This window comes from Zootoca vivipara, chromosome 3, assembly GCF_963506605.1.
Source record: "Zootoca vivipara chromosome 3, rZooViv1.1, whole genome shotgun sequence".
Taxonomy (NCBI): domain Eukaryota; kingdom Metazoa; phylum Chordata; class Lepidosauria; order Squamata; family Lacertidae; genus Zootoca; species Zootoca vivipara.
In genome coordinates, this window is record NC_083278.1 from 112,918,736 (window position 1) to 112,990,824 (window position 72,089).

Here is a 72,089-nt window from a genome sequence, read left to right on the forward strand (position 1 = left end):
GATCTGCGGGTGGAGCTGCCCCCACAGCCCTGGTTGGGAGGGTAATTACTCCCATATTTTCCTCGAATTCCACATGAAAAGGCTCAGATGTAATGGACACAGCCGTTCGCCATGGCAGCCAAACAGGAAGTTGAATAAGCAGATAATGATTTTAAGAGACATTTGATGACAATGGAGTTTTATAAAGAAGATGGAATATACTCAATCCAATAAAAAATGGCGAGGAGAAAGTTGGAATTTGATCCCTGCCTTTACCCGGATGCACAAACAATTAGAGCCACATGAAATTCGAGATGTCTGAGAACGACCCAGTCATAACAACATCACAAGACTTTGTTTGGCAAAACATTCTCTCTGTGCTATTGGACATTAAACAGGTGTTAAAGCAAGACAATGAACAACTGCAGGAGCTCAACAAATCATGGAGAGACAGAGACAGTGCAAAAGACTTACAACCACAAATTTTTGAAGAAGAGGAACATGAACAACACAGTGCTCCACAAGTGGGAGATGTGGGGCAAGATATAGATTCTTTACAAGGAGTCCTAAAAAATGAAACAGTGGACACCGCTGAACTCCTAGTGAGAGGAGTTCAGGGTAAAAGCTGGGAACTGGAAGGAAAAAGGAGGAAAAAAGAGATAGATGTGGAGATTGACAATGTAAAGATTTGGCTCCATAATGTAGAGGGGGAAAAGAACGCAAAGGAAGAGGAGAGGGATTGGGCAACAGGTCTTGATGGGAAGGGGTGGCAGAAGATGGGGAGAGAACATTTGGGGTGGGTCTGGGAAAGGGTGGGAATAGGATGAATAAGTGATAAATATTTTTAATGGACTGATATGTATGGCATGATCTGGGTATGATTAATGGAATTCATTGAAATGTCTAAGGGATTCGGTTACAGTAGTAGGGGGGATGTGATAAATTGATTAGTGAGAAGGAAAGAGGTTAGATTTTTATAATCTGAAAAAAATATATTCTTGGTAAAAAATAATAAGTTAAGGGAAGAGTTAAAAGTTTGAAGAATTGAAATAGAGTTGAAATAAGTTTGGAAATTGGAAATATAAAATTGAAAGTATAGATTTACAAATATGAGTATTATGTGTAAAGTAGGAAAGTTAATTTTGATTATTATGAAGGGATGAATTATTATTGTGAAAACTGTCCAATTGATAATTAATAAGGAATTCAGAGTGGGGGTAGTCGGGGAAGTCTAGATGGTTATGAAATGATTTGAATTAAGAAGTTTAATTTTTATTTTTGTGTTTTTTTTCCTTTCTTTTTCGCCTTTTTTCTTATTTTTCTTATCTTTTTTGGCCTTCTTTTTCTTAGGCCTTCTTTTGTTTTTTTGTTTTTTGTTTTGTCTTTTGGTTCTATGAAGGAAATTGGAATTAGGATGTATTTACAGTGAGGTTGTTAATGGAAAATAATAAAAATTATTTGGAAAAAAAAAGAATTTAGGAAGCTGCCTTGTTCTGGTGTAGTATTCTTGACTGTGACTCTGAAGTGCTCCCTTACAGCTCAGTTTTTCAAGTCGTCTGCTCTCTGATCCTTTCAGCTGCAGATTTTAGGCCTCAGGGATTTAATCGTGTTTACCAGAGTAAGCATAATAAAGGACAAAAGTGGTAAGGACCTAACAGAAGCAGAAGACATCAAGAAGAGGTGGCAAGAATACACAGAGGAATTATACCAGAAAGATATGGAGGTCTCGTACACCCCAGGTAGTGTGGTTGCTGACCTTGAGACAGACATCTTGGAGCAGGCATCCCCAAACTTCAGCCCTCCAGATGTTTTGGACTACAATTCCCATCATCCCTGACCACTGGTCCTGTTAGCTAGGGATCATGGGAGTTGTAGGCAAAACATCTGGAGGGCCGCAGTTTGGGGATGCCAGCCTTGGAGAGTGAATTCAATTGGGCCTTAGAAAGCACTGCTAATAACAAGGCCAGTGGAAGTGATGATATTCCAGCTGAACTATTTAAAATTTTAAAAGATGATGCTGTTAAGGTGCTACACCCAATATGCCAGCAAGTTTGGAAAACTCAGCAATGGCCAGAGGATTGGAGAAGATCAATTCCAAAGAAGGGCAGTGCCAAAGAATGCTCCAACTACCGCACAATTGCGCTCATTTCACACGCTAGCAAGGTTATGCTTAAAATTCTACAAGGCAGGCTTAGGCAGTATGTGGACCGAGAACTCCCAGAAGTGCAAGCTGGATTTCGAAGGGGCAGAGGAACCAGAGACCAAATAGCAAACATGCGCTGGATTATGGAGAAAGCTAGAGAGTTCCAGAAAAAGTCTACTTCTGCTTCATTGACTATCGACCACAGCAAATTATGGCAAGTTCTTAAAGAAATGGGAGTGCCTGATCACCTCATCTGTCTCCTGAGAATTCTCTATGTGGGACAAGAAGCTACAGTTAGAACTGGATATGGAACAACTGATTGGTTCAAAATTGGGAAAGGAGTACGACAAGGTTGTATATTGTCTCCCTGCTTATTTAAGAATTGGTCATGCGAAAGGCTGGACTAGATGAATCCCAAGCAGGAATTAAGATTGCCGGAAGAAATATCAACAACCTCAGATATGCAGATGACACAAACTTGATGGCAGAAAGTGAGGAGGAATTAAAGATCCTTTTAATGAGGGTGAAAGAGGAGAGCGCAAAATATGGTCTGAAGCTCAACATGAAAAAAACCAAGATCATGGCCACTGGTCCCATCACCTCCTGGCAAATAGAAGGGGAAGAAATGGAGGCAGTGAGAGATTTTACTTTCTTGGGCTCCTTGATCACTGCAGATGGTGACAGCAGTCATGAAATTAAAAGACGCCTGCTTTTTGGAAGAAAAGCAATGACAAACCTAGACAGCATCTTAAAAAGCAGAGACATCACCTTGCCGACAAAGGTCCGTATAGTTAAAGCTATGGTTTTCCCAGTAGTGATGTATGGAAGTGAGAGCTGGACCATAAAGAAGGCTGATCGCCGAAGAATTGATGCTTTTGAATTATGGTGCTGGAGGAGACTCTTGAGAGTCCCATGGACTGCAAGAAGATCAAACTTATCCATTCTGAAGGAAATCAGCCCTAAGTGCTCACTGGAAGGACAGATCGTGAAGCTGAGGCTCCAATACTTTGGCCACCTCATGAGAAGAGAAGACTCCCTGGAAAAGACCCTGATGTTGGGAAAGATGGAGGGCACAAGGAGAAGGGGACAACAGAGGACGAGATGGTTGGACGGTGTTCTCGAAGCTACGAACATGAGTTTGACCAAACTGTGGGAGGCAGTGTAAGACAGGAGTGCCTGTCGTGCTATGGTCCATGGGGTCACGAAGATGGGGGAAGTCATAGCCAAATTTTCAAAGCAACACTTGAAAATGGCTAATATTCAAACAATTCAATGATGCTGAATATGAATTGGGTGCCAGACGTATTGTCTAACATAATGTGGCCTAGAACAGAATAAAAAGGAGGGTATTATTGTTGAGAGATTCAGTCCCCGTATGCAGTCCGTCATGGGTTTGTTGTCTATCACATGACTGGGTATGTGTTTTGATTCCACAGAGTGGGAAGTGACGTAGACAGGATGTTTGTCTTACTGTGTTCCTAAGTGCAAGTGTTGTTCCTTTGCTCTTTCTCTTATCTGTCTGATGCTAGAGAGAGAGGGAGCCATGATGAAGAGATCCGTGTGTGTTTATATTTAAATAAACTAGTTTAGCCAGGACGTTGTGCTACTGAGGTCTGTTACGCAACTGTGCAACCTCTGCGGGTTCCTAAAGTGTGCTGGTGTCTTCTGGCACCAGTTGCTGTGATGTTCGGGCTGGAGAATGCTTAAGAAGCTCCCGAACGATCACCCAGGAGGCGGAGCCTAGAGACGGCCATGAGTCTAGCTATACTTTTGACAAAGGTTTGATTCCATTATGGCAGGGGGGGAGTGAAAATCAGCCCTGTAGAACAAACAAGTCCTTCCAGATTTCCCCATTAAAAAGCCCCACAGTCTCATGCTGTCATACATGATAACATGTGGCTCAGGATGGAACTTCAAAGAAGAACTGGGAGCTTTAAGCTTTACTTTGATTGAGAAACAAAATACAAAAAAAAAATCCTTCCAGCAGCATCTTAGAGACCAACTAAGTTTGTCATTGGTATCACCTTTCGTGTGCATTCGTGTTTCAACTACGTCAGACCAACACGGCTACCTACCTGCAATTTGATTGAGAAAGACATGCTCCCAACCACTCACCAGATGGCTGGTATTTTGCCAAATGGAAGAGTCATTGGGGAGTCAGGGGAACCACAGCACAGTTGGACATTGGCGGAGGAAGGGGATGCGGGGCTTGTGGGCCTCCCTGGGTGCTATCCCTCAGGGGATCACCCCATCCCTGGGTGCACAGCATGCATGTGGAGGAAAGCATGAAATAGCATGCTTAAATTGGGCACAAAAAACAGTGACAGTCCTTAAACAAAATAACAAACCATGCAAATGATACAATACTTCCCTTTTCAGGATCTTGGGTGATCAATAAAGGAGAGACTCCAGCTGGCCATCTCGGTCAGTCTTTCATCCAAAGAGGACACAGATATTGATTTTTTTTTTATGGCTGCTTTTCAGGGAAAGAGCAAGCCACCAGAAAGGTACATATTGTCTAGCCATTGAGATGGGCTGTTGAGAACAAGTAGCCTGTTTGTTCCTTTCCTTGTGGGTGCCACGACATCCTTCAGCAATGATCCATAAATAAGGGGAAACTTTTGATTATATCTGTGAGTCTTCTTGAGATTGGAGCAGAACGAGTGTTCAACCACAGCGGTCTTAGCCTATTCCATTCTTTGTTTCCTTCTTCATACTGCTACATTTGCCAAGGGAGGGCCAGCTATTCTCAGCACTGCAGTTGGCTGTAGAAGACCCAACTGGTCAGTTTTGGATACAGTGGTGCCTCACTTAACGAATGCTCTGTAAGAGGAATTTTTTGCTAGACGAATGGATTTTGCGATCGGAGGTTGCCTCGCAAGACGATGAGTTTTTCTATGGCCCCTGCTTCGCCTTGCGAAGCGTGGCTGTCGCGGTCACTCTGATCTGCACATCACCCCCGGACGTTTGACGGTCTATTGGTGATGTGCCAACGACAAACAAATGCTTTCAATCACTCACACACCTCAGACCAGGATATCGTAAAATAAAACAAGATGGTTTATTGAATGTTCTTATGCGTATTGGTTACTGTACAAAGCTTAAACGGTTTCAAATCACAGATGGTTCCTATACCGGCCTATTACCTCTAAATATGAATTACTGGCCTATTACCTCTAAATATAACTAATAATAATCATCACTAAACTCATAACACTGTATCCTGTCTATCTCACTATTTAACAGCCACCACAATAATAACCAGCTCTTATCTTCACACCAACTCCTCTCATCTAACTCACTCCCCTCTCCTGCCTGCCTGCTTCTCCCTATATACACCCTGCTTCTGGCTGGAGAGCTCCCATTGGCCATCTCCCTCCCTGGTAACTTAACCCCTTCTAGGCCCTCTAGAGGTGAAACGCCACATACCTCCCCCCTTAATAAGTTTGAAACAGGAGTGTTAACTTCTCACAGTTACTCTCCTGTTCAAACAACAATAGTTCAAAATACAACATTTATACTTTTACCTTTTCCTCCTCCCATTCCAAATATACACATATACATACCACTTCTAAATGCATAAAACAAACTTTTTAAAAAAAATGTCCACTTGGTCTTCTTCCTCCGGTGTCCTGGGTAGATTGTCAGTCCAAATTTCGGATATCAGAGGTACCGCTGTCACTCTTGTCGGATCCAGACGTTGATGACGCTCTTGATCTATGAGATGACTTTCTGTGGGTGTCAACTGGGATCTCTTCTCTGACTTAAGCTCGTGGATGCTCACAACCGACGTCTCTTTCATGCTTGTCTCCCTCGCGAATAGCATTCCTCTCAGGTGGGCATACTTTTAGTCTGCCTCTGGGTCTTGGCATCTTTGCTGCAGACGCAACTGGCATTCCTCGGTTAGGACTTGTCTTTGGATTGACAGGCACTGCCATGGTGGTTGTCTCTGCTATTTCTTTAACTATGGCTTGTTTTCCAGCCTTTCGCTTCCTCCCTCTTCTAAACATCTTAGGGATAGCTGCATCATCTGATTTCTCAATATCTTCCCTAAGTTGTTCTGACAAATTCTCACTTTTCGAGATTTCTAATTCTGTTACTTTTACTTCATCTGCAACAGATATTCTATTTCGCTTAACTGACCCACAATGCACAGTCAGCTTTCTCTTTTTGGCACCAATTTGGTCATTTCCTTCTGTATTACTTAAGTTAAGTTCTTCAGTAGTTTCCTTAAAAACTATAGGTTTGGTCTCTTTGGTTTCTTTGGAACTAATAGACTTCCTGATCACATACTCTGCTTTCTCAGCTGGCACTTGAGTAATATTGCAGCTATTTTGGACTTTGCTTACATGCCACAGGTCCTTCTGCCACTGAGTATCAGTATCATTCAGACTTGTTTTTGAAAGAGTAATCGTGTCAGTTACTGAAGTGAAACAATCTCTAGGCATGGATCTTGACCTATTGAGTTTTCCTGGAGCACGGTTAAACTGTACCCGTCTGGGTTTGTCAGAAGTGTTCGAACTGCTCTCATTCATATGTAATATTTTCGCTGAACCAGGAACATGGTATGATAAGTTTTTCCTATCCATACAACTCTTGTGAGATTGTGCGGCATTAGGAAGCTCTTGTGTGGGTCCTGAGAGACAAGGATCACTCTCTAACTTGGAATCTTTTTCTCCCCCCACTTTAACTTCTTCATGCCCTTTTACTGCAACTTGACTCAGACTAGTTTTATCTACTTTCCCCCAGGCTTGATAAAGCAAATTGTTTTCCTTTGCATCACTGGTGTTAGTAAAGGTATTCCCTAAAGAACTTGGCGGGCTAATTATTACTTCTGGGTTCTGAGTAATTTGCATTAACAATAAATCATGTGGCAGCCTCTCAGTGTCTTCGTTTTGCTTTTTAGCCAAACTAAGGGTTTGGTTCGCCATCACAGGTTCTATAAACATTTCTTTTCCTTCCCTGGCTTGTGTAGCTTGGACTTCCTTTTCTAAAAGTCTCTTGCTCAAGCAAAACTTTTCAGGGCTTCCAGGTGTTAAAGGATTGGCTGCCTCAAAACAATTTAACAACTCAGAATCTTCTTGTTGTTTCTGAGCAAAGCTAGGTTTTTGTTTTCTTATAATAGGAACCAACAGGGCTTCATTTTCCCCCTCACAGTTTAGTTCCTCAGCTCTAGCTTCATGGGCAACAGTAGCAATCTCCTCAGCATGAGGTGAGCGCTGACTCACTTTAGTACGTGTTAATACAAAAGAACTCTGTACGTGCTCTATGAGATCCCATCCTATTAACACAGCAGAGGGAATCTCTTCAGATATTGCCACTTCCCATTCTCCTGACCAATTCTGGTACTGAATTTGAAGCCGTGCGACCTTCAGCACCTCTGGCTGTTTAGAAATTCCTTTTACTCTCCTCACTTTTCCAGGGATTATTTTAGAGGGACTAACAAAATTTGTGTGCACCAGAGTCACCTGGGATCCTGTATCACGAATCGCAAGAAATTGCCTCCCCTCAATCCCAATAAATTCCCCAGCTTTCTTCAACAACTGATTTTCATATTTAATGGTATAGCAATGAGCTACTGTGTCTTCAACTGCCACAGCATGAGGCCTGAGTGGAGCTGCTGTCGTCGTGGTGATTGGGCTAGCTTGACTTGCCTCAGCTGACTGGATACAATAAGCTTGCTTCTGAGGGCTAACACTTGGAGCTTTATCTTGCTTATTTTTACAGTGAAAACTTTTATGGCAGAATTGATTGCACACCCAACATTTGATTTCTTTAGGATTGTTGTTGTTGTTTAGTCGTTTAGTCGTGTCCGACTCTTCGTGACCCCATGGACCATAGCACGCCAGGCACTCCTGTCTTCCACTGCCTCCCGCAGTTTGGTCAAACTCATGTTGGTAGCTTCGAGAACACTGTCCAACCATCTCGTCCTCTGACGTCCCCTTCTCCTAGTGCCCTCAATCTTTCCCAACATCAGGGTCTTTTCCAAGGATTCTTCTCTTCTCATGAGGTGGCCAAAGTATTGGAGCCTCAGCTTCACGATCTGTCCTTCCAGGGAGCACTCAGGGCTGATTTCCTTAAGAATGGATAGGTTTGATCTTCTTGCAGTCCATGGGACTCTCAAGAGTCTCCTCCAGCACCATAATTCAAAAGCATCAATTCTTCGGCGATCAGCCTTCTTTATGGTCCAACTCTCACTTCCATACATCACTACTGGGAAAACCATAGCTTTAACTATACGGACCTTTGTCGGCAAGGTGATGTCTCTGCTTTTTAAGATGCTGTCTAGGTTTGTCATTGCTTTTCTCCCAAGAAGCAGGCGTCTTTTAATTTCGTGACTGCTGTCACCATCTGCAGTGATCAAGGAGCCCAAGAAGGTAAAATCTCTCACTGCCTCCATTTCTTCCCCTTCTATTTGCCAGGAGGTGATGGGACCAGTGGCCATGATCTTGGTTTTTTTGATGTTGAGCTTCAGACCATATTTTGCGCTCTCCTCTTTCACCCTCATTAAAAGGTTCTTTAATTCCTCCTCGCTTTCTGCCATCAAGGTTGTGTCATCTGCATATCTGAGGTTGTTGATATTTCTTCCGGCAATCTTAATTCCGGCTTGGGATTCATCTAGTCCAGCCTTTCGCATGATGAATTCTGCATATAAGTTAAATAAGCAGGGAGACAATATACAACCTTGTCGTACTCCTTTCCCAATTTTGAACCACTCAGTTGTTCCATATCCAGTTCTAACTGTAGCTTCTTGTCCCACATAGAGATTTCTCAGGAGACAGATGAGGTGATCAGGCACTCCCATTTCTTTAAGAACTTGCCATAGTTTGCTGTGGTCGACACAGTCAAAGGCTTTTGCATAGTCAATGAAGCAGAAGTAGACGTTTTTCTGGAACTCTCTAGCTTTCTCCATAATCCAGCGCATGTTTGCTATTTGGTCTCTGGTTCCTCTGCCCTTTCGAAATCCAGCTTGCACTTCTGGGAGTTCTCGGTCCACATACTGCCTAAGCCTGCCTTGTAGAATTTTAAGCATAACCTTGCTAGCGTGTGAAATGAGCGCAATTCTGCGGTAGTTGGAGCATTCTTTGGCACTGCCCTTCTTTGGAATTGGGATGTAGACTGATCTTCTCCAATCCTCTGGCCATTGCTGAGTTTTCCAAACTTGTTGGCATATTGGGTGTAGCACCTTAACGGCATCATCTTTTAAAATTTTAAATAGTTCAGCTGGAATATCATCACTTCCACTGGCCTTGTTATTAGCAGTGCTTTCTAAGGCCCATTTGACTTCACTCTCCAAGATGTCTGGCTCAAGGTCAGCAACCACACTACCTGGGGTGTACGAAACCTCCATGTCTTTCTGGTATAATTCCTCTGTGTATTCTTGCCACCTCTTCTTGATGTCTTCTGCTTCTGTTAGGTCCTTACCACTTTTGTCCTTGATTATGGTAATCTTTGTACGAAATGTTCCTTTCATATCTCCAATTTTCTTGAACAGATCTCTGGTTTTCCCCATTCTATTGTTTTCCTCTATTTCTTTGCATTGCTCATTTAAGAAGACCCTCTTGTCTCTCCTTGCTGTTTTTTGGAAATCTGCATTCAGTTTCCTGTATCTTTCCCTATCTCCCTTGCATTTTGCTTGCCTCCTCTCCTCCGCTATTTGTAAGGCCTCGTTGGACAGCCATTTTGCTTTCTTGCATTTCCTTTTCCTTGGGATGGTTTTCGTTGCTGCTTCCTGTATAATGTTACGAGCCTCCATCCATAGTTCTTCAGGCACTCTGTCCACCAAATCTAAATCCTTAAACCTGTTCCTCACTTCCACTGTGTATTCATAAGGGATTTGATTCAGATTGTATCTTACTGGCCCAGTGGTTTTTCCTACTTTCTTCAGTTTAAGCTGGAATTTTGCTATAAGAAGCTGATGATCTGAGTTACAGTCAGCTCCAGGTCTTGTTTTTGCTGATTGTATAGAGCTTCTCCATCTTTGGCTGCAGAGAATATAATCAATCTGATTTCGATGCTGCCCATTTGGTGATATCCATGTGTAGAGTCGTCTCTTGTGTTGTTGGAAGAGAGTGTTTGTGATGACCAGCTTGTTCTCTTGACAGAACTCTATTAGCCTTTGCCCTGCTTCATTTTGAACTCCAAGGCCAAACTTGCCAGTTGTTCCTTTTATCTCTTGATTCCCTACTTTAGCATTCCAATCCCCTGTAATGAGAAGAACATCCTTCTTTGGTGTCATTTCTAGAAGGTGTTGTAGGTCTTCATAGGTCTTCATAGAATTGGTCAATTTCACTTTCTTCAGCTCCGGTAGTTGGTGCATAAACTTGGATTACTGTGATGTTAAAAGGTCTGCCTTGGATTCGTATCGAGATCATTCTGTCATTTTTGAGATTGCATCCCATTACAGCTTTTGCCACTCTTTTGTTGACTATGAGGGCCACTCCATTTCTACTACAGGATTCTTGCCCACAGTAGTAGATACGATAGTCACCCGAACTGAATTCGCCCATTTCCTTCCATTTTAGTTCACTGATGCCCAGGATGTCTATATTTATGTCTATATTTATGTCTATATTTATGTCTATATTTATGCTTTTGTTATGAGCCTCAATTATTATTATTATTGTTATGGCCTCAATTATTTTGTTATGAGCCTCAATTATTATGATTTGGAAAAGAGGTTAAAGATAATAAACAGTAGTATTCAAAGCAACAAGAAAAACAAACAAGGAGCAGGTGCTGTGTGTGAGAGAAGACAAAGAGATGCTATTGGGGGACAGAGAAAAAGTGCTGCTGCTCAGCACATATACATTTAAGGCATTGCGGTAATCTAACCTTGAAGTGGTCAGAGCATAGGCAACAGAGGTTAGTCTATCTGTACAGAGATGGGTTGCAGCTGGGCCACCTACTGAAGATGATGGGAGGCCATCTCCACCACTGAGGCCACCTGAGCCTCAAATGACAGTAAAGGACCCAGAAATACCCCCTGAGCTGCGTATTAACTCCTTCAGAGGGAGTGTGACCCCATCAAGAGCAGGCAACCTCCCACCCACTAAGTGCACTAAGTGTTATCTGCATTGAGCTTTTGTTTTGTTTGTTGCCTCTCATCCAGTCCATTACAGAGGCAAGACTTCCAGTTCCACACTTGCAGATATAAAGGAGAGGTAGAGCTATCTGTCACCAGCATATTGATGACACCAGCATATTGATGACAATCTACTCCAGAACTCTGAATAACCCCACTCAATGCTTTCATGTAGATGCTTAACCCCCCCCCCCCAAAAAAACATTTATTCAAAAAATACAATAAATTATTGTCCACTGGCATAATACCACAGAATGATCAATGCAATCCTCCATCCCACAACATTGTCATGTTGGCTTTCTAAATATCCTGAATAGGAACCCAACTACTGATCTGGTTGTGTAGATATTTTTAATCAATATAGCCCCTCAACAGACACCTCTGTGATTGTGATGGCATTAAAACATCCTGCTCTTCAATGAAAGAGAAAAAGAGAGGCCAGATTTCATGCAGATGTTAAACAGCATGGGGATAACACTGAACGCTAAAGAACCCCACATTGAAGGTTCAATGGGGCTGCAAGCATCACCCTCGGGAAACAACCCTAGAAGTATGATGTCAGTCACCACAAAGCAGTACCACCAACCCCTAACTTGGACTGCTGCTCCAGAAAAAAATGGGCTGGTGGCTTTGACAACTTTAAAGTTTTGGGAAGGAATATCTATGTAAATTATATAAAAATTTATTTTAATTAATATGCAAAATGATGATGCAACTTTAAGAAAAGGACAACTAAGTTGTATTTGGAGTGGAGCATTAAAATTCATGGGCTTCAGTTAGTCAAGCCAATTTTTAACCAGACTTGGACTAACTTTGGGTACTAACCCTAGAGAATGAATGCATAGATCGAATGGCAAGAAGGGAAGCTAACCATTCTTCTTTATCTTTCAAGATATTTGCTTTACAAAGCATTCCAGTTAGAAATATATGCTCAAGAATTCTGGCTTTTCTAATTTTCTCATTTAATATGCCCCCCTCCCCCAAGTGTGGAATATTGCATGAGATTTAACATCACTTGTTCTCTTCTCTTTGACAGGGGGAATATCCCAATGATACCTTTGTAAGAGTGTGACAGGAAATTCCTAAGTTGCACCTGTGTCTTCGTAAAGAATGGAGCCCTATTTCTATTGCTATTCTGAAGCATTTGATAGATGAACCATCTTTCAGGTGTTACTTTTGGTTACTGAGAGGCTTTCCAGGAATTAACTATCTCATTCCTTTGTGCTCCTAATAAAACCATACCTGATCTGCAGACCAAGTCCTTTGTCATCTTTTTCTATGCAAACTGGGAGGCAAAGTTACCTTGTTTATTTCATTGCTATATGGTAGAATTAAAAATCTCCCTGGTTTTCTTTGGCTTCAAAGGAAAGGATCTCAGCTTGAAAGGAACTTGGACAAGGCCTGGTGTGTGTTTGTGTTTAATAGTCTCCTGTGGCTCTCCTGCTTCCTCCTTCACTTCAAACTGAGCTGGCACACAATCCCAGGTGCAAAACACTCCTTCTTCCCCAGTTCCCAGACACAAACGCAGGTTTCTCCCTCCCCTGTCACCAGAGGGATAATATGATGAGCAGCTGGAGAAGCTCAAAATTGTCCCAAGCAGGCAGAACAGCCACAATAAAAATGTTAGTATGTATAATAATATGCTATTTAGATTTCAGGTGTTGCCAATTTTATTTGCAGCAAAGGTTCTTGGAAAGCCCCCAGATTCCACAATTTGGAAATATAATGAATGGTTCAAGTGTCCAGGGAATTCTCACAAGTTGCTGTTGTTTATGGTCCTGTCTGCTGAACAGGATAACAGCAATGTTCTTTTTCTACATTATACAGTACTTGAAACAGGAAGTTTTAATGAATGTTTGTAACCGCGTTCTAGAAAGGCAAAAAGAGCTTGATGGAATGGGCTGCCCTCAATGAATAAGCAGTTTCCTCCCCCCCCTTTTAAAAAAAATATTTATTAAGTTTTCCAATTTGACAATCCAATAAAAACCACATTAAATACATTCCGAATTATGATACAATAAAAAAGACCAAATTTTATGCCAAATTATATATCTTTGCTGACTTCCCATGCTCTGAAGTTTGAGGAGTGATGATCTCACATTGTACTGCATTCCTTGAATAATTCAAAAAATCCCAATAAAACATTTCTGATGTTAATCCTTCATTTATTTTTAACAGGCTCAGAATTCATTGAGCAAGTGGCTTAATCCTTTATAATTCTGTGTGAAATAAGTTTCTTCTTCTTTATTTTCCCTTTGTGATTCTAATTTCATCGACTGCTTTCTTTTTCACTTTCTACACACTGTAGCCTTATTAGCTACCAAGGGTCCTTTAAGTTGCGCCCAGGCAGGGACAGAGACAGCCAATAATGGCACCGAGGGTGGAATTCAGAGAAAGAATTTAATTTCTTAAATTTAAGAGACTCTTGGTGAACAAGCTTCATGACAAGAGTAAAGAAACACAAATTTTCAAAGCTTCTTATACACTTCTTGGGCTCCTTTCCCCCTCCTCTGTAAATGTGCGCACGCAAGGGGGTCACAGGTTACAAATCCATATTAGGAAAATCCGTATCCTGTCCTTCTCATAAACACAAAGGGGGTCACAAGTACATATAAGGAAGATCCATGTCCGGTCCTGTGCATAAACACATGCTGACTCATGCTACCCCGGTAGCATCCTCACTCAGCCTTGAGTGGGGGCTTGAATTTCTATCTATCTTGCCTGCTCTTTGCCTGCTCTTCGCGTCAGACTGCTAGCATCACATAAGACAGTCATCCAGCCTTGATAGCTTAGCAGGGCATTCTGTCTTGTTATCAAATGTTTTTATTACACTTTGGCCCACTTTGGTGCACAGACGCAGAGGCAAAGAGGAAAGCATTTTAAGAAGCATTTTAGGGATATGGGGGGCTAAGCCATACAATCAGAATTATACAATGCAAACTATATGATCAGATTTAGCTGAATAACACAATTGACAAATCTCTCCCTTCAACACAAAGTCAATTCTCAATGTGTCACAATTAAGACAAAGGGGAGACCTGGCCCCCTGTCATTTCTGGTCTCATTCCAACTGCTAATAAACCGATGTTTCAGCAAGAACACCATTACTCCTCTGGTAAATTCTTTTTATCTTTCCATTGAAAGTGATTGCGAAAATCGTAGTCCAATTTCACACCACCAGCTATAGTTAAACCATAATCATAATGATAGTTAAATATTCTTTCAATCCCGCTTGTGTATTTTGACACCCAGTGGCTGAATCAGTTAGCAGAATACTTTAGCTCCTGTAGACCAGAGCATACCTGTTAATTAAGTCCGAATTTCATCTTAAAAAGCAGGTGTCCTCTGCTCATGGCAACAACTTTGGAGAGTTGCCAAAAACACACAGTGCATCGCACCCAGCTCCCCCTGCCCTCTCGTTCCTTCCAGATGGGCAGCAGGTATCGGACGATCTGCGGGTGGAGCTGCCCCCACAGCCCTGGTTGGGAGGGTAATTACTCCCATATTTTCCTCGAATTCCGCACAAAAAGGCTCAGATGTAATGGACACAGCCGTTCGCCATGGCAGCCAAACAGGAAGTTGAATAAGCAGTTTCCTGTTGGTTGTTTATGGATGTAATGGGAAGCGGATGGACAATGTTTTTTCAAGCAAAGGAGGCCTCTTCTGCTCCTTTGGGTCCAATGAGGTTTTTTGATGTTTCATATATTTTCCTTATGTTTTTCTCTGTTGGTGCTTTCTTTGTTTTTTACACATTGACTTTCAGAACATGGTGGGGTTTTGGGGGGGGGCATTGAGCAAGCAAGAAGGAAGAAAATAGCTGGTTTCTTTTCAGATTTTCCTGGGTTTCCCCTCCCTCTCACAGGGATACTCTGTATGTCCTACACTTGATGACATGCATGTTGGCAGGTGTGGGGCAGGCAATGTTGTGTCTGGGTTTGGCATGGCACTGATTCTCAGCTAATTGTCAGGGATGCAAAGTGCAGTGCAGGTACCTCTCAAAACACAGGTGCTCAGCTTCAAAGAGCAGTCTGGGACCAGCTGCTCCAGAGGTTCTCCATCGGGGAATCCCAAGGGCAGCTGACAGGATCTGGAGAGATTAAGTTGTCTGCAAAGCACCTGAGGAACAGCTTTGAATCCAAACTGTTTTCCCTGCAGAGGTGCAGATGCTCCTTAAATGCAAGCAGCAATAAGGAGATTGTTCTTTCTGTGCAATCATTTAGGAAACCGCCTTGTTCTGGTGCAGTATTCCTGACTGTGACTCTGAAGTGCTCCCTTACATCTCAGTTTGTCAAGTCGTCTGCTCTCTGATCCTTTCAGCTGCAGATTTTAGGCCTCAGGGATTTAATCGTGTGTACCAGAGTAAGCAAGGACCCCTTCCTCTCATAATATACTGACATGCTGCTAAAATTGTAAGACCACATGTTAAGCTGGCAATAAAACCACAGCACAATCCAAAATGCACAAAATAAACACAATCCAAAATGCACAAAAAATGCACAAAATGATGAAGAGCTCCGTGTGTGTTTATATTTAAATAAACTAGTTTAGCCAAGATGTTGTGCTACTGAGGTCTGTTACGCAACTGCGCAACCTCTGCGGGTTCCTAAAGTGTGCTGGTGTCTTCTGGCACCAGTTGCTGTGATGTTCGGGCTGGAGAATGCTTAAGAAGCTCCCGAACGATCACCCAGGAGGGGGAGAACATGCCAGCAGGGCATGTGTCTCTGCCAGGGTCCTACTTGTGAGTAGGCAGCCTCCTGGACATCCCGACAATTATAAGAGTCCAGCCAGGGGCCATCATAAGCATACCTGGCGCCGTGGTGCGACGGATCCCTCCAGGACAGCACAGCGTGGCTGCCGCCTGGAGGGCCAGTGCCCTGCGCCACACAGCCTGGCCATAGGGCCGGCCCTGGGCCAGGGGGCACTGCCCGCTCTCTGTTGCGACGCCCCTGCACGTGGCAGAGGCGGCCCCAGGATCGTGCGCGCCTCAGGAGAGCGGCCTGAAGCCGCTGAACAGCTGAGAGGCGCGCCTGGGGCTGCATCCGCCGCCCCTGGGGCGGCCTCGGCCACGCCTCTCAGTGAGAGCAGCGGCGCCCCTGGTGGCCTGGCGCCCTGGTGCCACGATACACCACCAGGCCTCGGCCTAGAGACAGCCCTGAGTCTAGCTATACTTTTGACAAAGGTTTGATTCCACTATGGCGGGGGGGGGGGGGGTTGAAACAAGTCCTTCCAGATTTCCCCATTAAAAAGCCCCACAGTCTCATGCTGTCATACATGATAACATGTGGCTCAGGATGGAACTTCAAAGAACAACTGGGAGCTTTAAGCTTTACTTGGATTGAGAAACAAAATACAAAAAAAAATTCCTTCCAGCAGCATCTTAGAGACCAACTAAGTTTGTCATTGCTATCAGCTTTCGTGTGCATTCGTGTTTCAACTACGTCAGGCCAACACGGTTACCTACCTGCGATTTGATTGAGAAACACATGCTCCCAACCAGTCACCAGATGGCTGGTATTTTGCCAAATGCAAGAGTCATTGGGGAGTCAGGGGAACCACAGCACAATTCTACATTGGCGGAGGAAGGGGATGCGGGGCTTGTGGGCCTCCCTGGGTGCTATCCCTCAGGGGATCACCCCATCCCTGGGTGCACAGCATGCATGTGGAGGAAAGCATGAAATAGCATGCTTAAATTGGGCACAAAAAACAGTGACAGTCCTTAAACAAAATAACTAACCATGCAAATTATAAAATAGTTCCCCTTTCAGGATCTTGGGTGATCAATAAAGGAGAGACTCCAGCTGGCCATCTCGGTCAGTCCTCCATCCAAAGAGGACACAGATATTGATTTTCTTGATGGCTGCTTTTCAGGGAAAAAGCAAGCCACCAGAAAGGTACATATTGTCTAGCCATTGAGATGGGCTGTTGAGAACAAGTAACCTCTTTGTTCCTTTCCTTGTGGGTGCCACAACATCCTTCAGCAATGATCCATAAATAAGGGGAAACTTTTGATTATATCTGTGAGTCTTCTTGAGATTGGAGCAGAACGAGTGTTCAACCACAGCGGTCTTATCCTATTCCATCTTTGTTTCCTTCTTCATACTGCTACATTTGCCAAGGGAGGGCCAGCTATTCTCAGCACTGCAGTTGGCTGTAGAAGACCCAACTGGTCAGTTTTGGATACAGTGGTGCCTCACTTAACGAATGCTCTGTAAGAGGAATTTTTTGCTAGACGAATGGATTTTGCGATCGGAGGTTGCCTCGCAAGACGATGAGTTTTTCTATGGCCCCTGCTTCGCCTTGCGAAGCGTGGCTGTCGCGGTCACTCTGATCTGCACATCACCCCCGGACGTTTGACGGTCTATTGGTGATGTGCCAACGACAAACAAATGCTTTCAATCACTCACACACCTCAGACCAGGATATCGTAAAATAAAACAAGATGGTTTATTGAATGTTCTTATGCGTATTGGTTACTGTACAAAGCTTAAACGGTTTCAAATCACAGATGGTTCCTATACCGGCCTATTACCTCTAAATATGAATTACTGGCCTATTACCTCTAAATATAACTAATAATAATCATCACTAAACTCATAACACTGTATCCTGTCTATCTCACTATTTAACAGCCACCACAATAATAACCAGCTCTTATCTTCACACCAACTCCTCTCATCTAACTCACTCCCCTCTCCTGCCTGCCTGCTTCTCCCTATATACACCCTGCTTCTGGCTGGAGAGCTCCCATTGGCCATCTCCCTCCCTGGTAACTTAACCCCTTCTAGGCCCTCTAGAGGTGAAACGCCACATACCTCCCCCCTTAATAAGTTTGAAACAGGAGTGTTAACTTCTCACAGTTACTCTCCTGTTCAAACAACAATAGTTCAAAATACAACATTTATACTTTTACCTTTTCCTCCTCCCATTCCAAATATACACATATACATACCACTTCTAAATGCATAAAACAAACTTTTTAAAAAAAATGTCCACTTGGTCTTCTTCCTCCGGTGTCCTGGGTAGATTGTCAGTCCAAATTTCGGATATCAGAGGTACCGCTGTCACTCTTGTCGGATCCAGACGTTGATGACGCTCTTGATCTATGAGATGACTTTCTGTGGGTGTCAACTGGGATCTCTTCTCTGACTTAAGCTCGTGGATGCTCACAACCGACGTCTCTTTCATGCTTGTCTCCCTCGCGAATAGCATTCCTCTCAGGTGGGCATACTTTTAGTCTGCCTCTGGGTCTTGGCATCTTTGCTGCAGACGCAACTGGCATTCCTCGGTTAGGACTTGTCTTTGGATTGACAGGCACTGCCATGGTGGTTGTCTCTGCTATTTCTTTAACTATGGCTTGTTTTCCAGCCTTTCGCTTCCTCCCTCTTCTAAACATCTTAGGGATAGCTGCATCATCTGATTTCTCAATATCTTCCCTAAGTTGTTCTGACAAATTCTCACTTTTCGAGATTTCTAATTCTGTTACTTTTACTTCATCTGCAACAGATATTCTATTTCGCTTAACTGACCCACAATGCACAGTCAGCTTTCTCTTTTTGGCACCAATTTGGTCATTTCCTTCTGTATTACTTAAGTTAAGTTCTTCAGTAGTTTCCTTAAAAACTATAGGTTTGGTCTCTTTGGTTTCTTTGGAACTAATAGACTTCCTGATCACATACTCTGCTTTCTCAGCTGGCACTTGAGTAATATTGCAGCTATTTTGGACTTTGCTTACATGCCACAGGTCCTTCTGCCACTGAGTATCAGTATCATTCAGACTTGTTTTTGAAAGAGTAATCGTGTCAGTTACTGAAGTGAAACAATCTCTAGGCATGGATCTTGACCTATTGAGTTTTCCTGGAGCACGGTTAAACTGTACCCGTCTGGGTTTGTCAGAAGTGTTCGAACTGCTCTCATTCATATGTAATATTTTCGCTGAACCAGGAACATGGTATGATAAGTTTTTCCTATCCATACAACTCTTGTGAGATTGTGCGGCATTAGGAAGCTCTTGTGTGGGTCCTGAGAGACAAGGATCACTCTCTAACTTGGAATCTTTTTCTCCCCCCACTTTAACTTCTTCATGCCCTTTTACTGCAACTTGACTCAGACTAGTTTTATCTACTTTCCCCCAGCCTTGATAAAGCAAATTGTTTTCCTTTGCATCACTGGTGTTAGTAAAGGTATTCCCTAAAGAACTTGGCGGGCTAATTATTACTTCTGGGTTCTGAGTAATTTGCATTAACAATAAATCATGTGGCAGCCTCTCAGTGTCTTCGTTTTGCTTTTTAGCCAAACTAAGGGTTTGGTTCGCCATCACAGGTTCTATAAACATTTCTTTTCCTTCCCTGGCTTGTGTAGCTTGGACTTCCTTTTCTAAAAGTCTCTTGCTCAAGCAAAACTTTTCAGGGCTTCCAGGTGTTAAAGGATTGGCTGCCTCAAAACAATTTAACAACTCAGAATCTTCTTGTTGTTTCTGAGCAAAGCTAGGTTTTTGTTTTCTTATAATAGGAACCAACAGGGCTTCATTTTCCCCCTCACAGTTTAGTTCCTCAGCTCTAGCTTCATGGGCAACAGTAGCAATCTCCTCAGCATGAGGTGAGCGCTGACTCACTTTAGTACGTGTTAATACAAAAGAACTCTGTACGTGCTCTATGAGATCCCATCCTATTAACACAGCAGAGGGAATCTCTTCAGATATTGCCACTTCCCATTCTCCTGACCAATTCTGGTACTGAATTTGAAGCCGTGCGACCTTCAGCACCTCTGGCTGTTTAGAAATTCCTTTTACTCTCCTCACTTTTCCAGGGATTATTTTAGAGGGACTAACAAAATTTGTGTGCACCAGAGTCACCTGGGATCCTGTATCACGAATCGCAAGAAATTGCCTCCCCTCAATCCCAATAAATTCCCCAGCTTTCTTCAACAACTGATTTTCATATTTAATGGTATAGCAATGAGCTACTGTGTCTTCAACTGCCACAGCATGAGGCCTGAGTGGAGCTGCTGTCGTCGTGGTGATTGGGCTAGCTTGACTTGCCTCAGCTGACTGGATACAATAAGCTTGCTTCTGAGGGCTAACACTTGGAGCTTTATCTTGCTTATTTTTACAGTGAAAACTTTTATGGCAGAATTGATTGCACACCCAACATTTGATTTCTTTAGGATTGTTGTTGTTGTTTAGTCGTTTAGTCGTGTCCGACTCTTCGTGACCCCATGGACCATAGCACGCCAGGCACTCCTGTCTTCCACTGCCTCCCGCAGTTTGGTCAAACTCATGTTGGTAGCTTCGAGAACACTGTCCAACCATCTCGTCCTCTGACGTCCCCTTCTCCTAGTGCCCTCAATCTTTCCCAACATCAGGGTCTTTTCCAAGGATTCTTCTCTTCTCATGAGGTGGCCAAAGTATTGGAGCCTCAGCTTCACGATCTGTCCTTCCAGGGAGCACTCAGGGCTGATTTCCTTAAGAATGGATAGGTTTGATCTTCTTGCAGTCCATGGGACTCTCAAGAGTCTCCTCCAGCACCATAATTCAAAAGCATCAATTCTTCGGCGATCAGCCTTCTTTATGGTCCAACTCTCACTTCCATACATCACTACTGGGAAAACCATAGCTTTAACTATACGGACCTTTGTCGGCAAGGTGATGTCTCTGCTTTTTAAGATGCTGTCTAGGTTTGTCATTGCTTTTCTCCCAAGAAGCAGGCGTCTTTTAATTTCGTGACTGCTGTCACCATCTGCAGTGATCAAGGAGCCCAAGAAGGTAAAATCTCTCACTGCCTCCATTTCTTCCCCTTCTATTTGCCAGGAGGTGATGGGACCAGTGGCCATGATCTTGGTTTTTTTGATGTTGAGCTTCAGACCATATTTTGCGCTCTCCTCTTTCACCCTCATTAAAAGGTTCTTTAATTCCTCCTCGCTTTCTGCCATCAAGGTTGTGTCATCTGCATATCTGAGGTTGTTGATATTTCTTCCGGCAATCTTAATTCCAGCTTGGGATTCATCTAGTCCAGCCTTTCGCATGATGAATTCTGCATATAAGTTAAATAAGCAGGGAGACAATATACAACCTTGTCGTACTCCTTTCCCAATTTTGAACCACTCAGTTGTTCCATATCCAGTTCTAACTGTAGCTTCTTGTCCCACATAGAGATTTCTCAGGAGACAGATGAGGTGATCAGGCACTCCCATTTCTTTAAGAACTTGCCATAGTTTGCTGTGGTCGACACAGTCAAAGGCTTTTGCATAGTCAATGAAGCAGAAGTAGACGTTTTTCTGGAACTCTCTAGCTTTCTCCATAATCCAGCGCATGTTTGCTATTTGGTCTCTGGTTCCTCTGCCCTTTCGAAATCCAGCTTGCACTTCTGGGAGTTCTCGGTCCACATACTGCCTAAGCCTGCCTTGTAGAATTTTAAGCATAACCTTGCTAGCGTGTGAAATGAGCGCAATTCTGCGGTAGTTGGAGCATTCTTTGGCACTGCCCTTCTTTGGAATTGGGATGTAGACTGATCTTCTCCAATCCTCTGGCCATTGCTGAGTTTTCCAAACTTGCTGGCATATTGGGTGTAGCACCTTAACAGCATCATCTTTTAAAATTTTAAATAGTTCAGCTGGAATATCATCACTTCCACTGGCCTTGTTATTAGCAGTGCTTTCTAAGGCCCATTTGACTTCACTCTCCAAGATGTCTGGCTCAAGGTCAGCAACCACACTACCTGGGGTGTACGAAACCTCCATGTCTTTCTGGTATAATTCCTCTGTGTATTCTTGCCACCTCTTCTTGATGTCTTCTGCTTCTGTTAGGTCCTTACCACTTTTGTCCTTGATTATGGTAATCTTTGTACGAAATGTTCCTTTCATATCTCCAATTTTCTTGAACAGATCTCTGGTTTTCCCCATTCTATTGTTTTCCTCTATTTCTTTGCATTGCTCATTTAAGAAGACCCTCTTGTCTCTCCTTGCTGTTTTTTGGAAATCTGCATTCAGTTTCCTGTATCTTTCCCTATCTCCCTTGCATTTTGCTTGCCTCCTCTCCTCCGCTATTTGTAAGGCCTCGTTGGACAGCCATTTTGCTTTCTTGCATTTCCTTTTCCTTGGGATGGTTTTCGTTGCTGCCTCCTGTATAATGTTACGAGCCTCCATCCATAGTTCTTCAGGCACTCTGTCCACCAAATCTAAATCCTTAATCCTGTTCCTCACTTCCACTGTGTATTCATAAGGGATTTGATTCAGATTGTATCTTACTGGCCCAGTGGTTTTTCCTACTTTCTTAAGTTTAAGCTGGAATTTTGCTATAAGAAGCTGATGATCTGAGTTACAGTCAGCTCCAGGTCTTGTTTTTGCTGATTGTATAGAGCTTCTCCATCTTTGGCTGCAGAGAATATAATCAATCTGATTTCGATGCTGCCCATTTGGTGATATCCATGTGTAGAGTCGTCTCTTGTGTTGTTGGAAGAGAGTGTTTGTGATGACCAGCTTGTTCTCTTGACAGAACCTTTGCCCTGCTTCATTTTGAACTCCAAGGCCAAACTTGCCAGTTGTTCCTTTTATCTCTTGATTCCCTACTTTAGCATTCCAATCCCCTGTAATGAGAAGAACATCCTTCTTTGGTGTCATTTCTAGAAGGTGTTGTAGGTCTTCATAGAATTGGTCAATTTCACTTTCTTCAGCTCCGGTAGTTGGTGCATAAACTTGGATTACTGTGATGTTAAAAGGTCTGCCTTGGATTCGTATCGAGATCATTCTGTCATTTTTGAGATTGCATCCCATTACAGCTTTTGCCACTCTTTTGTTGACTATGAGGGCCACTCCATTTCTACTACAGGATTCCTGCCCACAGTAGTAGATACGATAGTCACCCGAACTGAATTCGCCCATTCCCTTCCATTTTAGTTCACTGATGCCCAGGATGTCTATATTTATTCTTGTCATCTCATTTTTGACCACATCCAGCTTACCTCCACTCATGGTTCTTATATTCCAGGTTCCTATGCAATATTTTTCTTTACAGCATCGGACTTTCCTTTCGCTTCCAGGCATATCCGCAACTGAGCGTCCTTTCGGCTTTGGCCCAGCCGCTTCATCAGCTCTGAATCTACTTGTACTTGTCCTCCGCTCTTCCTCAGTAGCATGTTGGACGCCTTCCGACCTGAGGGGCTCATCTTCCAGCGTCATAACTTTTATATGCCTGTTGTCTTTGTCCATGGAGTTTTCTTGGCAGGGATACTGGAGTGGCTTGCCAGTTCCTTCTCCAGGTGGATCACGTTTAGTCAAAACTCTCCACTATGACCTGTCCATCTTGGGTGGCCCTGCATGGCATAGCTCATAGCTTCTCTGAGTTATTCAAGCCCCTTCGCCACGACAAGGCATTGATCCATGAAGGGGTTCTTTAGGATTAGTGTAATTATTTTTCCTCCCCTTCTCTTCATTTGTACTAGTGCTGCCTTGGGTTCTGTTTCCTTTCTCAGTCTCTGAGGAAAGGTTTCCCTTCACTGCTTTGGCCCAGCCGCTTCATCAGCTCTGAATCTACTTGTACTTGTCCTCCGCTCTTCCTCAGTAGCATGTTGGACGCCTTCCGACCTGAGGGGCTCATCTTCCAGCGTCATAACTTTTATATGCCTGTTGTCTTTGTCCATGGAGTTTTCTTGGCAGGGATACTGGAGTGGCTTGCCAGTTCCTTCTCCAGGTGGATCACGTTTAGTCAAAACTCTCCACTATGACCTGTCCATCTTGGGTGGCCCTGCATGGCATAGCTCATAGCTTCTCTGAGTTATTCAAGCCCCTTCGCCACGACAAGGCATTGATCCATGAAGGGGTTCTTTAGGATTAGTGTAATTATTTTTCCTCCCCTTCTCTTCATTTGTACTAGTGCTGCCTTGGGTTCTGTTTCCTTTCTCAGTCTCTGAGGAAAGGTTTCCCTTCACTGCCTGGGATTTGCTTTTGGGGGACCCCCACAGTTTCCCGCCAAAACTTGGGTCATCAAATCTATGGTCCCGTATTTCATTTATCTGATCAGCTAAATTAGCAGCTTCTTGAAGGGTTCTAGGGTGTCTCTCTTTTATTAGATATCTTAATTGGCCGTGTATAGTTTCATAAAATTGTTCTAAAGCAAACACTTCTTTTATTTGTGATGTGGTACTGGCTTTCTCTGTGTCTAGCCACTTGGTGAGGTAATTTGAAATCTTGGTGCCCAGTTGAGCATATGTTTCCTCCTTCCCTTTCGTCACACTTCGGAACCTCTTTCTTAGCTGTTCTGAGGTAATTCCGAAATGGGTAAAAGTTATTTGTTTAAATAATTCAAAATCGTTTGCTTGCTCTTCTGTCATATTAGCATAAATTTCAGCTAACTTTCCGCTAATTCTAGCCCTTAAAATGATCATTTTCTCCTCATCTTTTACTTGAAAATCTTTACAGGCTCTCTCAAATGATATTAGAAAAGCTTCTGGGTTATCTTTCTCCTTAAATTCAGGGAAACGTTTCAAATCTATTTTCCCTTGTGTTTGGGAATTAGTGTTATTGCTATTATTTTGGTTTTCCTGAGCTGTTAATCTAATTTTTTCATTTCAATTTGAAATTGCATTTCTTTCTCTCTCAGTTCTCTTTCCTCTCTTTCCCTCTCAATTGTTAACATCATCTCTTTCTCTCTCAGTTGTCTTTTCTCTCTTTCCCTCTCAAAAGTCATTTCTTTTTCTCTTAACTGATATTCTTTCTCTAATTTCCATCTCTCAAATTCCTCAGACATTTGTGGAACCCTCCCCTCAGATGGGGTTTCACTAACTGTTTCAACTCTAGGCTCTTCAATTTGTAAAGACCCATTTTCCTCCTGGGTTCTTTCAACAGAGGTTTCCCTCATAGCTGGTTTACTTTTCTTAGCTGGCATATTGTGTGAGAATCTCTATTAAGCTTAACAACTCTAGAGAAATTTCCTCTCAGTTTCTGTTCCTCTGGCTAGGCTCTTCAAGATTCCTGTCACAAAGTTCAGCTAGGGGTTTTCTCTCTCACCCTTTAGCTAACTTCACCTGACTCTGAATCTAACCCACAACCAGAACAGCTTTTGAGTTCTCTTCTCTTGTTGTTACAGCTTCTTCTCAGTACCTCAGAACCACACACTCACACCCCCAGGTTAGATAATTAATCCTCAGATTATCCTCCCCTCCAGGTGTAATGTTGTCCCTATTGGTACTAGCGTTCTAATTCGAACCCGATGCTGTCACTTTTGTAGCGTGATAAATCGTATCCCGACGCTGCCACCAGTTTATGTCGCGGTCACTCTGACCTGCACATCACCCCCGGACGTTTGACGGTCTATTGGTGATGTGCCAACGACAAACAAATACTTTCAATCACTCACACACCTCAGACCAGGATATCGTAAAATAAAACAAGATGGTTTATTGAATGTTCTTATGCGTATTGGTTACTGTACAAAGCTTAAACGGTTTCAAATCACAGATGGTTCCTATACCGGCCTATTACCTCTAAATATGAATTACCGGCCTATTACCTCTAAATATAACTAATAATAATTATCACTAAACTCATAACACTGTATCCTGTCTATCTCACTATTTAACAGCCACCACAATAATAACCAGCTCTTATCTTCACACCAACTCCTCTCATCTAACTCACTCCCCTCTCCTGCCTGCCTGCTTCTCCCTATATACACCCTGCTTCTGGCTGGAGAGCTCCCATTGGCCATCTCCCTCCCTGGTAACTTAACCCCTTCTAGGCCCTCTAGAGGTGAAACGCCACAGTGGCCATAGAGAAACAAGCCTCTGACTGCAAAGTCCAGTGTGCAGCGAAAAATTGCCAGGGCTTTTTGCTGCCTGCCTTCCCCTTGGCTTGGAGAAGGCAGGCGGCAAAACACCCCCACATCGCCGCACTTCTGTCGGGCGGGGGGAGGGAGGAAATCTGTCAGGCGTTTTCACTGGCTGCCTTCCCCAAGTCAAGGGGAAGGCAGCCGGCAAAACACCCCCCCCCCCGCAGAGCCAAAGCGCACCGGAATGTCTTCCCCCGTCACCACATCTTGCTGCGCACAGCCGGGATGGAGCGCGTTTTCGGAGGTGTCCTAAGCCGCGCTCCATGTCGGGGGAGGCAGGCAAGACGCGGCGGCTTCGTCCGATCCGGCTCTGAAGCTTCGTCCGATCCGGCTCTGTCGTTGGCAGCAGCTGCGCTTGCTCTCTTGGCTCGGGGAAGCGCCACCAGTTTTCCCCGAGCCCATAGGAACGCATTAATTGACTTTTAATGCATTCCTATGGGAAACGGTGCCTCGCTAGAAGAAATTTTCCTAGGACGAATTGAGTCCTGGAACGAATTAATTTCGTCTAGCAAGGCACCACTGTATTTGCCGAAGCAGCCCATCTCCAAGCAGTCAGGAAAGCGAAAGGGCAGAGGAGGAAAGTCAGGAGACGGAAAGGGAGTGCCCAGGCTCTGGCAACATCCAAGAGCCCCTGCTCCACAGGCAGGAAGAGAGGGAGAGAGAGGAGAGGAATAAGGGAGACCACAGACCCTCCCCCCCCCCCCCCCGACACCGGAATTGAGGAGGAGGAGAAGAGGGAGGAGATTCACTTAACAACCCTGACAAGGGGCACAAGCTTTTCTTTTTGCTGCTGCATGACACTGCTGACACATGCAAAGCTTGGAGGTTTTCACATGTACTACTGGCAAGAGGAAATTCATAGAAATATGGGTAATCTATTTTTACCTGAGGGATAGATTTATATCTTCATAATATTTCCCAGGACCCACTACCAGTGAGAATGAACTGTGTAATGGCTTCTGCAAAGGACGTTGTACAGCTGGAGAATATGAGTCTCCATTAGACCCCTGCAGGGAATCTGGTCATGTCTTTGGTTGTAAAAAGTTTGGTAATGTGCTAAATTGATTTTACGGGCTGCAATCATCATGCTTTGGGGGAAAAAGGTTAAAAGATAAGAAGCAGGGTTTTCTGTGACTGTTCAAAGGAAGCGGAAGAGCAAATAAGGAGCAGGGCCTCTGTGTGGAGAAGGCAGAGAGTCATGGCAGATGAATCTTATTTCTTTGTTTGATGCAGTGGGAAGCCTGGTAGATCATATGAATTCTGTGAATAGAGTATGTCTTGATTTCAGTAAGGCTTTTGACAAACTCCCCCATGATTCCTTGTCTTCCTGGAAAAAGTGAAAAGTGGGTCACCACAAGGTTCTTTCCTAGGCCTGCTGTTGTGCAACATCTTTATAAATGACTTCGATGAAGGCACAGAGGGCGTGTGCAGCAAATCTGTAGATGTCACCAAATTGGTAGGAGTAGCTAATACATCAGAATATAGAATCCAGGATTGCTGAAAACAGAATCCTTGATTTAAATAATTGTAGAGTTGGAAGGGATCCCAAGGGCACTGGCGGAGGAAGAGGAGTGTGGGGGGAGTGCACCGCCCCCAACAGCGCATTCTTGGTGGGGTGCCATCGCAGCTGCCCCCTGCCCGTGCTGGATGCCCCACCCCAAGGACGTGTGCCACGCCGCCAGGATGCACGTCATGCCCCATTCGGGTGGCGCGCCATGCCCCCGGAATGTGCCCCAGCCCCACCCGTGCCTGCTCTCTGCCCCCCGGTGCCGGAGCATGAAGCTCCGCCACTGCCCATGGGTCATCTAGTCCAACCCGCTGCAATACAGGAATCTTAACTAAACATCCCTGACAGATGACCATCCAACCTCTGCTGAAAAATTTCCAAGGAAGGAGAGCCCACAACCTCCTGAGGGAGTCCATTCCACTGTCAAACATCTCTTACTTTCAGAAAGTTATTTCTGATGTTTAGTTGTAATCTCCTTTCTTGTAACTTGAAGCCATTGGTTTGGGTCTTGTCCTCAAGAGCAGGAGAAAACAAACTTGCTCCGTCTTCCTTTTTTTTTTAAAGTAAATTTTTATTTCGATACGTGTGGAAATACAGAAAACAAAACATAAAAATAAAACTCGCACACATTCAGTACAAGAAAAAAAGTCCGAAATACATCAACCCCCCTCCCCTCCAAAGAAAAGATTTTCTCCCCCCTCTCCTCCCCCCATCCCACCCTCTTCTTTCCCACCATTCCCACCCACTTTTCCCCTCCTCCACCCCGTCCATTCCTTTCATTTTAATTATACTATATATTAGATACAGAAAAAATTGAAAATAGAGGGAGAGGGATAAGGGCCAATAAAGCAGAAAATGATGAAACAGAAAGAGAGTCTATCTAATTTTTCCTATACTTGTTTCTTTTCTTATCGGACTTCCTGCCAGTTCCTGATGTATTTTTTTAGACTTAAACGAACGTACAAAACCCAGTATAGATCTCTAAAACACTTGTCTGATACATTCTTTCCTCTTGATGCATCAAAGCTCCTTATTTGATTTTTTAAATTTTTCCCACTCTTCCAGTTCAGTCAAAAGTTACCAAAGTCAGCGCACCCTTGGTGTATTTTTGAACGTATAGTTTATATTTTACCCATTTTTCTGAAATGTTTTGTTGCGATTTGCCCTTTAGGTTATTTGTTAATAGTGCCATTTCTGCCAATTCTTGCATTTTGCTTTGCCAATCAACTAATGTGGGTGCCTCGGTGTCCTTCCATCCCTTAGCAATTAATAATCTGGCCGCTGCGGTCGCGTACAAAAATAATTCTTTCATGGAAGATGGTATCTCTTTTCCAACAATGCTTAAAAGAAAAGCCTCTGGTTTTTTTAAGGAAAGTTGTTCCTAACTTTTTTTTTTTATCATAAATTTGGTTCCAGAATGTTTTAATCTTTTGGCAAGTCCACCACATATGGAATAGGTCGCCTTTACTTCTCCCACACCTCCAGCAAATATGTGTTGAATTTTTATAAATTGTTGAAAGTCTGGAGGGGGTTAAGTACCATCGGTGCTGAATCTTAAGCATATTTTCTCTAATGCTATAACTTGCAGTGAAATTCATGTTGACCTTCCAAAGCTGTTCCCAGTCAGCCATCATGATGGGTCGCCCAATGTCCTGTGCCCATCTTATCATGTTGTCTTTCACCCCGTCTTCCATTACCTGGTATTCTAACAGGAGCTTGTACATTTTAGATATAATTTTTGTGTTGTTATTTATTAAATCGGTTTCTAATTTTCGATGGTTTTTTTTTAATCTTTCGTAAATATATCATAGGTTTGGTAATATTCCAACCATGTTGAGAAGTAGCTCCTTACTTCATCGTATTTTTTAATTGTTATTTGGCCATCTATTTCTGTTAGAATAGCATTAGCTTTTCGCCCTGCTGTGTCACTATGAAATGTGATAGGCAGGAAGAATCAGATGCAGAAATATAGGATTGGGTACACATGGCTTGACGGTAGCACATGTATAAAGGATCTAGGGGACTTTTAAAAATTTTATTAGACAACAACACAAATCAAGACTGTTATGCTGCACCAAAAAAAGCTAATGCAATTCTAGGTTGCATTAACAGAGGTCCAGTGTCCAGATAACAAGAAATTATAGTACCATTCTATTCCGGCTTCCTCCAGGCTGGTGCAGTAAGAGGGAAAGAGGCAGGCATCTGCTGAGGTTGCCCCCTTTTGCCCCCTTTGCCAAGGGTGTTTAATGAGGAAGCTTGCTGCCCCAATGTTGCAGGCACAAATCAATCCACACTTGCTTATGGCATGAGCGGCAGCATGCTTACTTGAGTTATAAGCTCAACCTGATTAGCGTAAGGTCATTGAGTCTCATTGGTCAGCTACTGCTCATCTTAAGCCAGGCATCCCTTGGTCAATGAAGTGTCTTTTAGTGCTCTGGCATGCTAGGAATCGTAGCCCATTGGATACCATGTCATATGTGCAAAATTAATGTACAGTGGTTCCTCGGTTCCTCGGAATACAGATGCTTCAGGTTACAGACGCTTCAGGTTACAGACACCGCAAACCCAGAAATAGTACCTCGGGTTAAGAACTTTGCATCAGGATGAGAACAGAAATTACGCAGCGGCGGCAGCAGGAGGACCCATTAGCTAAAGTGGTACCTCAGGTTAAGAACAATTGCAGGTTAAGGACAGACCTCCAGAACGAATAAAGTTCTTAACCCGAGGTACCACTTTGCTTTCACTGATTAAGAAATGCTTAGAGATGTTGGTGGTCTCTTCTCATGTGTAGAATTGATTTCTCTCTTCAAAATACTTCTCCAGGATCCACTCCCACCCTGAATGATGACTGTAGAGGTCGCTGCAAAGCAAAATGTTCACGTAGAGAATATGTGGATTCAACAACCTCCTGCGATCATCCTGATCATGTCTACTGCTGCCGAAATAAAGGTAACATGCTTAATTTTTGTTATGGGCCACAATCATGATTTGGAAAGAAGGGAAAGATGATAAACAGGGTTGCTTGGCTATGCTTGAAGGAAGAGGAGGAACAACTTCCCTTGATCTAGATGCTATACTCCTATTGATGCAGCCCAGAATTGCAATGGGTTTTAAAACTGCTACATCACACTGTTGACTCATCTCAAGTTTGTGGTCTACCAAGACTCCTAGATCCTTTTCACATGTACTGCTCTCAAGCCAGGTGTCACCCATCTTGTATTTGTGCCTTTCATTTTTTTATTTTATTTTTTGCCCAAGTGCAGTACTTTACATTTCTCCCTGTTAAAATTCATCTTGTTTGCTTTGGCCCAGTTCTCTAATCTGTTATGGTCATTTTGAAGTGTGATCCTGTCCTCTGGGGTATTAGCCAGCCCTCCCAATTTGGTGTCATCTACAAACGTGCTCAGGATGCCCTCAAGCCCATCATCCAAGTCATTGATAAAGATGTTGAATAAGACTGGGCCCAAGACAGAACCCTGTGGCACCCCACTAGTCACTTCTCTCCAGGATGAAGAGGAGCCATTGATGAGCACCCTTTGGGTTCGGTCAGCCAGCCAGTTACAAATCCATTGGAGCTGGAGCGAGACATAGGTCAGCAACTAAACAGTCTCTTTTTTTCAAAGGAACCAAAACAGTGCAGGCCTAGTGGTTGCAGCACCTCTTCTCAGTAGGGGTTGCCCCAATGAGGCAGTTGTGAGAGCTTAAAGTTCCCACCTTCCCACTGCTTTTAGATCTTCTCCCTCAGGGGCCCTTCCCAAGCAATCTCAGGCTCCTTCATCTAGTCTCTCATTGCTTATCTCTGCTCTGCTCTTTTCATTCCTCTTTGTGTTCTGGGAGGCCAGGGGAGAGAATTGCAGCAGGAGGGGGAAACTCCCTGGATACTTCAGCAGCCTGCCTCTTCTCTGTCTCCTGCCCCTTCCTCTTCTCCACCCTAACTTCTGCCTCTGATTCTGGACTGCTCTCTGTCACTTCCTCTTCCTGCTCACTAAATCCTGTTCCCTCTTCAGCTTCCAAGACCTCCTTCTCTCAGTCTGCTCCCTCTTTCCCCCCAGACCACTCATCCTTGCCCCAACACCAATCCCCTGGCTCTGAGCCTTCTTCCTTTGAGGGTTTCCTGGGGATTGCCCAGCTGGGACCTCTCACCACTCCTCTGTATCCATCCAGTCAATGACAAGTAAGTCCCATGCATTGAGAAGCTGGGGGGCTAGAGAGAAGGTGGAACTGCTCAACAACTACTATACCTCTGTCTTCTCGTAAAAGGAAACAGTGCAATGTGGAGATACTAGAATAAATGATGCAGAGGGATAAAGAGGAACAAATTATCTTCTGAGGGATTGATTTCTATCTTGTTAATATTTCTCCACACAGCGAATGATATTTCTCCACGACCCAGCAACTCACAGCCTACAATTTGTAAAGGTTGCAAACGAAGTTGTTCAGATACAGAATTTGAGAGTTTAGCAGTTTTCTGCCCACCTCCTTATAAAATCTACTGCTGTGATATTCCAGGTAACATATCAATCTTTTCCTAAGGACTGCAACTATTATTTGATTGGGGAGCAGTAGTGTTTTTTCTTTCTATGTTTGAAGCAAGAGAAAGAGCAAAGAAGCAATCGGGTGGAGAGGTGCTATTAGGTGACTGGGGGGAAATGGAGCTGATCAACACCCACTTTGCCTCTGTCTTTTTCAAAAGGAAAACAGTGTGCAATGTGTTGATATTACAATTAATAATGCAGGGAGGGAGCTGCAGCCCAAGAAAGGAAAAGAGGTGGTAAGAGAATGCCTAGTTACTTTAAAGAAATTCAAATCTCCAAGGCCTGTTGAGGTGCATCCAAAGGTACAAAAGGAGTTTGCAGATGTAATTTCAGAGCCTTTGTCTATAATCTGTGAGAATTCCTGGAGAACTGGCTTCAACAACCTTCTGCCATATCCTGATTTAGTCTACTGCTGTGACAAGAAAAGTAACATGCTCCTTTTTTGTTATGAGCCTCAATTATTATGATTTGGAAAAGAGGTTAAAGATAATAAACAGTAGTATTCAAAGCAACAAGAAAAACAAACAAGGAGCAGGTGCTGTGTGTGAGAGAAGACAAAGAGATGCTATTGGGGGACAGAGAAAAAGTGCTGCTGCTCAGCACATATACATTTAAGGCATTGCGGTAATCTAACCTTGAAGTGGTCAGAGCATAGGCAACAGAGGTTAGTCTATCTGTACAGAGATGGGTTGCAGCTGGGCCACCTACTGAAGATGATGGGAGGCCATCTCCACCACTGAGGCCACCTGAGCCTCAAATGACAGTAAAGGACCCAGAAATACCCCCTGAGCTGCGTATTAACTCCTTCAGAGGGAGTGTGACCCCATCAAGAGCAGGCAACCTCCCACCCACTAAGTGCACTAAGTGTTATCTGCATTGAGCTTTTGTTTGTTGCCTCTCATCCAGTCCATTACAGAGGCAAGACTTCCAGTTCCACACTTGCAGATATAAAGGAGAGGTAGAGCTGTCTGTCACCAGCATATTGATGACAATCTACTCCAGAACTCTGAATAACCCCACTCAATGCTTTCATGTAGATGCTTAACCCCCCCCCCAAAAAAAACATTTATTCAAGAAATACAATAAATTATTGTCCACTGGCATAATACCACAGAATGATCAATCCAATCCTCCATCCCACAACATTGTCATGTTGGCTTTCTAAATATCCTGAATAGGAACCCAACTACTGATCTGGTTGTGTAGATATTTTTAATCAATATAGCCCCTCAACAGACACCTCTGTGATTGTGATGGCATTAAAACATCCTGCTCTTCAATGAAAGAGAAAAAGAGAGGCCAGATTTGATGCAGATGTTAAACAGCATGGGGATAACACTGAACGCTAAAGAACCCCACATTGAAGGTTCAATGGGGCTGCAAGCATCACCCTTGGGAAACAACCCTAGAAGTTTGATGTCAGTCACCACAAAGCAGTACCACCAACCCCTAACTTGGACTGCTGCTCCAGAAAAAAATGGGCTGGTGGCTTTGACAACTTTAAAGTTTTGGGAAGGAATATCTATGTAAATTATATAAAAATTTATTTTAATTAATATGCAAAATGATGATGCAACTTTAAGAAAAGGACAACTAAGTTGTATTTGGAGTGGAGCATTAAAATTCATGGGCTTCAGTTAGTCAAGCCAATTTTTAACCAGACTTGGACTAACTTTGGGTACTAACCCTAGAGAATGAATGCATAGATCGAATGGCAAGAAGGGAAGCTAACCATTCTTCTTTATCTTTCAAGATATTTGCTTTACAAAGCATTCCAGTTAGAAATATATGCTCAAGAATTCTGGCTTTTCTAATTTTCTCATTTAATATGCCCCCCTCCCCCAAGTGTGGAATATTGCATGAGATTTAACATCACTTGTTCTCTTCTCTTTGACAGGGGGAATATCCCAATGATACCTTTGTAAGAGTGTGACAGGAAATTCCTAAGTTGCACCTGTGTCTTCGTAAAGAATGGAGCCCTATTTCTATTGCTATTCTGAAGCATTTGATAGATGAACCATCTTTCAGGTGTTACTTTTGGTTACTGAGAGGCTTTCCAGGAATTAACTATCTCATTCCTTTGTGCTCCTAATAAAACCATACCTGATCTGCAGACCAAGTCCTTTGTCATCTTTTTCTATGCAAACTGGGAGGCAAAGTTACCTTGTTTATTTCATTGCTATATGGTAGAATTAAAAATCTCCCTGGTTTTCTTTGGCTTCAAAGGAAAGGATCTCAGCTTGAAAGGAACTTGGACAAGGCCTGGTGTGTGTTTGTGTTTAATAGTCTCCTGTGGCTCTCCTGCTTCCTCCTTCACTTCAAACTGAGCTGGCACACAATCCCAGGGGCAAAACGCTCTCCTTCCCCAGTTCCCAGACACAAACGCAGGTTTCTCCCTCCCCTGTCATCAGAGGGATAATATGATGAGCAGCTGGAGAAGCTCAAAATTGTCCCAAGCAGGCAGAACAGCCACAATAAAAATGTTAATAAGTATAATAATATGCTATTTAGATTTCAGGTGTTGCCAATTTAATTTGCAGCAAAGGTTCTTGGAAAGCCCCCAGATTCCACAATTTGGGAATATAATGAATGATTCAAGTGTCCAAGGAATTCTCACAAGTTGCTGTTGTTTATGGTCCTTTCTGCTGAACAGGATAACAGCAATGTTCTTTTTCTACATTATACTTGAAACAGGAAGTTTTAATGAATGTTTGTAGCCGTGTTGTAGAAAGGCAAAAAGAGCTTTATGGAATGGGCTGCCCTCAATGAATAAGCAGTTTCCTTAAAAAATAATAATAAAGTTTTCCAATTTAACAATCCAATAAAAAACACATTAAATACATTCTGAAATATGATACAATAACAAAGACAAAATTTTATGCCAAATTATATATCTTTGCTGACTTCCCATGCTGTGAAGTTTGAGGAGTGATGATTTCACATTGTACTGCATTCCTTGAATAATTCAAAAAATCCCAATAAAACATTTCTGATGTTAATCCTTCATTTATTTTTAACAGGCTCAGAATTCATTCAGCAAGTGGCTTAATCATTTATAATTATGTGTGAAATAAGTTTCTTCTTCTTTATTTTCCCTTTGTGATTCTAATTTCATTGACTGCTTTCTTTTTCACTTTCCACACACTGTAGACTTATTAGCTGCTAAGGGTCCTTTAAGTTGCACCCAGGCAGGGACAGAGACAGCCAATAATGACACCGTGGGTGGAATCCAGAGAAAGAATTTAATTTCTTAAATTTAGGAGACTTTTGGTGATCAAGCTTCACAACAAGAGTAAAGAAACACAAATTTGCAAAGCTTCTTATACATTCTTGGGCTCCTTTCCCCCTCCTCTGTAAATGTGTACACGCAAGGGGGTCACAGGTTACAAATCCTTATTAGGAAAATCCGTATCCTGTCCTTCTCATGAACACAAAGGGGGTCACAAGTACATATAAGGAAGATCCATGTCCGGTCCTGTGCATAAACACATGCTGACTCATGCTACCCCGGTAGCATCCTCACTCAGCCTTGAGTGGGGGCTTGAATTCCTATCTATCTTGCCTTCTCTTTGCCTGCTCTTCGCGTCAGACTGCTAGCATCACACAAGACAGTCATCCAGCCTTGATAGCTTAGCAGGGCATTCTGTCTTGTTATCGAATGTTTTTATTACACTTTGGCCCACTTTGGTGCACAGACGCAGAAGCAAAGAGGAAAGCATTTTAGGGCTATGGGGGGCTAAGCCATACAATCAGAATTATACAATGCAAACTATATGATCAGATTTAGCTCAATAACACAATTGGCAAATCTCTCCCTTCAACACAAAGTCAATTCTCAATGTGTCACAATTAAGACAAAGGGGAGACCTGGCCCTCCGTCATTTCTAGTCTCATTCCAACTGCTAATAAACCGATGTTTCAGCAAGAACACCATTACTCCTCTGGTAAATTCTTTTTATCTTTCCATTGAAAGTGATTGCGAAAATCGTAGTCCAATTTCACACCACCAGCTATAGTTAAACCATAATCATGATGATAGTTAAATATTCCTTCAATCCCGCTTTTGTATTTTGAAAAGACAGGGAGTCAGTCTTTTGGGGGAGCTTTGGATGAGAAAACAGCAAATGCAAAATATATCAAAGAGAAAGGGTCATCCCCTCTCCTCCGTTCCAACATACCAATACAATTGCAATAATAGTCCTCCTCCACGTCAAATCTTTGGCACCCGGTGGCTGAATCAGTTAGCAGAATACTTTATCTCCTGTAGACCAGAGCATACCTGTTTATTAAGTCCGAATTTCATCTTAAAAACCAGGTGTCCTCTGCTCATGGCGACAACTTTGGAGAGTTGCCAAAAACTCAGAGTGCATTGCACCCGGCTCCCCCTGCCCTCTCGTTCCTTCCAGATGGGCAGCAGGTATCGGACGATCTGCGGGTGGAGCTGCCCCCACAGCCCTGGTTGGGAGGGTAATTACTCCCATATTTTCCTCGAATTCCACATAAAAAGGCTCAGATGTAATGGACACAGCCGTTCGCCATGGCAGCCAAACAGGAAGTTGAATAAGCAGTTTCCTGTTGGTTGTTTATGGATGTAATGGGAAGCGGATGGACAATGTTTTTTCAAGCAAAGGAGGCCTCTTCTGCTCCTTTGGGCCCAATGAGGTTTTTTGATGTTTCATATGTTTTCCTTATGTTTTTCTCTGTTGGTGCTTTCTTTGTTTTTTGCACATTGACTTTCAGAACATGGTGGGGGTTTTTTTGGGGGGGGGGAATTGAGCAAGCAAGAAGGAAGAAAATAGCTGGTTTCTTTTCAGATTTTCCTGGGTTCCCCCCCCCCTCTTACAGGGATACTCTGTATGTCCTACACTTGATGATATGCAATGTTGTTTCTGGGTTTGGCATGGCACTGATTCTCAGCTAATTGTCAGGGATGCAAAGTGCAGTGCAGGTACCTCTCAAAGCACAGGTGCTCAGCTTCAAAGAGCAGTCTGGGACCAGCTGCTCCAGAGGTTCTCCATCGGGGAATCCCAAGGGCAGCTGACAGGATCTGGAGAGATTAAGGTGTCTGCAAAGCACCTGAGGAACAGCTTTGAATCCAAACTGTTTTCCCTGCAGAGGTGCAGGTGCTCCTTAAATGCAAGCAGCAATAAGGAGATTGTTCTTTCTGTGTAAGCATTTAGGAAGCCGCCTTGTTCTGGTGCAGTATTCTTGATTGTGACTCTGAAGTGCTCCCTTACAGCTCAGTTTTTCAACTCCTCTGCTCTCTGATCCTTTCAGCTGCAGATTTTAGGCCTCAGGGATTTAATCGTGTGTACCACAGTGAGCGATGACCCCTTCCTCTCATAATATCTTGACATGCTGCAAATATTATAACACCACATGTTAAGCTGGCAATAAAACCATAACACAATCCAAAATGCACAAAATAAACTCAAAAGGGGTTTTAAAGGAACAACGTGTTTCATGAATCAAGACAATAGAAACAACATATAATATACGAGCTGGCCTGAGGCATTTCTTTGTCAGAGGTAAAGGACAAAATGGCACCCTATGATGATTCCACATCAATGTGTTTACTAGATGGGGGAAGTCATAGCCAAATTTTCAAAGCAACATTTTAAAATGGCTAATATTCAAACAATTCAATGATGCTGAATATGAACTAGGTACCAGACGTATTGTCTCTAACACAATGTGGCCTAGAACAGAATAAAAAGGACGGTATTATTGTTGGGAGATTCATTCCCCGTGTGCAGTCCGTCATGGGTTTGTTGTCTATCACATGACTGGGTATGTGTTTTGATTCCACAGAGTGGGAAGTGATATAGACAGGATGTTTGTCTTACTGTGTTCCTAAGTGCAACTGTTGTTCCTTTGCTCTTTCTCTTATCTGTCTGATGCTAGAGAGAGAGGGAGCCATGATGAAGAGCCCCGTGTGTGTTTATATGTAAATAAACTAGTTTAGCCAAGATGCTGTGCTACTGAGGTCTGTTACGCAACTGCGCAACCTCTTCTGGTGTCTTCTGGCACCAGTTGCTGTGATGTTCGGGCTGGAGAATGCTTAAGAAGCTCCCGAACGATCACCCAGGAGGCGGAGCACATGCCAGCCGGGCGCTGCCCACCCCCTGTTGTGACGCCCCTGCGCGCGCCTCTGGAGTGTGGCCTGAAGCAGCTGAACAGTTGAGAGGCGCGCCTGGGGCTGCATCCGTCACGCCTCTCAGCGAGCGCAGCGGCACCCCTGGTGGCCTGGCGCCCTGGTGCCACGCAACACCACACCTGGGCCTAGAGACGGCCCTGAGTCTAGCTATACTTTTGACAAAGGTTTGATTCCACTATGGCAGGGGGGGGGGTGAAACTCAGCCCTGTAGAGCAAACAAGTCCTTCCAGATTTCCCCATTAAAAAGCTCTACAGTCTCATGCTGTCGTACATGATAACATGTGGGTCAAGATGGAACTTCAAAGAACAACTGGGAGCTTTAAGCTTTACTTTGATTGAGAAACAAAATACAAAAAATTCCTTCCAGCAGCATCTTAGAGACCAACTAAGTTTGTCATTGGTATCAGCTTTCGTGTGCATTCGTGTTTCAATTACGTCAGGCCAACACGGCTACCTACCTGCAATTTCATTGAGAAAGACATGCTCCCAACCACTCACCAGATGGCTGGTATTTTGCCAAATGCAAGAGTCATTTGGGAGTCAGGGGAACCACAGCACAGTTGGACATTGGCGGAGGAAGGGGATGCGGGGCTTGTGGGCCTCCCTGGGTGCTATCCCTCAGGGGATCACCCCATCCCTGGGTGCACAGCATGCATGTGGAGGAAAGCATGAAATAGCATGCTTAAATTGGGCACAAAAAACAGTGACAGTCCTTAAACAAAATAACTAACCATGCAAATGATAAAATACTTCCCTTTTCAGGATCTTGGGTGATCAATAAAGGAGAGACTCCAGCTGGCCATCTCGGTCAGTCTTTCATCCAAAGAGGACACCGATATTGATTTTTTTGATGGCTGCTTTTCAGGGAAAGAGCAAGCCACCAGAAAGGTACATATTGTCTAGCCATTGAGATGGGCTGTTGAGAACAAGTAGCCTGTTTGTTCCTTTCCTTGTGGGTGCCACGACATCCTTCAGCAATGATCCATGAATAAGGGGAAACTTTTGATTATATCTGTGAGTCTTCTTGAGATTGGAGCAGAACGAGTGTTCAACCACAGCGGTCTTATCCTATTCCATTCTTTGTTTCCTTCTTCATACTGCTACATTCGCCAAGGGAGGGCCAGCTATTCTCAGCACTGCAGTTGGCTGTAGAAGACCCAACTGGTCAGTTTGGGATATTTGGGTTTCAGAATGCCCAGGATGCTGTCCTGGGTGCTTTAGCTGAGATTCCTGCATTGCAGGGGGTTGGACTTGATGGCCCATGGGGTCCCTTCCAACTCCATGATTATATGAGGAACATAAGAGGAATCAATGGCCCATCAAGTCCAGCATCCTGTTCTCGCTTTGGCCAATCAGATGAGGAGCACAAGAGCAGTCAGCCCTTCAGCAACTGCCATTCACAAGCATCACTGCCTCCAGCTGTGGAAGCAGCTTAGTCATCCAAGCTAGTCTTCTCTTCCATGAATTTGTCAATTCCTCTTAAAGCCATCTATTTTAGAGAGAGGGAGCAAGAATTAATTATCCAAAACTGAAAGGGTGAATGGTAGCTATGAATATCATTAGCAGAATGTTTGGAACACACAGTCCTTTCCTCCCCCCGAAAGCTTCTTCTCACCATTCCCTTAGGAAGTACAAATAGAGGAACCTTTCTCTCTCTGCAAAATCTTTGAGGTAGAAGGCAACTCTGGTGGCTCCAGAATTCAGCCATGAAGACCTCTGCCTCTCTAGTTCTCCTTTTGGTGCTGCTGTCGGTCACAGGTAAAATCTAAAGGGCTGTCCATCCACAGAATTCCAAGAAGACCTGCCTAACTAGCCCATTGGCTGATTTGCACTGGTTGAAAGATTAGCCCAGTTGATACTATGTTATCTACGTAAGATTGAAGTTCTATTTCCTAATTAAGTGGGAAATGGAATGGGCTGCTTTTGCTGAATAGAATTGTAGCATTGTAGAGTTGGAAGGGCAGTATCTAGCTCAACCTCCTGCAATGTATATACTTCTATTGATGCAGCCTACAATAGCATAAGCTTTTCTTTTTGCTGCTGCATCACACTGCTGACACATGCAAAGCTTGGAGGTTTTCACATGTACTACCGGTACTGGCAAGAGGAAATTCATAGAAATATTGGTAATCTCTTTTTGCCTGAGGGATAGATTTGTGTCTTCATAATATTTCCCAGGACCCACTACCACTGAGAATGAACTAGAGAATGAGAGTCTCCATTAGACCCCTGCAGGGAATTTGGTCATGTCTTCGGTTGTAAAAAGTTTGGTAATGTGCTAAATTGATTTTATGGGCTGCAATCATCATGATTTGGGGGGAAAAGGTTAAAAGATAAGAAGCAGGGGTTTCTGTGACTGTTCAAAGGAAGCGGAAGAGCAAATAAGGAGCAGTGCCTCTGTGTGGAGAAGGCAGAGAGTCCTGGCAGATGAATCTTATTTCTGTTTTTGATACAGTGGGAAGCTTGGTAGATCATATGAATTCTGTGAATAGAGTATGTCTTGATTTCAGTAAGGCTTTTGACAAACTCCCCCATGATTCCATGTCTTCCTGGAAAAAGTGAAAAGTGGGTCACCACAAGGTTCTTTCCTAGGCCTGCTGTTGTGCAACATCTTTATAAATGATTTTATAAAGTGGGATGCCACAGGGTTCTGTCTTGCTTAGAGATGTTTGTAGTCTCTTCTCATCTGAGGAACTGATTTCTCTCTTCATAACATTTCTCCAGGAACCACTCCCACCCCGAATGATGATTGTAAAGGTCGCTGCATATCAAGATGTTCACGTAGAGAATATGTGGCTTCAACAACCTCCTGCAAAGATCCTGATCATGTCTACTGCTGCCGAAAGGAAGGTAACATGCTAAATTTTTGTTAAGGGCCACAATCATGATTTGGAAAGAAGGGAAAGATGATAAACAGGGTTGCTTGGCTATGCTTGAAGGAAGAGGAGGAACAAACCAGGAGTAGGTTTTCTGCATGGAGAAGATGGAGAAATGCTTCTGGGTGACAGAGAGAAGGTGGACTGCTCAACACCTACTTTGCCTTTGTCTTCCTCCAAAAGGAAAACATTACACAATGTGATAATAATAGAGCATATGTGGTAGAGAATATGGGGGTTCAACAAACTGCTTCCATCATCCTGATTATGTCTACTGATGCGAAAGGACAGGTAATGATTGGAAATCTGAAATGAGATAGCCACTTTTTGGAAGTTGTCCCCAGATCCAGTCACCAAACAGGCAGTTTAACATCCAAAATAGCTTACCACTGCAAAGGATAAGGCTTCAGTAATACATTTCTGCACATTGATATATATACACACATCATGTAGGCTTTGTAGATACAAATCCATACAAGTAACAAGTACTTCTTTTGTTTCAGCAATTCAAGGTATGAGTTTGAGTCTGTGTTACTTCCCTAGACTAACTCGGACACAGATAGCTCAATACCCTGACAGTGTCAGCATGTCCAGGAGCGTGCCTACTCGTGAGTAAGGCCATTGCAGAGACACATACCCAACTGGCATGTTCCCTCCCTCCTGGGAGATCGTTTGGGAGCTTCTTGAGCGTTCTTCAGCCCGAACATCACAGTGACTGGTGAAGTGAAGCACCAGCCCACTTAAGGATCCGCAGAGGTTTGCGCAGTTGCGTGACAGACTCAGCAGCACAGCATTCTGGCTAAGCTAGTTTATTTACATATAAACAGACTCGGAGCTCTTCATTATGGCTCCCTCTCTCTAGCATCACAGGCAGTAAAGAGAGTGAACAAAGGAACAACATCCTGTCTACGTCACTTCCACTCTGTGGAATGAAAATACATACAGTCATATGATACACAACAATCCTATGACTGCAGACGGGGAATGAATCTCCCAACAGACAGAACCCAACACTAGAACTTATGCACATTAATTGTGGAGGTGAAAGATAGCCCGGACACTGAGATCCAGCACCAAGGGCCTTCTGGCGGTTCCCTCATTGCGAGAAGTGAGGTTACAGGGAACCAGACAGAGGGCCTTCTCAATAGTGGCACCCGCCCTGTGGAACGCCCTCCCAGCAGATGTCAAGGCAATAAACAACTATTTTACATTTCGAAGACAACTGAAGGCGGCCCTGTTTAGGGAAGTTTTTAATGTTTGATGCTGTGCTGTTTTTAACATTCGGTTGGAAGCCGCCAAGAGTGGCTGGGGAAACCCAGCCAGATGGGCGGGGTATGAATAAAATATTATTATTATTATTATTATTATTATTATTATTATTATTATTATTATTATTGGATCCTGCCCATCTGTGGGCAATTAACAAAACAATTGGCTGAGTGCTTAGATTCAAAATGCGGGCTTTGCAAACTCTCTAGCACAAGAGAGCTCCCACCAGAGTTTAAAACCACTCACATAGTTAAGCCACAGTGTAGTGTGGAAGATGGGCTGTTCTGTCCTCCTGAATATCCCAAGCTCTTTCTACATCACACTGTTGACTCATGTCAAGTTTGTGGTCTACCAAGACTCCTAGATCCTATTCACATGTACTGCTCTCAAGCCTGGTGTCACCCATCCTGTATTTGTGCCTTTCATTTATTTATTTTTTGCCCAAGTGTAGTACTCTACATTTCTCCCTGTTAAAATTCATATTGTTTGCTTTGGCCCAGTTCTCTAATCTGTTACGGTCATTTTGAAGTGTGATCCTGTCCTCTGGGGTATTAGCCACCCCTCCCAATTTGGTGTCACCTGCAAACGTGCTCAGGATGCCCTCAAGCCCATCATCCAAGTCATTGATAAAGATGTTGAATAAGACTGGGCCCAAGACAGAACCCTGTGGCACCCCACTAATCACTACTCTCCAGGATGAGGAGGAGCCGTTGATGAGCACCCTTTGGGTTGGGTTAGCCAGCCAGTAACAAATCCATTGGAGCTGGAGTCAGACGTAGGTCAGCAACTAAACAGTCTCTTTTTTTTCAAAGGAACCAAAAGAGTGCATGCCTAGTGGTTGCAGCACCTCTTCTCAGTAGGTGTTGCCCCAAAGAGGCAGTTGCGAGGGCTAAAAGTTCCCACCTTTCCAAGGCTTTTAGAACCCCTCAGGGCCCTTTCCATGAATCTCTGGCTCCTTCATCTCTAGTCTCTCATTGCTAATCTCTGCTGTGCTCTGCTCTTTTCATTCCTCATTGTGTGTTCTGGAAGACCAGGGGAGAGGATACTGGTTGCAGCAGGAGGGGGAGACTCCCTGGATACTTCAGCAACCTGCCTCATCTCTGCCTCCTGCCTCCCTCCTCTTCTCAAACCCTCCACTTCTGCCTCTGATTCTGGACTGCTCTCTGTCACCTCCTCTTCCTGCTCACTAAATCCTGTTCCCTCTTCATCTTCCAAGACCTCCTTCTCTCAGTCTGCTCCCCCTTTCCCCCCAGACCACTCATCCTTGCCCCACCACCAAACCCCTGACTCTGACCCTTCTTTCTTTGAGGATTTCCTGGGGATTGCCCAGCTGGGACCTCTCACCACTCCTCTGCATCCATCCTGTCAATGACAAGAAAGTCCCATGCATTGAGAAGTTTGGGAGCTAGACAGAAGGTGGAACTGCTCAACAACTACTATACCTCTGTCTTCTCGTAAAAGGAAACACTGCAATGTGGTGATTATAGAATAAATGATGCCGAGGATAAAGAGGAGCAAATTCTCTTCTGAGGGATTGATTTCTATCTTGTTAATATTTCTCCACACAGGGAATAATATTTCTCCACCACCCACCAACCCACCGAAGGAAATTTGTAAAGGTTGTAAACGAAGTTGTTCAGATAGAGAATTTGTGGATTCAAGAACTCACTGCCAAGATCCTGATTATGTCTACTGCTGTGATATTCCAGGTAACATATCAATCTTTTCCTAAGGACTGCAACTATTATTTGATTCGGGGAGAGGGGGGGTGAGCAGTGGTGTTTTTTCTTTCTTTCTATGTTTGAAGCAAGAGAAAGAACAAAAAAGGAATCGGATGGAGAGGTGCTATTAGGTGACTGGGGGGAAAATGGAGCTGATCAACACCTACTTTGCCTCTGTCTTTTTCAAAAGGAAAACAGTGTGCAATGTGTTGATATTACAATTAATAATGCAGGGAGGGAGCTGCAGCCCAGGAAAGGAAAAGAGGTTGTAAGAGAACACCTAGTTACTTTAAAGAAATTCAAATCTCCAAGGCCTGTTGAGCTGCATCCAAAGGTACAAAAGGAGTTTGCAGATGTAATTTCAGAGCCTTTGTCTATAATCTGTGAGAATTCCTGGAGAACTGGAGGTGGGCAATTGTTGTCCCCATCTTCAAAATGGGTTAAAAAGCCAACCCAGGTAACTACAAGCTGGTGAGCTGGATATCCTGACTGCCTGACTTTGATACTGAAAGTTAAAGAAAGAGTGGCTCTCTTCCTGCAATTTCTTTGAGCCAGAAGGTGAATTTTGTGACTCCTACATTCGATTTTGCTATAGTTTCCTGGGTAAAAAATAAAGGTCTGTTCTACCACAGGACTGTAGTAAAAAAAAGAAAAGAAGAAGTCTAACTAGCCCATTTTGGTGTCTTATGCTACTCTACCTTGCTCAAAACATTAGCTCATTTGAAACTATGCCAATTGTGCATAGTTTTATTTAGTGGAAAATGTAATGGACCGCTTTCACTGAGATGCTTAGAGATGTTGGTGATTTCTTCTCATCTGAAGGATGGATTTCTATCTTCATAATATTTCTCCAGACTTCACTCCCACCGAGAAAATAAAGTGTAACGGTCGCTGCAAATCATCTTGTTCACCTAAAGAGTATGTGGCTTCAATAACCTTATGCCATAATCCTGATCATGTCTACTGCTGCACAAAAAAAGGTAACATGCTATTTTTTTGTTATGGGCAGCACTCATGAGTTGGAAAAGAAGGTGAAGATAATGAACAGGGTTGTTTGGCTATGCTTGAAGGAAGACAAAGAACAAACAAGGAGTAGGTTTTTTTTTGCGCGGAGTGGATGGAGAAATGCTTTTGGGTGACAGAGAGAAGGTGGACTCCTCGACACCTACTTTGCCTCTGTCCAAAAAGTGTACAATTTGATGATAATAGAATAAACGATACAGAGAGGGGGCTTCAGCGCAAGAGAGGAAGAGAGTTGGTAGGGGAACACCAAGCTACTTTGAATGAATTCTAATCTTCAGGGCCTTAGAACGGCACCTAAATGTACTAAAGGAACTTGCAGGTGTAATCTCACAGCCTCTGTATAGAATATTTGGGAATCCTTAGGCAGTATGTGGCAGGCTTAGGCAGTATGTGGACCGAGAACTCCCAGAAGTGCAAGCTGGATATAGAAAGGGCAGAGGAACCAGAGACCAAATAGCAAACATGCGCTGGATTATGGAGAAAGCTAGAGAGTTCCAGAAAAACGTCTACTTCTGCTTCATTGACTATGCAAAAGCCTTTGACTGTGTCGACCACAGCAAACTATGGCAAGTTCTTAAAGAAATGGGAGTGCCTGATCACCTCATCTGTCTCCTGAGAAATCTCTATGTGGGACAAGAAGCTACAGTTGGAACTGGATATGGAACAACTGATTGGTTCAAAATTGGGAAAGGAGTACGACAAGGTTGTATATTGTCTCCCTGCTTATTTAACTTATATGCAGAATTCATCATGCGAAAGGCTGGACTAGATGAATCCCAAGCTGGAATTAAGATTGCCGGAAGAAATATCAACAACCTCAGATATGCAGATGACACAACCTTGATGGCAGAAAGCGAGGAGGAATTAAAGAACCTTTTAATGAGGGTGAAAGAGGAGAGCGCAAAATATGGTCTGAAGCGCAACATCAAAAAAACCAAGATCATGGCCAGTGGTCCCATCACCTCCTGGCAAATAGAAGGGGAAGAAATGGAGGCAGTGAGAGATTTTACTTTCTTGGGCTCCTTGATCACTGCAGATGGTGACAGCAGTCACGAAATTAAAAGACGCCTGCTTCTTGGGAGAAAAGCAATGACAAACCTAGACAGCATCTTAAAAAGCAGAGACATCACCTTGCCGACAAAGGTCCGTATAGTTAAAGCTATGGTTTTTCCAGTAGTGATGTATGGAAGTGAGAGCTGGACCATAAAGAAGGCTGATCGCCGAAGAATTGATGCTTTTGAATTATGGTGCTGGAGGAGACTCTTGAGAGTCCCATGGACTGCAAGAAGATCAAACCTATCCATTCTTAGGGAAATCAGCCCTGAGTGCTCCCTGGAAGGACAGATCGTGAAGCTGAGGCTCCAATACTTTGGCCACCTCATGAGAAGAGAAGAATCCTTGGAAAAGAGCCTGATGTTGGGAAAGATTGAGGGCACTAGGAGAAGGGGACGACAGAGGACAAGATGGTTGGACAGTGTTCTCGAAGCTACGAACATGAGTTTGACCAAACTGCGGGAGGCAGTGCAAGACAGGAGTGCCTGGCGTGCTATGGTCCATGGGGTCACGAAGAGTCGAACACGACTAAACGACTAAACAACAACAATTCTGATTTCATGTTAGATTAGTTGTAGCATTGAAGAGCAATAAGAATTATTCGTATTATTAAAAAATAATAAGAACACTAGTATAGTGGTACCTTGGTTCTCAAACGTTCCGGAAGTCTGTTCAACTTCCAAAATGTTCGAAAACCTGGGCGTGATTTGCACAGGCTCCAAGGAAGCAATAGCCAGATGTTTGGCTTCTGAAAAAAGTTCACAAACCGGAACACTTCAGAGTTTGCGGCGTTCAGCCGTTTGAGTTCTAAGGTTCCACTGTAATAAAATACAAATGAAAGGAGTTTTCCAGGCCAGAGGACAAGTGAGATCTAGTTGGCTTAAGTCACAAAAGTTTAGATTCCCTTCTTTGAAAGTCTGTGAACTTGGAGCGTCCCTTCCTTCCTATTCGGAATTTACTTTGCCGGGCACAGCGGAGGCAGAGGACGGCATCAGCGCCGCTGCCGGCGAGGATGGCAGCGGCCTCAGGACCCCCTGAGCTGGGAGCGCTTCCCTGCCCCACAGCGCGGCCAGCAGCAGCAGGGGCATGTGCGCCAAAGTCCGATCTCTCCCTCCGCGAAGCGCTTGGCGGTGCCGCCTTCTGCAGCCTGCTCTTGGGCGGCCAATCCCCAGCGCCCATGCGAAGCGGTCGGATCAACCAATCCAGCCGCCGCCTTGAGAAACGCAGAGGGGGATTGGCTAGGCGAGGTTGCTGACGCGCCCAACGCACGCGCCGCCCTTCTCAGTGCTGGGAGGAAAGAGAGGAGCGGCACGGAGCTGCCGAGCATGCTTGCTGGCAGTGGCTGAAGCTGCGCTGCATTTAAGTTGCCCTCACTTGCCCTATACCTGTTTCACCTCGGCACGCGGCTGCTTCTCACCTAAAATGGGTATGCGTGTCAGTGGTGTCATAGGTGTCATAGGTTCGCCATCAGTGATCTAGTCTCTCATTGCTAATCTCTGCTGTGCTCTGCTCTTTTCATTCCTCTTTGTGTGTTCTGGGAGACCAGGGGAGAGGATACTGGTTGCAGCAGGAGGGGGAGACTCCCTGGATACTTCAGCAACCTGCCTCATCTCTGTCTCCTGCCTCCCTCCTCTTCTCCACCCTCCACTTCTATCTGATTCTGGACTGCTCTCTGTCACCTCCTCTTCCTGCTCACTAAATCCTGTTCCCTCTTCAGCTTCCAAGACATCCTTCTCTCAGTCTGCTCCCTCTTTCCCCCCAGACCACTCATCCTTGCCCCACCACCAAACCCCTGACTCTGACCCTTCTTTCTTTGAGGATTTCCTGGGGATTGCCCAGCTGGGACCTCTCACCACTCCTTTGCATCCATCCTGTCAATGACAAGAAAGTCCCATGCATGGAGAAGTTTGGGAGCTAGACAGAAGGTGGAACTGGTCAACAACTACTATACCTCTGTCTTCTCGTAAAAGGAAACACTGCAATGTGGTGATTATAGAATAAATGATGCCGAGGATAAAGAGGAGCAAATTCTCTTCTGAGGGATTGATTTCTATCTTGTTAATATTTCTCCACACAGGGAATAATATTTCTCCACCACCCAACAACCCACCGAAGGAAATTTGTGAAGGTTGTAAACGAAGGTGTTCAAAGACAGAATTTGTGGATTTAAGAACTCACTGCCAAGATCCTGATTATTTCTACTGCTGTAATCATCCAGGTAACATATCAATCTTTTCCTAAGGACTGCAACTATTATTTGATTCGGGGGGGGGGGGAGGGGGGTGAGCAGTGGTGTTTTTTCTTTCTTTCTATGTTTGAAGCAAGAGAAAGAACAAAAAAGGAATCGGATGGAGAGGTGCTATTAGGTGACTGGGGGGAAAATGGAGCTGATCAACACCTACTTTGCCTCTGTCTTTTTCAAAAGGAAAACAGTGTGCAATGTGTTGATATTACAATTAATAATGCAGGGAGGGAGCTGCAGCCCAGGAAAGAAAAAGAGGTTGTAAGAGAACACCTACCCGTAGTTACTTTAAAGAAATTCAAATCTCCAAGGCCTGATGAGCTGCATCCAAAGGTACAAAAGGAGTTTGCAGGTGTAATTTCAGAGCCTTTGTCTATAATCTGTGAGAATTCCTGGAGAACTGGAGGTGGGCAATTGTTGTCCCCATCTTCAAAATGGGTTAAAAAGCCAACACAGGTAACTTCAAGCTGGTGAGCTGGATATCCTGACTGCCTGACTTTGATACTGAAAGTTAAAGAAAGAGTGGCTCTCTTCCTGCAATTTCTTTGAGCCAGAAGGTGAATTTTGTGCCTCCTACATTCGATTTTGCTATAGTTTCCTGGATAAAAAATAAAGGTCTGTTCTACCACAGGAGTGTAGTAAAAAAAAAAAGAAGAAGTCTAACTAGCCCATTTTGGTGTCTTTTGCTACTCTACCTTGCTCAAAACATTAGCTCATTTGAAACTATGCCAATTGTGCATAGTTTTATTTAGTGGAAAATGTAATGGACCGCTTTCACTGAGATGCTTAGCGATGTTGGTGATTTCTTCTCATATGAAGGATGGATTTCTATCTTCATAATATTTCTCCAGACTTGCTTCCCTTCAAGAAATTAAAGTGTAAAGGTCGCTGCAAATCATCTTGTTCACCTAAAGAGTATGTGGCTTCAAAAATCGTATGCCTTAATCCTGATCTTGTCTACTGCTGCACAAAAAAAGGTAACATGCTATTTTTTTGTTATGGGCAGCACTCATGAGTTGGAAAAGAAGGTGAAGATAATGAACAGGGTTGTTTGGCTATGCTTGAAGGAAGACAAAGAACAAACAAGGAGTAGGGTTTTTTTTTTGCGCGGAGTGGATGGAGAAATGCTTTTGGGTGACAGAGAGAAGGTGGACTCCTTGACACCTACTTTGCCTCTGTCCAAAAAGTGTACAATTTGATGATAATAAAATAAACGATACAGAGAGGGTGCTTCAGCGCAAGAGAGGAAGAGAGTTCGTAGGGGAACAGCAAGCTACTCTGAATGAATTCTAATCTTCAGGGCCTTAGAACGGCACCTAAATGTACTAAAGGAACTTGCAGGTGTAATCTCACAGCCTCTGTATAGAATATTTGGGAATCCTTGGAGAAAAGGTGGTGTCCCTGCACACTGGAAGTGAGCGAACTTCGTTGCCATCTTCAAAAAGCAAAAGAAAGAGGACCTGGGAACATAACTGGTTGGTCAGCTTGGCTAGGATACTAGGAAGGGTCCTCAAAATGACAATAAGTCAATGAGCAGTTAGCAGGCATGCCACCTCCAGAGGACCCTGGGGGCCCGAGCACCAACAAATTTTCATTTTGGGTGTCCCATGGGTGCCTGGTACTGCCTCCTGCTGTGGCCTCCTGCTGCGGCTGCAGCCTCCCACTTCCTCCGCAGCCCAGCGCAGCAGAGGTGCAGGCCCTGGTCCAGTTGCTGTCACGGCACTGGAGCACATGCCCCACCCCACCTCGTCATGGCATTGTTTTCTCAAAAACAAGGCATAGCTGATGAATCTAAGTTAAAAAAACCAACAACAACCCAGAGTGGCAAGCTTGGTGGATAAGGGGAATGCTGTGAATGTATTGATTGCAGTAAGGCTTTTGACAAACTCCCCCATGGTTGCTTGTTATTCTGGAAAAAGAAATCACAAGTGGGTTACCACAGGATTCTGTCTTGTGCCCAGCGTTGTTCAACATTTTTATAGACGGCTTAGATGAAGGAAACCGAGGGGCTGCTCATCCAATCTACAGGTGTGGAATTTAGCTCTTCAGGAAAAGCTTACCTGGCGCGTCAAACTTTTGAATGGGAAAGCAAAGCCACACCCAAGTCTGGTGGGACTTTGTTGAATATATCAGCAAGGAATTGTTCTATTGTTCTCTCCCCCAACCCTACCCTGGTATCCCAATACATTAGGGAAAAATTAAATCCAACGCCTTCTGTTTATTATAAGTTATACTTTACTGTATATTGCAGTGCCACCCATTGCATGACCAGGCGGCAGTCTCCAGCCCCGAGGAAGCACCAGAAAGGAATAATGGCTCTGACAACGTGTTATGGAATTAAAATTTGTCCACAACTTTATTAAACTTTCAAATGTAGGAAGACCTTGGCTTAGGCATTGGGCGTATATCCCTCCCAGCCCCCCAGCCTGGGGTAGTGGGGCATCTCAGGGTCAATGGGATATGGGGGTGCTCTGCAAGACACATGTGTACACAGGCAGCCCACCCCATATCCCCGCAAGCAGGGTACTTCACTGACGACCTTTCAGTGTATGGCCAGTGGCACCCATATTGCAACCCCTTTAAGAGGGGACCCTGGAATTGCCGCCCCCCCCTATTTCAGGTAAGAAAAGACTAAAGGATTACGCCCAAGGCCTTAAACTGCCAAAGTTGTGATGAATTGCTACAGGGAAGACAAAACCTGCCAATGCTGGAAAATTTCTTCCCGGCTCTTCAACAGCAACCAGTCAAAAGACCGTAGCAGCACCCGCTAAACAGGAAGAAAAAAGGTTAACCTGCAAACAAGAAACATTAAACAAAGGGAAGGTTGGGTGGGTGAAGCTCCTGAGCCGACGGCCTGGCTGCTGCCGGCTCCACCCCCTATTTAGGCGACTGGCTCCACCTCCCAGCAGTGTAAATTAACTAACTGAGGCTGGCCGTGAGCCCCCAAAGAATAACACTGAGAGGCAGGCCAGCCCATACAAAACAGTAACTCCCCTGGGGTCCAAGGCACCGCATATGATCCCGCAAAGGGTACCCACAGTGTAAATGTGAGTGCTCATTATGTAATTCTACATAGTAATGCTCTTGCTCTCTCCTGCTTGATATTGTGCTTTATCTTATTTACCGTTCTTAGTCTAGTTTCCTTCTTTTCTGATTTCATGATTCAGGTAGGTAGCCGTGTTGGTCCGACGCAGTCGAAATATATATAAATATAAAAACAAGTCCAGTAGCACCTTAGGTAAAGGTAAAGGGACCCCTGACCGTTAGGTCCAGTCACGGACGACTCTGGGGTTGTGGCGCTCATCTCGCTTTACTGGCCGAGGGAGCCGGTGTACAGCTTCCGGGTCATGTGGCCAGGATGACTAAGCCGCCTTTGGCGAACCAGAACAGCACACAGAAACGCCATTTACCTTCCTGCTGGAGCAGTACCTATTTATCTACTTGCACTTTGACATGCTTTCGAACTGCTAGGTTGGCACACGAAAGCTTATACCAAGAAAAAGGTGCTACTAAGTTGCTACTGGACTATTTTTATATATATATATATATATTCTGATTTCATGTTATATTAGTTGTAGCACTGAAGAGCAATAAGAATTATTCGTATTATTAAAAAATAATAAGAACACTAGTATAGTGGTACCTTGGTTCTCAAACGTTCCGGAAGTCTGTTCAACTTCCAAAATGTTCGAAAACCTGGGCGTGATTTGCACAGGCGCCCAGGAAGCAATAGCCAGATGTTTGGCTCCTGAAAAAAGTTCACAAACCGGAACACTTCAGAGTTTGCGGCGTTCAGCCGTTTGAGATCCAAGGTTCCACTGTAATAAAATACAAATAAAAGGAGTTTTCCAGGCCAGAGGACAAGTGAGATCTAGTTGGCTTAAGTCACAAAAGTTTAGATTCCCTTCTTTGAAAGTCTGTGAACTTGGAGCGTCCCTTCCTTCCTATTCGGAATTTACTTTGCCGGGCACAGCGGAGGCAGAGGACGGCATCAGCGCCGCTGCCGGCGAGGATGGCAGCGGCAGCGGCCTCAGGACCCCCTGAGCTGGGAGCGCTTCCCTGCCCCACAGCGTGGCCAGCAGCAGCAGGGGCATGTGCGCCAAAGTCCGATCTCTCCCTCCGCGAAGCGCTTGGCGGTGCCACCTTCTGCAGCCTGCTCTTGGGCGGCCAATCCCCAGCGCCCATGCGAAGTGGTCGGATCAACCAATCCAGCCGCCGCCTTGAGAAACGCAGAGGGGGATTGGCTAGGCGAGGTTGCTGACGCGCCCAATGCACGCGCCGCCCTTCTCAGTGCTGGGAGGAAAGAGAGGAGCGGCACAGAGCTGCCGAGCATGCTTGCTGGCAGTGGCTGAAGCTGCGCTGCATTTAAGTTGCCCTCACTTGCCCTATACCTGTTTCACCTCGGCACGCGGCTGCGTGTCACCTAAAATGGGTATGCGTGTCAGTGGTGACACGCGTGTCATAGGTTCGCCATCAGTGATCTAGTCTCTCATTGCTAATCTCTGCTGTGCTCTGCTCTTTTCATTCCTCTTTGTGTGTTCTGGGAGACCAGGGGAGAGGATACTGGTTGCAGCAGGAGGGGGAGACTCCCTGGATACTTCAGCAACCTGCCTCATCTCTGCCTCCTGCCTCCCTCCTCTTCTCCACCCTCCACTTCTATCTGATTCTGGACTGCTCTCTGTCACCTCCTCTTCCTGCTCACTAAATCCTGTTCCCTCTTCAGCTTCCAAGACCTCCTTCTCTCAGTCTGCTCCCCCTTTCCCCCCAGACCACTCATCCTTGCCCCACCACCAAACCCCTGACTCTGACCCTTCTTTCTTTGAGGATTTCCTGGGGATTGCCCAGCTGGGACCTCTCACCACTCCTTTGCATCCATCCTGTCAATGACAAGAAAGTCCCATGCATTGAGAAGTTTGGGAGGTAGACAGAAGGTGGGACTGCTCAACAACTACTATACCTCTGTCTTCTCGTAAAAGGAAACACTGCAATGTGGTGATTATAGAATAAATGATGCCGAGGATAAAGAGGAGCAATTTCTCTTCTGAGGGATTGATTTCTATCTTGTTAATATTTCTCCACACAGGGAATTATATTTCTCCACCACCCACCAACCCACCGAAGGAAATTTGTGAAGGTTGTAAACGAAGGTGTTCAGAGAGAGAATATTTGGATTCAAGAACTCACTGCCAAGATCCTGGTTATGTCTACTGCTGTGATCTTCCAGGTAACATATCAATCTTTTCCTAAGGACTGCAACTATTATTTGATTCGGGGGGAGGGGGGTGAGCAGTGGTGTTTTTTCTTTCTTTCTATGTTTGAAGCAAGAGAAAGAACAAAAAAGGAATCGGATGGAGAGGTGCTATTAGGTGACTGGGGGGGAAATGGAGCTGATCAACACCTACTTTGCCTCTGTCTTTTTCAAAAGGAAAACAGTGTGCAATGTGTTGATATTACAATTAATAATGCAGGGAGGGAGCTGCAGCCCAGGAAAGGAAAAGAGGTTGTAAGAGAACCCGTAGTTACTTTAAAGAAATTCAAATCTCCAAGGCCTGATGAGCTGCATCCAAAGGTACAAAAGGAGTTTGCAGATGTAATTTCAGAGCCTTTGTCTATAATCTGTGAGAATTCCTGGAGAACTGGAGGTGGGCAATTGTTGTCCCCATCTTCAAAATGGGTTAAAAAGCCAACCCAGGTAACTACAAGCTGGTGAGCTGGATATCCTGACTGCCTGACTTTGATACTGAAAGTTAAAGAAAGAGTGGCTCTCTTCCTGCAATTTCTTTGAGCCAGAAGGCGAATTGTGTGACTCCTACATTCGATTTTGCTATAGTTTCCTGGGTAAAAAATAAAGGTCTGTTCTACCACAGGACTGTAGTAAAAAAAAGAAAAGAAGAAGTCTAACTAGCCCATTTTGGTGTCTTTTGCTACTCTACCTTGCTCAAAACATTAGCTCATTTGAAACTATGCCAATTGTGCATAGTTTTATTTAGTGGAAAATGTAATGGACCGCTTTCACTGAGATGCTTAGAGATGTTGGTGATTTCTTCTCATCTGAAGGATGGATTTCTATCTTCATAATATTTCTCCAGACTTGATTCCCTTCAAGAATATAAAGTGTATCGGTCGCTGCAAATCATGTTGTTCACCTAAAGAGTATGTGGCTTCAAAAACCGTATGCCATAATCCTGATCATGTCTACTGCTGCACAAAAAAAGGTAACATGCTATTTTTTTGTTATGGGCAGCACTCATGAGTTGGAAAAGAAGGTGAAGATAATGAACAGGGTTGTTTGGCTATGCTTGAAGGAAGACAAAGAACAAACAAGGAGTAGGTTTTTTTTTTGCGCGGAGTGGATGGAGAAATGCTTTTGGGTGACAGAGAGAAGGTGGACTCCTCGACACCTACTTTGCCTCTGTCCAAAAAGTGTACAATTTGATGATAATAGAATAAACGATACAGAGAGGGGGCTTCAGCGCAAGAGAGGAAGAGAGTTGGTAGGGGAACAGCAAGCTACTCTGAATGAATTCTAATCTTCAGGGCCTTAGAACGGCACCTAAATGTACTAAAGGAACTTGCAGGTGTAATCTCACAGCCTCTGTATAGAATATTTGGGAATCCTTGGAGAAAAGGTGGTGTCCCTGCACACTGGAAGTGGGCGAACTTCGTTGCCATCTTCAAAAAGCAAAAGAAAGAGGACCTGGGAACATAACTGGTTGGTCAGCTTGGCTAGGATACTAGGAAGGGTCCTCAAAATGACAATAAGTCAATGAGCAGTTAGCAGGCATGCCACCTCCAGAGGACCCTGGGGGCCCGAGCACCAACAAATTTTCATTTTGGGTGTCCCATGGGTGCCTGGTACTGCCTCCTGCTGTGGCCTCCTGCTGCGGCTGCAGCCTCCCACTTCCTCCGCAGCCCAGCGCAGCAGAGGTGCAGGCCCTGGTCCAGTTGCTGTCACGGCACTGGAGCACATGCCCCACCCCACCTCGTCATGGCATTGTTTTCTCAAAAACAAGGCATAGCTGATGAATCTAAGTTAAAAAAACCAACAACAACCCAGAGTGGCAAGCTTGGTGGATAAGGGGAATGCTGTGAATGTATTGATTGCAGTAAGGCTTTTGACAAACTCCCCCATGGTTGCTTGTTATTCTGGAAAAAGAAATCACAAGTGGGTTACCACAGGATTCTGTCTTGTGCCCAGCGTTGTTCAACATTTTTATAGATGGCTTAGATGAAGGAAACCGAGGGGCTGCTCATCCAATCCACAGGTGTGGAATTTAGCTCTTCAGGAAAAGCTTACCTGGCGCGTCAAACTTTTGAATGGGAAAGCAAAGCCACACTCAAGTCTGGTGGGACTTTGTTGAATATATCAGCAAGGAATTGTTCTATTGTTCTATTCCCTCTATTCCCTTCTTTGAAAGTCTTTGAACTTGGAGCTTCCCTTCCTTCCTATTCGGAATTTACTTTGCTCTCCCCAATGGACCCTAATATATATATATATATATATATATATATATATATATATATATATATATATTTCTCCCTTTGCACAGAATTTAAGATCAGACCAAAGAATAAGAACGAATGCTATAAAATGGATGGTGTTTGTGTTAAGGATTATTGTCCCGAGGAGCACATCAAGATTGGAAAATGTTCCAGAATTATGAAATGTTGCATAAGGTAAGCGCAGCTCCCCAAAGAAGAGAGATCAAACAAGCCACCAGGGACATGCAGCAGCTCTCTCACACTTACCATTGCATGGCCACTGCCCAGTTCGAGGGGCCGTTGTTCCTTCCCATGTGGAATGGGGTAGGGCGCTCAGTGCCTTCTCTTATGGCCATGTGGGCCAATCAGGGGGTGGCGGGGGCGGAGCTGCAGTGCTATGAATTGAAGGCCACACCCAGGATGTCCCCGCTTTGGAGACCATCATGGGATTCACCCCCAACCCAGTCTATATGTGTCCTGCCCGAAGGATTTCGCTATGGTATATTGGGTCATTGTGTTCGGGGCCAGGGGCAGACTGTTCCTGCAAACAAATTAGCTGGTCTGCAGGTCTTCGCTTGTTGTTGTCGTTTAGTCGTTTAGTCATTTCCGACTCTTCGTGACCCCATGGACCAGAGCACGCCAGGTACTCCTGTCTTCCACTGCCTCCCGCAGTTTGGTCAGACTCATGTTGGTAGCTTCGAGAACACTGTCCAGCCATCTCGTCCTCTGTCATCCCCTTCTCCTTGTGCCCTCCATCTTTCCCAACATCAGGGTCTTTTCCAGGGAGTCTTCTCTTCTCATTAGGTGGCCAAAGTATTGGAGCCTAAGCTTCAGGATCTGTCCTTCCAGTGAGCACTCAGGGCTGAATTCCTTAAGAATGGATAGGTTCAGGCCCGTCTTTATGGCTTAGCTCAGTGGCGCATTGCGCCACGGTGCTGTCGCAGCAGGGGCACAGAACAGCTGATGTCTATGCTCCGGCATAGACATACGCTGCTGCTACTTGCTCCTGTTTGGTAAAGCTGCGAGTGAGCCTGGGCGGCTATGCGACGAGCTGCCAGCTGCTGCTGAGGCAGCCAGCTCTAGGCGCCCCCAATCCCACAGGAAAGAAAAGTTACAAAATGGGGAGGACAGTCTATTAAGGAAAAACAAGCACTACTGAGTGCTCCACCTTTCATTTACACACATTAGCTTGACTATTTATTCTGGGTGAAACATAAGGAAAACTTTCATATAATTTTCTTTTGTTTTTAAGTAAACACTACGAAGATGAATACGAAGATTGAATATTGGGGGCTGTTCCATCACTTGGAGAGCCACTGGATCCTGCTTCAACCCTAGCTAGAGTCTCCTTCAGCTTCTTCACCAAAGCATTCAGATCAAAAGAAGAAGTGCTTGCAACATACTCCATGATTATATGAGCTTCTCCATTGCAATAAAAGTGAATTTTAAAAAGCAATTTACTCTGTTTCTGATGTTCAAGCATGGGCGCCACTGCTTAGGAAGCTAAAATGCTACATTACACTCACGAGAAGGAGGTGTCAGCAGGCATGGTTGTGTAGAAGAACAGAAAGTGGTGGTTTTTTTTTAAAAAAAAAGACTAAAAGGGAGAAGATCCCCCCCAAAAAACACAGTCCTGTGAAAGGACTGAGTTGCAATGAGAAGAAAGAACGAGCAAAAATGGGAAGGAGAAGAAATTTTATTCAGTTCACATTTAAAAGTAAAACAACCTTATTATTGCTTTCTGAAAAGAGATGTCAACTGAAACACATCTAGCCTTCAAAATTAGCATAGTCTCCAACTATAGATCATATAGAAAGGAAAGACATATAGCTGGGGGAAATGTGCAAAAATATGACATACAGAAATGCATCCTATTAGGGAATATTGCCCTGCAAAAAATATGCTGTTTTGCCCAAACATCTAGGATTTAGGGGTCGTACCCCCCCAAATCTATAACACTATATAAACTTCTATCATGTCACTTCTTACTCACCTTTTCTCTAAACAAAGAAGTCCAAAGCTCTGTTTTTATTGTTTTATCACTTGTTTCATGCCTCAGGTTCCTATGTGAGGAAGGGTGGGATATAAATTGAATCAATAAAATAATCTCAGAGAGCCAATGGAAGTTCTAAGCCAACGTCTAGGGGTCAATTTTGCATTGGATGAGGGCAACTTGCAAATGTGAGCTTCTCTGGGTAGCACAGCTCTTTTTGTGCTAGCACAGATGGTGGTACCTTCTTGGTGATGGGACCCAAGTCACTTCCTCCGACTCTCCTTCGGCTGTCAAAGGCACTTCACATGCAGGTAGCAGGTTACAGATTGACTCACAGTTCTCCGTCCCCTTCTGTGATGTCCATCAGTACAGTCAGTAACAAAACTGCAAACTTGACTTTTCAGAGGGGTGTACAATCCCATCCTAAACAGGTCTTGGAACCCGAGACACTCGTCCAGCAGGAACTTCCATTCATTTGTCCTGATCTGATTATTTCCTTGCATGAGGTTGTTCCTGCTTAAATGCAGAATGTGACATTTGTCCTTACTGAAAATCGTTTTGTGTGTTGTTGTGGTTTTTTTTGGCCCTGGTCTCCAATCTGTTAAGGTCATCTGGAATCCTGATTCTACCTTCTGAGGTATTAGCCACCCCTCCCAGTTTGTGCACATTGTTTTTGTCCACGTTGACCTTCATGACATTTTTCAATAGAAAGAGCAGGAAGTAATTATCCAAAATTAATAGCCATGAATAACCTTAGAAGGAGGTTAGGAAGAACATACAGTCCTTCCTTCACCCTGAAAGTTTCTCTTCCTCCTGCCTCTGTGCATGACTTCATTCCCTTAGAAAGTACAAATAGAAGATGCTATCCATTCTCTCTCTGCAATATCTTTGAGCCAGAAGATGACTCTGGTGGCACTAGCATTCAGCCATGAAGACCTCTGCCCCACTGGTTATCTTTTTTATGCTGCTTAGCTTCCCAGGTAAAATATAAAGAACCATTCAACCACTGGACTGTGGTAAAAGAAGACTTGTCTAACTAGCTTTGCTGCTGGGTCATGCTTGAAGTATTAGCTCCTTTGATTCTATGTCATTTGCTCAAGATGAAAGTATACCTGAAGGAGCATCTCCACCCATAGCTGCCAAGTTTTCCCTTTTCTCGCGAGGAAGCCTATTCAGCATAAAGGAATTTCCTTTTAAAAAAGGGAGAACCCCCATCGTTCTGCCTGGACACTCAGGTCCAGCTCTGAGGGCCTTCTGGCGGTTCCCTCCCTGCGAGAAGTGAGGTTACAGGGAACCGGGCAGAGGGCCTTCTCGGTTGTGGCGCCAGCCCTGTGGAACGCCCTCCCTTCAGATGTCAAGGAAATAAACAACCAACTGACTTTTAGAAGACATCTGAAGGCAGCCCTGTTTAGGGGTATAAATAGTAAGTTGTTGTTGTTGTTGTTGTTGTTGTTGTTGTTGTTGTTGTTCTTCTTCTTCTTCTTCTTCTTCTTCTTCTTCTTCTTCTTCTTCTTCTTCTTCTTCTTCTTCTTCTTGTTAGACTGCTTTCACTGAATAGGAGATGCTTAAAGATGTTGGTGATTTCTTCTCTTCTGGGGGACTGATTTCTATCTTGTTAATATTTCTCCAGGACCCATCCCCACACTGAATAAAATTTGTACCGGTAGAGGTCTCTGCAAACCAAGTTGCTCAGGTAGAGAATATTTGACTTCATCAACCTCCTGCCATTATCCCGATCATGTCTACTGCTGTGAAAAGACAGGTAACATGTCAATCTTTTCCTAAGGACTGCAACTATTATATGATTCGGAAAATAAAATAATCAGGTTTGAGGTTGTTGTTTTTTGCTATGTTTGAAGCAAGACAAAGAATAAACAAGGAGCAGGTGTTCTGCGTGGAGATAATGGAGAGGTGCTATTAGGTGACGGGGGGGGTGGGGGTGGAAATGAAGCTAATCAACACCTACTTTGTCTATGACTTTTTAAAAAGGAAAATAGTCTGCAATGTGATGATATTACAATTAAGAATGCAGGGAGGGAGCTGCAGCCCAAAAAAAGAAAAGAGGTAGTGGTAACAACAACAACAACAACAACATATTATTTATACCCCACCCATCTGGCTAGGTTTCCCCAGCCACTCTGGGCAGCTTCCAGCAGAATATTAAAATACAATGATTCTTCAAATATTAAAAGCTTCTCTAAACAGGGCTGCCTTCAGATGTCTTCTAAAAGTCTGATAGTTGTTTATTTCTTTGACATCTGATAGGAGGGCGTTCCACAGGGTGGGCGCCACTACTGAGAAGGCCCTCTGCCTGGTTCCCTGTAACCTCGCATTGAAGGAACTGCCAGAAGGCCCTCGGCGCTGGACCTCAGTGTACAGGCAGAAACTAACACCTAGTTACTAAACCACAGAGCCTAGGTCGACGGTTCGAATCCCCACGACGGGGTGAGCTCCCATTGCTTGGTCCCAGCTCCTGCCAACCTAGCAGTTCGAAAGCACGTCAAAGTGCAAGTAGATAAATAGGTACCACTACAATGGGAAGGTAAATGGCATTTCTGTGTGCTACTCTGGTTCGCCAGAAGCAGCTTTGTCATGCTGGCCACATGACCTGGAAGCTGTATGCCAGCTCCCTCGGCCAGTAAAGCGAGATGAGTGCCGCAACCCCAGAGTCGTTCGCGACTGGACCTAAAAGTCAGGGGGTCCCTTTACCTTTACTTTAAATAATAATAATAATAATAATAATAATAATAATAATAATAATAATAATAATAAAACAATAATAATTTATTATTTATTCCCCAGCCACTCTGGGTGGCTTCCAACAGAAATATTTAAATACACTAATTTCTTAAAGATTAAAAGCTTCCCTAAACAGGGCTGCCTTCAGATGCCCTCTAAAAGTCTGGTAGTTATTCATCTTTTTGACATCTGGTGGGAGGGCATTCCACAGGGCGGGTGCCACTATCGAGAAGGCCCTCTGCCTGGTTCCCTGCAACTTGGCTTCTCGCAGTGAGGCCCTTAAAGGAATTCAAACCTCCAGGGTCTGATGAGCTGCATCCAAGGGTACAAAAGGAGTTTGCAGATGTTATCTCAGAGTCTTTGTTTATAATATTTGGGAACTGTTGGAGAACAGGTGAGGTCCCCACAGACTGGAGGTGGGAAACATTGTTGTCAACGTAAGAAAGAGGGAAGCAGACCACCCTGGCAATTACCAGCTGGGCAGCATAACATTGAAACTAGAAAAGGTTGTAGAAAATATAATGAAAATGTGGGTCTGTCTCTGTGGTATGCTGTGATTACTAAAAGCCTGAATGAATATCCTTAATAGAATGTCTGGAACACACAGTCCTTTCCTTCCCCCTGAAAGTGTTTCTTTTTCCTGCCCCTGGACATACAGTCATTCCCTTAGGAAGCACAAATAGAGGATAGTTTTCATTCTCTTTTTGTAATAAATCTGAGGCAGGAGGCAACCCCGGTGGCTGCAACATTCAGCAGCAAATACCATTGCTCCTCTGGTTCTCTTTTGGCTGCAGCTGTTGAGATTCTCATTATAAAAATGAGATTCTTATTTAAAATATAAAGAACTGTATCAAAAGGACGCCTTCCAATTCTCAGAACAGAGTGTCTTTGCAAATAAGGGTGGAATCTACACACATATAAAAACCCTTCTGAAAATGCTTTTTAAAAAGCATTAAAAAATACATTGCATTTTCCATAAGGCTCACCATTGCCATCTAGTGTCACGTTGTATACTGCATTTAAAACAGACTTAAATTTTTCCAGGACCCACTCTCACCCGAAATAAAAAATGTATAGGTCGCTGCAAAGCACGTTGTTCAGGTGGAGAGTATGTCGCTTCAACAAGCTCCTGTCACCGCGCTGATCATGTCTACTGCTGCTCAAAGACAGGTAACATGCTAAATTTTTGTTATGGGCCACAACTATTATGATTTGGAAAAGTAGGTAAAGAAGATAAACAGGGTTGTTTAGCTATGCTTGAAAGAAGAGGAAGAACAAGCATGGAGAAGGTGGAAAAATGCTACTGGGTGACAGAGAAAATAGTGAACTGCTCATCACCAACTCTGCCTCTGTCTTCTTCCCAAAGGAAAACAGTGTACAGTTTGATGATACTAGAATAAAAGATGGAGAGAGGGAGCTGTGGCTCAAGAGAGGAAAAGAGATAGAAAGGGAATACCTAGCTACTCTGAATGAATTCGAATCTTCAGGGTCTAATGAACTGCACCCAAAGGACAGGATCACACTTCAGAATGACCTTAACAGATTAGACAACTGGGCCAAAGCAAACAAGATGAATTTTAACAAGGAGAAATGTAAAGTACTACACTTGGGCAAAAAAAATGAAAGGCACAAATACAGGATGGGAGACACCTGGCTTGAGAGCAGTACATGTGAAAAGGATCTAGGAGTCTTGGTAGACCACAAACTTGACATGAGTCAGCAGTGTGATGCAGCAGCTAAAAAAGCCAATGCAATTCTGGGCTGCATCAATAGGAGTATAGCATCTAGATCAAGGGAAGTAATAGTACCACTGTATTCTGCTCTGGTCAGACCTCACCTGGAGTACTGTGTCCAGTTCTGGGCACCACAGTTCAAGAAGGATAGTGACAAGCTGGAACGTGTCCAGAAGAGGGCAACCAAAATGGTCAAAGGCCTGGAAACGATGCCTTATGAGGAACGGCTTAGGGAGCTGGGTATGTCTAGCCTGGAGAAGAGAAGGTTAAGGGGTGATATGATAACCATGTTCAAATATATAAAAGGATGTCATATAGAGGAGGGAGAAAGGTTGTTTTCTGCTGCTCCAGAGAAGCGGACACGGAGCAACGGATTCAAACTACAAGAAAGAAAATTCCACCTAAACATTAGGAAGAACTTCCTGACAGTAAGAGCTGTTCGGCAGTGGAATTTGCTGCCAAGGAGTGTGGTGGAGTCTCCTTCTTTGGAGGTCTTTAAGCAGAGGCTTGACAGCCATCTGTCAGGAATGCTTTGATGGTGTTTCCTGCTTGGCAGGGGGTTGGACTGGATGGCCCTTGTGGTCTCTTCCAACTCTATGATTCTATGATTCAAAGGAACTATATATATATATGAATTTGCAGATATAATCTCAGAGGCTGTTTTATAATATTTGGGAATCCTTGAAAATCCCTGCAGATGGGCAAACATTGTCACCATCTTCAAAAAGGGACAAAAGAAGACCCATGCATCTACTGGTTGGTCAGCTTGACTTCAATACTAGGAAAGGTTCTAGGAAAGATATTTATAGTGTGGGTCTGTGAACACTTATTAAAGTGTTCTGTGGCTACTAAGAGCCAGTATGGGTTTCTCAAAGACAAGCCATAGCAGCATAGCTGCCAAGTTATCCCTTTTTTAAAGGGATTTTCCCTTATGCTGAATAGGCTTCCTCGCGAGAAAAGGGAAAACTTGGCAGCTATGCATAGCAGATGAAACTCCACCCCCCCCCCCTTTTCAACAGTATGGCAAGGATAAGGGGAATGCTGTGACTGTAGCTTATCTTGATTGCTGTAAGGCTTTTGTCAAACTCCTTCATGGTTCTCTTGTCATCCTGGAAAAAAGTGACAAGTGGGTTACCACAAGGTTCTGTCCTGGGCCCAGTGTTGTTCAACATCTTTATAAATGACTTAGTTGAAGGGAACAGAGGGGTTCCTCAACAAATCTGCAGATGACACCAAATCAGGAGGGGTAGCTAATATCTCAGAAATAGAATTGGGATTTTAGATGACCTTTATAGATTGGAGACCTGGGACAAAACTAACAAAATGAATTTCAATAGGGACAAATGTCAGGTTCTGCACTAAAGCAGGAATTGCCAGATGCATAAATATAGAATGGAGGACAAAGGATCTAGGGGGTCTTTTTTTTCTTTCTTTTTAGTAGACCACAAATTTAATTTGAATCAACACTGTGATGCAGCAGCAAAAAGAGTTAATGCAATGCTAGATGTTCAGTCCCCACAGCAAGGGAAATAACAGTACCACTCTATTCTCCCTTGGTCAGACCCCACCTTTAGTACTATGTGCAGCTCTGGGTACCACAGTTCAGGAATGATATTGACAAAGTTCAAACGTCAGCTAAGGAGAGTGACCAAGATGCTCAAGAGTATGGAAAACACACCTTGGGAGGAACAGTTGAGTGAGTTGGGTATGTTTAGCCCAGAGAAGAGAAGACTGAGAGGTCATCTTCAATATCTGAAAGGAAGATGGGACAAGCTTTTCTGCTGCTCCAGTGGTCAGGACACGAACCAATGGATTCCTATTACAATAAAGGAGATTCTGACCTAATGCAAGGAAGAACTTTCTGATGCTAAGAGCTGTTCCACAGTGGAATGGACTACCTCAGATTTTGCTTCATTGGAGGTTTTTAAACAGAGGTTGGATAGCCTCCTATCAGCGATTCTTTAGCTGGAATTCCTGCATTGCAGAGGGTTGGGATCCCAATTCTACAGCTCTATGACTGGAGTGATATCTGGGTTAGGTGCTCAGAGGGTGAGAAGATACCATCACTGGGTAGCAGAATAAAAGAACGAGGAAGTGGCTTTTGAAAAGCAATTTTATTTGAATCATTTTGAATTGAAAAATTGCAACACTTAGCACTCCATTTTTGAAACAAAATAAAAAAATTCCTTCAGTACAGTGGCGTAGCATGGGGGGTGCAGGGGGGGCCGTCCGCACCGGCCGCAACATCTGGGGGGGGCGCTTGCACTCGCAGCTCTCTGCCCCTGCCTGCAGGGCCGGAGCGTCCACAAAGGCGAGCTAGGCAACCGCCTAGAGCGCTGTCATGGAGGGGGCGCTGCCAGCCTGGCCGCCGCCCGCCGCTTTCCCTCCTGTTTCCCTTGCTGCTGAGGCGCTTCCCTGCAATGCCCTGCAGGGGGCACAGGGCCGCGCCGCACGACGGGGAGGCGGGGGAACTTGAGTGCGTGTGCGCTCAGCGCATCAGCAACGGCACCGGCCAGCCGAGCGCCATGAGCCCAGTGGGGGCAAGGCTTCAGTGCTCTCTAGCAAGCCAGCCGGCCACTGCCAACGCGCCTGAGAGCCTCTGCGCCAATTTGAGGGGCTGCTTCGCTGCAGCTGCTCACACAAGCCAGATGCGCAAAGCGAGGTGCGCGCCTTCCTTCCCCTCAGTAGCGCCCACATGCCCTTATGCATAAAACATGGCGTGGGAGGAGGGGGAGGCGGCGGGCACCCAGCAGAGCCACTTGCCACGCATCGCCGGGCTTCCGCCGGACTTCCACCGCCGTTGCTGCTGCTGGTGGCCACACACACCACCGGCCAGAGAGGAAATTGGGTGTCCTCGCTTCCTGCTGGGCCCGCGTCATTTCGAGCTGCAGCCTCTCATGGCCATGGAGCTCCCTCCGCGCTTGAACTGTCGCTGCCTGCTGAGGAACCGGCCTTGGAGGCGCAGGACCAAGCGTGGGCCTTTCAGGAGTAAGTGCGCCCGCGAGGCGGGCGCTTTGGGTTTGGCCCCTAAGAAAGAGTGTGTGCCCAATTTCTCCTTTCATTTCTGCTGCCTTCCCTGCCTCCCTCTCTACCAAAGACCTGTAAACCACTGTTACCTTCTTAAGCGGGTTTGCTCCAAGAAAGATCACATTTATTTATTTATTTATTTATTTATTTAAAAATAGCTACTACATCTTAGATTTTACTTAAAATTTCTGTACAGTACTGGAAAGTCACTGGCGTGAATGAACATTTCCAATGCCCTATAGTTTTTGAGTTATAGCTTGGTTGGCAGCGCAAGAGACTCTTAATCTCAGGGTCATGGGTTCAAGTGCCATGTGGGGTGAAATATTTGATTATCCTTGTGGTCCCTTCAGACTATTCTGTAATGAAAATTAGAGAAATGTCATATACATGCATAATGCACTTTTTAAAGCAATTTTTTAAAAAAGCAATGTGGGATAAAGTTGCTTGTGACTGGGCCCCTTCTGGGGTTAGGGGCCCTGAAACTTCAACATTGTTGGATACTGGAAAAGATGATTTTATTAAGAAACAAATTCAGCACACGTGTGCTCAGTACACAGAATTGAATGCTGCATCTATGCTCACCGAAATACCTCGACTTCGGCACCACATTATCTTGCATAAGGAGATCAATCCTGATGAACAGGTTGCAAACTGGTCAGCTTTAGTTTTGCTTCGCTGGGTATATAAGTGGAAGCTGCTAGAAAGTTTAACTAACTTTGTTGTCACATTAAGAATCTTTCTTACTATCACTGTTTCTACAGTGAGTTGTGAAAGAAGTTTCTCAAAACTTAAACTAATTAAAACATATCAGAGATCTACAATGAGCCGGGGTTCCGGTTTCCGCCTGCAGGAATGGCGGACCTGTTTTCCATCTCTCTGACCTTCGTAAGGAATTTGGCGGTTGCTAGGGGAGTAAATGGCAACCCCCTACCCTCTCCGGGGGTTACGGAGAGGGGCCGCTGGCCCGCGATGCCCCCAGACCCACTCCGACTGTTTTTGGAGTGGGGGGAGCTTGGGCTGAGCACTTACAAGGGCCAGGACTCCCGGACGCTAATCTGCATGGCGGGGATTTCCATGGTTAAAGAAGATAATTAGGCTTAAATCTATGGACATACTTCAGAAGGAGGGGAAGAAGCGCTGTTTACTGCTGAGAAATTTATGCTGCTGAGGGAGAGGAGTCAAAGATTGTACTGCATCTGGAAGAAGGATTGATGGGGACGGAGCGATAAGGGAAGTGAGTTTTTATTTTTTTTCCTTCATATTGTTGCCTCGTACCTTCCCGGACGCGATGTCCTGGCTTGTTTGGAGTGAAAGAGAAGCAAAAGACTGTGTGAGTTGAACTTTATAACTGTTGTTACTGAGCATATTTTTTAAAGATGTGGAGTTGCCGATGAGAAAAGCCCCCCCCTAGTCGGACGGAAGGAGTTCTGGACGCGTTCGGAGGATTTATGAGCTGTGACGCACTTTAAATTGGAGCAGCGACCTGAAGCTAAGTTCAGCTATAGGGCAAGGAGATCCATTAATTTACCAAGAGTCTATGGTTTGATGTTTGGGTCTCCTGCCTGGAAAAGCTGTAAATTCTATAATGATCGTAAATCTTCATGGCTATGAGAGAAAACGAAAGTGATTTGAGCTTTTTAAAATGGCGCTGCTTCGAACTGCTTCGACGCAACAGGGAGCTCCATTAAGAAGATTTATGGGGAGGCTGGACTGATTAACTCACACAGGAGAAAGAACATCTGTGAAACTTTGTTTGATATTTATCTCAGCAGCTGGGAAACAATCGGATGAAAGTGGAAAACATCTATGTGACTGTAAGGGGAAGATCTGGATTATTATGAACTTGGAGGACGATTTGAACTTTAGAAAAAAGACGGCAGTGGACAGTTGCGAGGAATTCCCAATTTCTTGAAGCATGGGAACCCAAATAAAAAATTCTTTAGATGATTTGGCATAACATTCGGTTTGATTGATATATATATGTGTATAATTTGAAATATTGAATGTGATATAATTGGCTTTAATTGGAAAATTAATAAAAATATTTTTTTAAAATAAAAAAAACAGAGATCTACAATGAGCCAAGAAAGACTGAGTAATCTAGCAATACTGTCCATTGAGATAGACTTTAATGTAGATTTCAATTCCGTTGTTGAAAAATTTGCGCTAATTAAAAGCAGGTGAATTTAAATTGATCTGTATATACAGATTGATATCTTGCACTTCTATTAAAGAATTACAATTAGAGGTACAGGATTGAGGAAGTTGGCTCCATCTATCCCAGTCTTGGATCATCTCCAGGGTATGGTTCCATTTTGATGTTTAGTTTTTGTTCTTGATATTTTTTGTCGTTTACGATGGTTGTGAGACAACATATAATAGCATGGCCCATGCTAGGTTACTACATTTGTAGATTTGTATTCATAGACCTGCTGAAAATGTGGAGAATGTGTAATGCATGTTCGCACTCAATAAAGTGTTTGAAAATAAACTTGTATTTAGATGCATTTTACTTTAATTACCAACTAAGTTTTTATATTGGTATGAGCTTTCGTGTGCATGCACACTTCTTCAGATACACGAAAGCTCATACCAAAATAAAAACTTAGTTGGTCTTTAAGGTGCTACTGAAGGAATTTTTTTATTTTGTTTCGACTACGTCAGACCAACACGGCTACCTACCTGTAACACGGCTACCTACCTGTAACTAACACTCCATTTTTGGTCACACATAACCCCCAGTTTTCACTTGCATGTTCCATTTTCAGAGGTCCTAGAGATTAAATTACTTAATTCAAAGTATAATACACAACATTGCAAAGTTGTATCACCTTTTGTATTATCTTTTCATGATTTCCAAGGACAACAGAATATAAATAGGAGCCCTTCCAGGTGATCCAGGTGATCCTGTTTTTAGAGTCAATATATAGAGCAGGCAGGAACTATTTCCCCAAGAAGTCATCATCGAAATAAGTATACAAATGAGACCTTTCGTAAAATGACTGCACAGATAAAGTAGTTCAAAAACTGGTGAAGGTGTTTGTTTGTTTTTTTGCCATGATGAAGCGACTTGAGGCCTACCAATATTGTGTGCAGATTATTATAGTTAGGAAGAGATGGAAAACGGGTGGTGCTCCAGATGTTGTTAGATTCCTGGTTTCCATCAGCCTCAGCCAGCATGCCCAAAGGTTAAGGATCATCAAGATCTGAAGGGCCAAATTTTCAACGTGCTTATAGTAAGGGATGGGATATTGTGTCAGACACATTCTCGTGGATATTGTTCAGCAAAGGAATGCACAAGTGGGACTTTATTGCATAGGATTTAACACAGCTTGTTCTCTTCTTTTCCATAGGGGCAAAGTAGCAGGTCATAAAATGGTGCAGCAAGAAACTCCTAAATTGCATCAGAACCTATACAAAGGATGAAGTCCTTCTTCTTGCCATTCTTAAACATCTGACATACAAGTAACCTTTCAGAAGCTCCTTTTTGCTGACTGAAAAGCCTTCCAGAGAGTAACGATCTTATTGCTTTCTGCTCCTAATAAAATCAGACATGTCGTGCAGATGGAGTCCCATGCAAACTTGTTTATTTCATTGCTGTGTGGCAGAATCAAAACATTCCCTGGTTTCCTTGGCTGCAATGGAAGGGAACCCAGCCTGCTGCAAGAAATTCAGAGAAGACCTGGTTTTATGGCTGCTTCTTCCTCCTCCTCCTCTTCTTCTTTTTGAGGTGTGGGAGCTTTAAGAATCTCCTCTGACTCTTCTTTGGTCTCTTCCACTTCAAATTGGGCCTGCACACCAGGTTTAAACCATTCCTTGGTTATTGGATGGATAATATGCATAGCTGCCAAGTTTTCCCTTTTCTCGCGAGGAAGCCTATTCAGCATAAGGGAAAATCCCTTTTAAAAAGGGATAACTTGGCAGCTATGATAATATGATGAGCAAGGAGGACGAGAAAATAGTGGCAGCTAATCTGCAGAAGCGGGCTGTGGAGAGAAGGAATGTGTGTGAACTCAGCTTCACTTTCCAAGAGCAATTAACCACACAGAAAAATAAACCAAAATTTTATTGGATAAAAGTACCACTTAAAAGAGGTGCACGATTCTTTAAATAGTCGCAAACAAGGAAATAAAAACATGGTTTAATATATCTAAGGAGTGTGGTGGAGTCTCCTTGTTTGGAGGTCTTTAAGCAGAGGCTTGACAGGCATATGTCAAGAATGCTTTGATGGTGTTTCCTGCTTGGCAGGGGGTTGGACTGGATGGCCCTTGTGGTCTCTTCCAACTCTATGATTCTATGATTCTAATACTCACAACAGAAAGAATTTGACTCCATATAAATCAAAGCACTTCATCTCAAATCCTTGCTCTCCTGCAAGGCATAACTGAGTCCTTAGCAGAACACCAATGGATTTCCCAACGACAGCAAAGTGTTCCTCTGGTCCACCAACAGACTCTAATCAGCATCTTAGATGCCAACTAATCCCCCCTCGTGGGATTCTGCTAATGATCCGATCAGGATTCCCTTAACCCTCCCAGGGGACCAATGATTAAAGACCAAAACCATAAATCACTTGTCAACTATTCACTGCAGCTGGGCAACAGCTGATTAACAACAGTCCGAGGAGTTTGGGTCACTCCCTACCTTCCCAGATCCAAGGCAATTAAGGGAAGAGGAGAAAAGCTTATCTTAAAGGAGTGACGGACACGAAAGCCAGGCACCTTCCCAAAATACCAACTTTGGCTTCTCTCCCCAAGCTGAACAGAACAGGGACCAAAAGTTAAGCTATTTCCAGAATCCCTCTTGCACTACACATGCTCTGGGGGATTCTCCACTTGATAGAACGGGTGATCCTGTTGAAGCCCTCACCTTGTTGTAAGATGGGTGGGAGTGAGATGTGGAGGGCTATCCATATGGTGCTGGAGGAGACTCTTGAGAGTCCCATGGACTGCTAGAAGATCAAACCTATCCATTCTTAAGGAAATCAGCCCTGAGTGCTCCCTGGAAGGACAGATCGTGAAGCTGAGGCTCCAATACTTTGGCCACCTCATGAGAAGAGAAGAATCCTTGGAAAAGACCCTGATGTTGGGAAAGATTGAGGGCACTAGGAGAAGGGGACGACAGAGGACAAGATGGTTGGACAGTGTTCTTGAAGCTATGAACATGAGTTTGACCAAACTGCGGGAGGCAGTGCAAGACAGGAGTGCCTGGCGTGCTATGGTCCATGGGGTCACGAAGAGTCGGACACGACTAAACGACTAAACAACAACAACAATCCATACAGTCACTCCTGATGCTGCAGCGCAGGGTTTCCTAGACATGGGTCTCCATCTGTTGTTGGACTACAATTCCCATCATCCCTGACCACTAGTCCTGCTAGCTAGGGATGATGGGATTTGTAGCCCAACAACAGCCGGTGACCGAAGTTTGGGAAACTGTGCTGTAGAGCGTGTTCAGCTTCTTGGAATGTTAGTTAGAGACCCCCGTGTTATGAAATGGGCCACACAATTTTTTGTTGTTGTTGTTTAGTCGTTTAGTCGTGTCCGACTCTTCATGACCCCCAAGGACCATAGCACGCCAGGCACTCCTGTCTTGCACTGCCTCCCGCAGTTTGGTCAAACTCATGTTCGTAGCTTCGAGAACACTGTCCAACCATCTCGTCCTCTGTCATCTCCTTCTCCTAGTGCCCTCAATCTTTCCCAACATCAGGGTCTTTTCCAGGGAGTCTTCTCTTCTCATGAGATGGCCAAAGTATTGGAGCCTAAGCTTCAGGATCTGTCCTTCCAGTGAGCACTCAGGGCTGATTTCCTTTAGAATGGATAGGTTTGATATTCTTGCAGTCCATGGGCCACACAATAGTTAGAATACAAATGGTGAAAGTCACACTGTCAAGATGACTGAGCAAGTGTCAAAGCACACGATCCTACTGCATGGTGATTGAGGCCCAGGTTTGGGACTGAATTGACCTTGGTCACCTTGATGAATGACCATTTTGGGGGGATAGACACGGTGTGTGTGTGTTGCAATCCTGCTGCTCATGCTCAATCTGTCATCAGATTTTGGGTCTGTGTTCCTTTGGAGAATTGAGACACAGCAGAGATTGTCGTAGCTGCAAGAAATATGGTTTATTCACCTATTTACACCTGCATGGAGGGAGTCTAGATCTTACAACATGGTCATTTCAAGAGGGGCTTGCCCTTCACAGCAGCAGTGCAGCCCTGGAGTCAAAGGCACCTCCCCTAGCCTGCCTCCAGCCAGCCTGCCAAGATGGATCCCAGTCTTTGCTCCCACCCTTTCCCCCAGCACACCTTGCTAAAAAGGACTATTTCCCTGTAAACTCAAACACCAACCCAATAACCACCACAACCCCTGTCCGCTCAGCCCCAAGATTTCTCCTAGATGAGTCACCAACCCCTTTTGTCTTGTTAATGCTTCTATCCCAGGCGAGGCCCTGACTTCGGAGGAAGTTCAGCCTGTACTTTTCCACTGGTCTCCAGTCTTTCCTTCAATGCTCCAGATAATCAAAATTTTACTGCTTATTGATTTTTATGGTTCAGGAAGGGTTCTTTCCCAAATCTATAGCAACAACAATAATAAGGTCATTTAGTTCCAAGCAGAACTAATTTCAAGAGTACTGCCCTTGCTGTAAAGAACACATTGTTTAGTTGGAGATGTTAACAGCTGTTTGCATTAGTACTAGCGTTAAT

The 72,089-nt window shown here is 44.1% G+C and overlaps 1 protein-coding gene across 1 annotated transcript; it reads left to right on the forward strand.

The window, feature by feature from the left end:
• Window positions 1-26,754: 26,754 nt before the first annotated feature.
• On the forward strand, window positions 26,755-57,334 carry LOC118081484 (uncharacterized). The gene is made up of 10 exons (XM_060272251.1): window positions 26,755-26,895; window positions 30,356-30,481; window positions 40,949-41,074; window positions 43,938-44,078; window positions 48,244-48,384; window positions 49,260-49,385; window positions 53,492-53,632; window positions 54,498-54,623; window positions 55,959-56,085; window positions 57,143-57,334. Exons 1-10 carry the CDS (start codon window positions 26,820-26,822, stop codon window positions 57,171-57,173), a joined length of 1,161 nt encoding a protein of 386 aa, XP_060128234.1. The 5' UTR covers window positions 26,755-26,819; the 3' UTR covers window positions 57,174-57,334.
• The last annotated feature ends 14,755 nt before the right edge of the window (window positions 57,335-72,089 follow it).

Excerpts from the sequence above, each read along its gene's own strand:
- LOC118081484 (XM_060272251.1), top strand. The coding sequence starts at position 26,820 with ATGACACTGCTGACACATGCAAAGCTTGGAGGTTTTCACATGTACTAC. Across the intron at positions 48,385-49,259 it reads CTACTGCTGTAATCATCCAG|ACTTGCTTCCCTTCAAGAAA; the intron begins GTAACATATCAA and ends ATATTTCTCCAG. Across the intron at positions 56,086-57,142 it reads ATTATGAAATGTTGCATAAG|TAAACACTACGAAGATGAAT; the intron begins GTAAGCGCAGCT and ends TTTGTTTTTAAG.